Source organism: Plecotus auritus (assembly GCF_963455305.1).
Source record: "Plecotus auritus genome assembly, chromosome: 1".
Classification (NCBI taxonomy): Eukaryota; Metazoa; Chordata; class Mammalia; order Chiroptera; family Vespertilionidae; genus Plecotus; species Plecotus auritus.
This window is the reverse complement of record NC_137770.1, coordinates 5,490,940-5,559,439: the sequence shown is the minus strand read 5'-3', so window position 1 is coordinate 5,559,439 and position 68,500 is coordinate 5,490,940. Positions and strand designations below refer to the sequence as shown.

The window sequence follows — 68,500 nt, the reverse complement described above, 5'->3', positions numbered from 1 at the left end:
TTACACACAGGAAGTGGGCAGCTAGGCAAGTGGAAGCACAGGGCAGTGATGGGCCGGGACCCCCAGGACCAGCCGCACGAGGAGGGGGGACAATGATGGGCAGGGACCCTCAGGGCCAGCCGCACGAGGAGGGGGGACAGCGATGGGCAGGGACCCTCAGGGCCAGCCGCACAAGGAGGGGGGACAGCGATGGGCAGGGACCCCCAGGGCCAGCCGCACGAGGAGGAGGGACAGTGATGGGCAGGACTCCCTGCCCAGGGCCAGCCGCATGAGGAGGCGGCTATGTCCTCCACGCCCCTGACGGGTCCCGATGCCCAGGACACAGTCTGTGTGTGTGGATGCGTGGGGTGAGACTAACGCAGGCTACCCAGAAAGCTGGGGGTCCCTGCAGAGAGGAGGGGTGGGAGCTGCGCCCTGGCTCTGAGGAGGCAGCAGGTGAGCGATGAGGCACGAGCCTGCCAGGCACGCCGGGGGTCTCCATGCTTCCTGCCACGACGGGTGCTGCCTGGGGTGCCAACGTGTTAGCACCGCCCCTGCTCTGATGCCCGCGCCGAGGGAGGGAAGGAGGGAGGGAGGGAGGGAGGGAGGGAGGGAGTCACACACACACACACACACACACACACACACACACGCTGGGAGCTGTGGGACCTCATCTGGTCACGCCTCCTTCCCCGTCAGGCCTTGGCCTGTCTCCAGCCACCAGCTGCTGCCATCTCAAAGCCCCTTGGCCTTCCACATCCCTCGGGCCCCTGGATGCCTGCATCGGCCCAGGTCAAGTGTCCGGGATCAGACCCACTCGCCCCGAGAACGTCCGGGAGCCCTGCCGGCCCCTCACTGGACACCCACATGGACACCCATCTCCCACAGCCCAGGCCAGCCCCAACCCTGCCCAAATCAAGCTTCAGAGCCGCCTCCCAGGCCTGCCCGGGCCCCACCACCCTGCACTGAGTTCTGAACATTGCTCTCCCACCGCCACCAGCATAGCTGACAGGTGAGTCACAGACACCCGCAGCGGCCCAGAGGGCCTGCCTGCTGGCTCTGGCATCCAGCTCTGCCCACGTGCCCGAGACGGCTCTTGCCCAGCCTGGCATGTCCAAGGCCACCAGAGTGTGCCGGGCAGGGGACAGCTGTGACTGGGAGGCGGGGCGGGTGGGGACAGAGCTGCCTCCCATGGAAATGCTCTGCCTTCCGTGGCTCCACCCCCGTTGCCAGTGTCATCATAAAACGATGACTAAGCGATGACAACGATAATAAAACCATTAGAGCAGATCCCGTGCGGTGCCACGTGCCGGGCCGGTGCCAGGGCTTGGCACGCACACTCCCCCGCCTTTCGACAGCGCGGAGGCAGGCACGATCGCGCCCATTGCACAGGTGGACAAGTGGAGGCGTGGGGACGCGATGAGAGCGGAGGTGGCACCAGGCAGGAGTCTCCCAAGGGGCCGCCAGGACAATGCGCTGGTCCCTGAGGAGGGGCCATGGAGTCCCCACCGGCCACGCTGCTCTGGTGTTCCTGACGGGAGCACGCTGGCGGTTGCGTGGTGCGTAGGTTTTAATCCTTATACCACCGATTTCGAGCCGATCGCGTTGTAATTTTTTTAAAATGCACCCCTAAAAGGAAGAGCCTGAACGCTGCTGGCCTGGCCGCAGGGACCTGCAAAATCACATCGTCACGCACCAGCCTGCACGGGTGGCGCCCAGCGACCCCCTGGGTCTCTCGCTCAAGGGCCTCTCGGGGCGGATTTCTCAAGCGTTTCCCCATTTGGTGGATGAGGAAACAAGGTCCTGGGCGGTGAAGCGACGTGGGAGGGGGTGCAGCTGGGACGTGGACCCCGATGTGTGGACTCCAGCGCGGCCCCTGCGGCCCCAGCTCCCGCCTTGTCGCCTTTCCGGGCTCCGAGGTCCTTCCTCCGTCAGATCCCGGTCCCCACTGCTTCTCCCCTGGCCCCCTGAAAGGCATCTGACACCCGTCACGTACGTCTGGGGCTGAGTCTCAAGCAATGCATCCTCTCTCCTAAGTGACCGCCCTCCGTGCTGGCCGGATGGTAGACCGTCCCGTGAACGGCCCGTCTGGTGCGAGAGGACAGGCGGTGGCCGCTGGGAATGCCCTGCGGGAGGGCAGCCGCACACAGGGCACACAGGGTCCCGCAGGAGTGCTGGGTCCCGGGCTGGCTGGAGGGAGCTCCCGCCCACATTCCTGGGGGGCCTGCAGCCGGGCCCCGCCCGTTGGGGTCGCTCGGGCCATGCCTGGGGAAGGCCGCTGCGTCTCGGGCACTTTCTCAGCACTTCTTCCCGCACGGCTCGGCCCCCAGGCCTGGACTTGACCCTGACCCGGGTCTGAGGCAGACAGACAGACAGGCAGCCACGCTGCTCCGCTGGTCCCTGCGGACCAGGCACAGGCCGCCGCCCGGTCCAAGGGGCAGCTTCCCCTGCGCAGCGGGTTAGCTGCAGGCCCGCCGGCCCCGCAGGCTTCTGTTGTCCGGTCGGCTGTTGACAGCGCCCATTCCCCTTGATGGAGGGACTCGCCCAGCCGGGCCCACACGCTCATGAGATGCCGGGGGTGGAACCATGGACGTGAGCGACCCGGTGAGCAGGACCAGCGTCTCCTCCTGTCCGCTGTCACAGCATCGTCGTTACCGATGGTCCCTCACCTGCCATCTTCGCATTGCCCGTGGCGCTGACAGCACTAAGGACTTGGGGACGTGGGCCAAGCAGGTCCCTCTGAACCCACTCACTGAACAGAGGGAAACGGAAGCACAGAGAGGTCATGTGGCCTGGGGGAGGCGGCCCAGCTGGCCCGGGACCGGCGCGGGACCAGCGCTCAGGCCCTGCCGCGGGAGGAAGGAGGGGTTGACAGGACGCCGGAGAGGCTGGGGCCGGGCCGGGTGGGACCCTCTGCTTCTCTGTCTTCCTCCCCGCCCCGCCCACCGAGGGTCCGACACCTGGAAGGGCCCTTCCTGCTCCTGCGGGTCCAGGCGGGGGGGAGATGTAGGTTACATTGTGCAGAGGAGCCCACGGGCTCAGCGAGGAGGCGGGGACAGGAAGCAGCTGTGAGCCTGCGGTGGAGGCCTGCGGTCCCACCTGGCTGGCTGTGCGCACCTGGGAGGAGATTCCTGGGCCACCTTTCACCTGGGCACGCCCCCAGCTTCCTGTGGCCTGGTGGGGGCCATCCTTTCTCCAGCTGCAACTGTGCTGGGGCCACTGGAATGAAGCAGGGAAGCCTCAAACTTCACTTAGACAGACACCACCCCTCCAGGAAGCCTTCCTGGCTTTCCTGGGAGGCTAAGAAGCACCTCCCCACTGGGAAGCCCAAGGCTCTGGCCAGGCCTCTGTCCCAGCACTGGCTCCGCGTCCGTCCCTCCCCGGGCCTGTGCGCGCAGGAAGGAGGGCTGGGGGACTTCTCCCGCTCGGCACCTGGCTGGCTGCTGGCCACCTTGGACACCCCGTCTGTGAGTCAGCCCGAACTCTGCCGCCCGGGCCAGGCAGGAGGCGCTTGGGAAGGAAGCAGGGCAGAGGGCAGGAGAAGGGAGGCAAGCGGCACAGCAACGGCTCAGACTCCTGCTCCCGGGGCTGCGTGGAGCCCGTTGGACCGGAGGAACCGGGCGACCCGTCTGGAAGCACGCACAGGCGCAGCCGTGGCTCTCCGCGGGCTCTGGACACCAGCCAGCTGTCCTTTTCTCCGTCCAGGCCACGCCAGCCTCTGCATTCCGTCCTTTCTTCTGGAGTAAGGTCCCTCCCGAGGAGGCACAGCCACGTAACAGCCAGACAATACTCAACGCACTGCCCACTGTGCGGACCTCGGCCTCCTAACCTGTGCCGGGGGCGCGGCGCTATTCCTCCCTCGCCGACTGTAAGAGTAACTCGACACAGTGCTCGTGTGCGTGTGCGTGTGCGTGTGCGTGTGCACACGGCTGAGGTCAGAGTGTGGCCTGACCCCAGAGACCAACACACACTACATTGGGGACGTTTTTACAACGTGCAGCTGTCCGCCCGTTGCTGGACTCCCCGGCTCCTGTCCCATCGGCTCTCCCGCGGCCACACGGGCCGGAGTCCTGGCCGGAGCGGCATTCAGCACAGATGTGGACAGATGTGGGTCAGGATTGCTTCAGGTGGAGTTGATTCACAGCGTGACTTGCGAGCGATTGGCCCTCTGGGGCCACCTTAAGTCCAACGCATCCCCGTCCCGTGAGCCAGTGGGTGACCCGAGACTCAGGGCGAGGGATGGCTTCCCTGGTCACCTGGTGCATTGTGGGTCACCTACGTCGGGACCCCAGAACACAGGCCCAGGCCATGTTCCAGACCAGAGCTCAGGGAGGGCAGGGGGTGCCCGCTCCCAGCCTGCCCCTGGCCAGTGGGCATGGGCCCCATGGACATCGGTGTGTGTGGCTGGTACCCTACAGCGGGGCCAGGGCCCCAACACCCCCTCCTCTCTTGCCCTAGGGAAGGAGTCTGGGGGATGATTCTACCCGCAGACATCGGGCTGCGGGAGCGGGCACGGAAGGCAGCGGGTCACCCTGATTCTGGGCAGTGTGGCCCCCCTTTCTCTCTGAGCTTGACTTGGAGCCAAGTGGAGGGATGGGCAGAGCTCGGCGTGAGCCTGGAGCAGCGCGGTGGGGGCGGGGGAGGGAAAGCAGGCCCGAGCTCGTCCGGCTGAGGAGGGAATTCCCAGACACCCTGCTCTCGGGGTGTGGGACCAGGCCAGCCCGGGAATCGTGGAGGCGGAGGGGCCGGCCCAGCAGATTCTGGGCAGAAGCCCGCCAAGTTTGCAGATGAGGCTGGTGGGGCGGGGAGACTAGGGGACCCCACTTGAAAACCGGGGCTGCAGGAGGACTGGGACAGAAAAGAGCCAGGAGGCTGGGAGCAGCAAGGCCTGGGAAAGGCCAAAGAAGACTCACCCACCGAGGGGGCGGGAGGGAGCAGGCCAGTCCAAGGAGAGCGTGCGTGTGTGCGTGTGTTCATGTGTTTGTGCGTGTGTTCATGTGTTGGTGCGTGTGTTCCTGTGTTTCAGGGGAGATAACCAAGGCCCAGGTGCCCTCTCACATAAACATCCTGCCCGCCCCCCCGCCCCCCCCAGGCCTGGTTGTAGGGCTGCCCCAGTCTGGGCTGGGCTCCGAGGTCACTGTCCAAAGACGGGGCCACTGATTCCGTGTATGGCGTCCAGGGCTGTCCGCAGCACAGGGATCAGGAACCAGAGCCGCACTCTTGATTCCTGGGTGTGCTAGCTATCTGGCTACAGGGGCCTCAGTTTTCTCATCTGTACAATGGGTCGAACAGCACCTAATTTACAGCGTGGGTGTGAAAAAGCCATAATATCTATCAGCCTAAGTCCCTAGTAATAACGTGTCTAGCAGTGCTTTGTTCGGCAGAGGCGAGGGTGGAGAAGGAAACAGATAAGGAGTGAGATGAGAGGCCACGCAGAGGCCTGGCCGCCAGCTCCCCACGTCTCCACCTGCCCGCGAGGAGCACCGGGCCATCGCCGAGCAGCAGCAGCTCTGTGGTAAGGAGCTGCCCATCGCGCACACTCGTCTCCGCTGGTCATGGGTCCTCGCTTTGCCTACGTGAGTGTATACATTCGAGCACAACCACCCAGCTCCCTGGTCACCGCTATTCTCCTGGCTTGGGCATGTCTCATGCGTATGAAGCTCTTGCTTACTCTAATATTGTAAAAAGGCACTCCTCCCGTATTTTAATTTTTTAAAATTTAAAGATTTAACCTTTTATTTTCAAAGTTACTTTTTTTGCTTCCCGATAGCATTTATAGAATTCTTTGCCTTTCCTCCATGGCTTTGAAATGCCATCTTGGCGGCAATGACTTCCTGTTACTTGAAGAATGCTTTCTAAATGGTGCGTGACTTATATTTCTCCTGTTTCTTCGCACTTGCTTAGGTTTTTGTATGGGAAGACTTTGAACATCCTCTACTGAAACCTGTTTGGGGTGACCTCGGGTCTTGTTGGCGGCTGCTTTAGCAATGTTATTGGTGGTGCTCTCATTGGAGCTAATTTAGCGAGTGAAGTTGTGTTTCCATGAACCCCGCCTCTGCCTTATTCCTGGAAGTCCGGTTTCATGTGCTCTAATGTGACTTGGCCCCATAGAGCTTCACACTGCTGGTCACTGGCCCCGGGGCTGCCTGTCAGGAGCGCTAACTGGGGATCCTCTGGAAGAGAATTGTGGGGTCACCTCGGAAGTGGAAATTATCACCTGGGGTGGTGCTGAAACCTTTCTTTCCTTCATTTCCTGTCAATGGGCGTTTGCGTCGTTTCCACTTTGGGGTGACCCCATAAAGCTGCGGTGGACACCCCATTGCCTGTCTTTTGTGAACCCCCCGGCCCTCATTTCTGGGTCTGCATTCCGGGGTATGATGCATAGGTCAAAGGGTAAGCAGAGATGTAGCTTTCATGGGTCCTGCCAAGAACTCCCGGGTGTGCGTGCCAGCTCACACACCCACCAGCCGCGTAGGAGAGTTCCCTTTTGAATGACAGCTGTTCTGTCATCGGGGAAATGAGAAACCACAATAAGGTATCACCTCACACCTGTGAGAATGGCTGTCCCAAAAAGACAACAAACAACAGGTGTTGGCGAGGATGAGGAGACAAGGAGCCTTCTGCACTGCAGGGGGGAATGCAGATTGGCACGGCCACTGCGGACAACAGGGTGGAGGTGCCTCAGAAAACTAAAAATAGGACTGCCATTCAACCCCGCAATTCCACTTCTGGATGGATGTCTATCCAAAGAAAGCAAAACCAACAATTTGCCCTTATGTTCACGGCAGCCTCGTGTACAATAGCTAGTGGCCCACCAGAGGATGGGTGCATAAAGGTGCGGTACAGAGGTACAACGGAGTATTACTCAGCCACAAAAAGGAGGAAATCTTGCCATTTGTGACAACACAGATGGACTGAGAGGGTATTGTGCTAAGCCAGTGGTCGGCAAACTGCAGCTCGCGAGCCACATGCGGCTCTTTGGCCCCTTGAGTGTGGCTCTTCCACAAAATACCACGTGCGGGCGCACACATACAGTGCGACTGAAACTTCGTGGCCCATGCGCAGAAGTCGGTTTTCAGCCTGGGCGAGTCTATTTTGAAGAAGTGGCGTTAGAAGAAGTGGGGGTGTCGGTCGCATGTGGCTCGCGAGCCGCAGTTTGCCGACCACTGTGCTAAGTGAAAGAAGTCAGACAGAGAGACAAATGCCATAGGATTTCACTTAAATCTGGGCTAAAAACCAAAATAAATGAACAAACAGAAAGGAACAGAAACGAACTCATAGATACAGAGAACAAACTGACGGTTGCCAAGGGGAGGGGCGGGGAGATGGACACAAAAGGGGGGATTAAGGAGCACAAACTGCCAAAACCGGTTTGGCTCGGTGGATAGAGCGTCAGCCTGCGGACTGAAAGGTCCCAGGTTCGATTCCGGTCAAGGGCATGTAACTTGGTTGCGGGAACATCCCCAGTGGGAGGTGTGCAGGAGGCAGCTGATCGATGTTTCTCTCTCATCGATATTTCTGACTGTCTATCCCTCTTCCTTCCTCTCTGTAAAAAAATCAATAAAATATATTTTAAAAAAAAAAAAAGGAGCACAAACTTCCAGTTAAAAAATAACGCGAGGCCGTACGGAGCAGTGTGCGGAATAGGCTGTCACACCGCCGGCTGCCGTTGCGATGAGCTAGTTATTACTAACAGGAAAGGAGCAGAGGGGGAAGCAGCCAACATGGGCATGTCATTCGGGCAGCTTCACCAGGGGCCCAGCCACGGGGAGACAGACGCATGCCCAGTAAGGTGGGGCGACAAAGGCAAGGTGCGTGCTGCCAGTCACACCTGAGAACACAGGCCAGGCCAGCGTGGGTGTGGCCACGGCAGGGCCAGGAATTCGGGATATTTATTTAATCCCCCGGACACAGAACTTCGCTCTCTTGTGTCCTGGCTGCTCTTGGGACTTTGGGGACGTGTGTGACCCCGGGGTGGTGGGGCTCCCTTGAGTCCGCCCACACGGACGGCCCACAGCCATGCCGACCTCAGCCACTGTCACTGTCACTGGAAACAGATTTTAAAGATGAATAAACGTGCCCCACAGGGTGGCACCCCCTGCTTCTGTAAAGGGACCCCTTCGGATACGTGGCGGCTTTCCGGCCTTGCATGCCTGGTGGCCTGGGCAGTTTCACGGGTGTTCTTAAAGTGAACACGGAGATGTGAACCCCTCGACTTGCATGATGTCGTGGGGGTTTCTGGGCCGAACCTCTCTCAGAGTCCCCTCGGGCAGCTTTCGGGAGGAGCCATTTGCAGCAATGTTGAACACCAGGCACCGTCCCTTCTCCCACGCCTTCCGAGCACCCTCCGCGACCGGCCCTGGCCTTCTCTTAGGGGCTGTGGGTGAACAGACGTTCTTAACGAAGCTCAGTTGTCATTTTTTTGCGGTTAGGACTTAAGAAGTCTTTGCCTATCTCAAGGCCATGGAGACATTCTACTGTATTTTCTTCTAGACCAGCCGTGGGCAAACTACGGCCCGCGGGCCAGATCTGGCCCGTTCGGCTGTTCTATCCGGCCCGCGGAGCCGAAAGAGCGGAGGGTTCTCTTGCTCTCCCCTCCGCTCCTTTACTTTGAATTTATATTAGTTCACACAAACACTCCATCCATGCTTTTGTTCCGGCCCTCCGGTCCAGTTTAAGAACCCATTGTGGCCCTCGAGTCAAAAACTTTGCCCACCCCTGTTCTAGACACTTTATGGGTTTGATCATGTCAGTTTTGAGGCAAAAAAAAAAAAAAAAATCATAGACTATCAGCAGTTTCATATGGTTCATTCTCATACCTTCCAATGTGGGGCTGTGATTTCTTCACTTTTGTGTGTGGAGTGAGCTGGGGTGAAGGTTCACTTCCCGCAATGGACGCTGTGTTTCCCGCACACGGAGGGGAGGCCGCTTTCCCGCTGGTCCGCAGAGTGCTTTGCCACGTCCGGTGGCTCTCCTTGGGTGGGGCTGTCCGGGTCCTCCAGTCTGTTCCCATGATCAATGCACCCACTCCTACGCCGATGCCGGGGTCTCCGCTGCCACAGCCTTGGGAAATTCCCCGCACCCAGCGGTGCAAAAGGGCCAGGGCTTCCGGGCACTGCCTGCTCAAGGGCAGATATTCTCCACCCTGGACGCTCACCTGCCCTCAGGAGCGGTTCCCACAAGCAGCCGACCCAGCCTTCGCCCCGGGCCAGCTGCGGGCGCTCTGCAGGGCGTGCAGGAAATGGGGGTGTTTGAAGCTCCCAGATGGGGCTGAGATGCTGTGTGAGGCAGGGGGTCCCTTTTCAGAAGGGGACCTGCAGCTCACAGGCACCGTCTAGAGGCGTCCGATGGGCGGCGCGCTCTCCAGCCGTAGGTGCCGTGCGTGCCCCTCCCGCCCTCACTTTTACCTAGAGAACTCCTACTCGCCCTTCAGAACCAGATCAAGAGTGCCCGCCTGGGAGGCTGGCCCAACCCTTCAGTGGGATGAGGTGCCTCCTGCATGCCCTTCTCTCCCAGAGACAGCTCTGCCTCCGCCTTTAGCAAACGCAGCCGTGTCTGCGAACTCCCTGTGCGCCCAGCCCCCCCGGCTCTGGAGTCAGGACACGGCACGGTCATTCCCATGTTCCTAGGTCTCCCACAGCCCAGCACCTGGGCGAACCAAAAGGCCAGGTGACACTGGAAGCTCCCGTCGCACTCCTACACGCGGCCGCGCTGCAGGCATGTGGCCTCTCCCCTGGCGGGCCCGGCCCTGGCCGTCAGCTGTCCGCAATGTCCCCAGACCGGAAAAGCTCCTTCACCCTCCAGCCTCCAGGACACCGGGCCCCATCCACGGGCCTCAGGCCCTCCCGCTACAGGTGGTCAGGCAGCCTCGGGTCAAGGCTGTGCCTCTGCTGGGCGCTGGGAGAGACCAGTCCTCCCATCACCTGCTCCCGCTGTTCCCCACTGCTCCCCGAGTGGGCTCCCCTGGCTGAGGCGAGACTTGAGGGCTCTTGGCCGACAGGGGTGGTGGCTCCAGCCCACCTATGCATGGCCCCCCTGGGCTCTGGGCACTGTCCGCACCCAGGCCTCCCCAGGGCAGCCCCTTGCCCCCCCGCCCATCCCCAGTGGCAGCCCCTCCCCTGGATGCGGCCCTCCTGCACAGCTCCCCTGGGAGTGTGCCTGCCATTGAGTGTGCCAGGGACGGGCCGCGGGTGTGACCCGCAGACTTGCAGGCCTCACCCAGTCATTAACAGGCAGGGTTTTCCCCTCCAATCCAGGGTGCAGACCCGGATTCTGGGTCAGCGTCTGCTGACTGGCTCTCAGCTGCCCCCACCTCGGCTTGTCCTCTGTCAGGGGCGCCTGGCCACGTGCACCTTCAGTGACAGAGGCCTGGCTGCAAGGTTTCCCACTGCATCTGGCCACTCAGTGCACCTGCCAGGGTGCGTTCCCGTGACAGGCCTGCTTCCCTGGGGGAGGGAAGGTGGCGGCTCGGCCTCCTGCGGTGGCTCTCCCCGATGCCAGCAGCGCTGGGCCCTGGGCCCCACTGCGGGTTGGTGGGTCTGTGAGCGCAGGTGGGTGCGGCTGAGCCTCTCCTCTCTCTCCCGGCGGCTTTCCTTGTGCCACCGGCGGCTTTCCTTGTGCCACCGGCTCCATCGCCGGGGAGGGATGCCCGTGCTGAGCTGAAAGCAGCCTCGGAGAGAAGGAGCAGCTGCGCCAGCTCCGGTGCTGTGGTCGCTGCCACGCGCCGCCACTCGTGGGAGGGGGAACTAGCACTTTGCTCCTTAGAGTCCATCAGAGAGAGCAGGACTCGAGGAGGGCGGGGGCTCATCGCGTCCATCCCAGGATCGGGGTTGGAAAGCTCCTCTCGGACACGCCCAAGGCCAAGAGCTCCATTTTCTTTCCAACTAGAGGCCCGGTGCACGAAATTCGTGCATGGGGGGGGGGGTGTCCCTCAGCCCAGGCTGCACCCTCTCCAATCTGGGACCCCTTGAGGGATGTCCGACTGCCCGTTTAGGCCCGATCCTATTGGGATCGGGCCTAAACGGGCAGTCGGACATCCCTCTCACAATCCAGGACTGCTGGCTCCCAACTGCTCGCCTGCCTGACTTCCTGATTGCCCCTAACCACTTCTGCCTGCCAGCCTGATCACCCCCTAACCACTCCCCTGCCAGCATGATTGATGCCTAACTGCTCCCCTGCCAGCCTGATTGCCCCTAACTGCCCTCCCCTGCAGGCCTGGTCACTCCTAACTGCCCTCCCCTGCAGGCCTGGTCCCCCCCAACTGCTCTGCCCTGCAGGTCTGGGTCCCCCCCAACTGCCTTTCCCTTCAGGCCCGGTCACCCCCAACTTCCCTCCTCTGCTGGCCTGGTCACCCCTAACTGCCCTCCCCTGCAGGCTTGATCACCCCCAACTGCCCTCCCTTGCAGGCCTGGTCCCTCCCAACTGCCCTCCCCTGCTGGCCTGATCACCCACAACTGCCCTCCCCTGCTGGCCTGATCCCTCCCAACTGCTCTCTCCTGCTGGCTATCTTGCGTCGGCTATCTTGTGTCCACATGGGGGCAGCCATCTTGTGTGTTGGAGTGACGGTCAATTTGCATATTGCCTTTTATTAGATAGGATCTTTGAAAAATGGATTCTAAAGTAATACCTGTTCCTTTAAGACAACGCGGAAAACAGAAAAGTGAGGGGGAGGGGGCGGGGTAGCAACCATAGCAACCATCCCTACTCCAGAACAACAAATATGCAATCAGAAACCAACTTGACATTTTTTTTGAACTTCCATGTGAATTTTTTGTTAATCCTCCCCAGAGAATATTTTTCCATTGATTTTTTTAGAGAGCATAAGAGAGAGGGAGAGACAGACAGAAACATTGATGTGAGAGAAATGCATTGACTGGTTGCCTCCCACACTCGCCCTGACCAGGGTCTGGGCTGGGGAGGAGCCTGCCACAGAGGTATGTGTCCTTGCCCGGAATCGAACCCGGGACCCTACGGTCTGCAGCCTGATGCTGAGCCACACCAGCCAGGGCTGATGTGAATTTCTGATTGCTGTTGCTCCTCACGAGACTTTGTATTTCATTGTCTATTCGCCTCTTGCGTTCTCCTCCCCAGAAGAGCCCAGGTGAGCTAAGGTAATTATTGGGAAATAACAGTCATTGCAAAAAAAAAAAAAAAAAAAAAAGCACGGACTTCATTAGGGAAGCCACCACCCAGCGGGTGTGGTCTAAATGCCACCCTGCCTGGGGAGGGAGAAGTCCCAGGAGGCGAGTGGCCATTGCTCCCAGCCCCATCCCTACCCACCCGGCCCCGGGCACTGGCCTCCGTCTGCTTCTCCAGAGGCCATGGAAGTGTAGGCAGGAAAGCCAGCGACGCGGACCCAACGGGCTGGCTCCGTGGACGTCTCCCGAACGCACAGTGAGTCTGCCTTCCCTTTGAAGAGGTCGCGGGCTTCTCATCGTGTCAGGCGGGGCCTCGGATCGCAGGAAGGCCCCGAGCGGGTGGGCTCCTGCAGAGTTCTGGGAGCCCCAAATCTGGGAAGCAAGCCCCCGCTCATCTTCATGGGTGCCTGTTTCCCTGGTGCCGCCCTCCAGTGCTGCTCTTGGGGACAGTCCTTGGTGGCTGTGGGGAATGGCCTGTCTTGGGAGACAAGGGGGCCTCCAATCAGGTCTGCCCCTGCCCCCTCACCCCCCGGCGGTGGCCACACCAGCCTTGTCTGGGAGCTTCCCGCGTCTGTTCGGCTCCCTGAGGTGGAGGCTGGGTTCCTCCTCCTGGAAGGGGGGCTGGTTGCAGGCACTTGCACAGAATCGCTGGGTGCCTCAGCTCCCACTCCCATCTGGTGACATGCTGGGTGTGAGCTCAGGTCGCTCCTTTGTCCTCTCTGGGACTCAGTTTCCCCTTTAGAGCACAGGTGGCCCTGAGGTTGATGCTCACCAGCCCTAGGATGCTGTGAGGGCAGGAGGCACGGGCCAGGCACAGAGCTGACCTTGCGGGAGGGTTTGGAGAGGCCGGTGGGCTGGTGGGGACGCTGCCTCTCAGGAGAGCGCCGTGTTGGGGCTCCGAAGGCCGCAGGTCGGTCGGCAGCATCGGCACAGGCCAGTCCTCAGGCCTGGCTCACGGCCCGGTGCCTGGCACAAAATAGCAAGGGCTCAGAATATTTCTTAAAAGAATGAAGGCAGAGGCCTCCAGGGCCAGACTGGAGGTGAGGTGATGTGTTCTGTGTTGGTTCGCAGGAGGGAGGACCCAACGTACCACAGCGGTCAGGAGGTTTAGTTCCTGGGTCCTCTCTCACCTCCAACAGAGTTAGGAAGGTAGGGCTACCGTCACGTAGCTGGCACTCGCTTTACAAAATCATAACGCCCGGCCGGCGTGGCTCAGGGGGTGAGCATCACCTAGGAACCAGGAGGTTGCCTTTTGACTCCCAGTCAGGGATCCAGCCTGGGTTGCGGGCTGGATCCCCAGTCGTGGGTACAGGGGAGGCAGCCGATCAATGATGCTCTCTCCTCATTGATGTTTCTATGTCTCTCTCCCTTCCTCTCTGAAATCAGTGAAAGTATTTTAAAGATCAACAATAACCACTTAATGTGTCTAGAGCAGCCGTGGGCAAACTACGGCCCGCGGGCCGGATCCGGCTGTTCTATCCGCTTCTCTTGCTCTCCCCTCCGCTCCTTTACTTTGAATTTATATTAGTTCACACAGACACTCCATCCATGCTTTTGTTCCGGCCCTCCGGTCCAGTTTAAGAACCCATTGTGGCCCTCGAGTCAAAAAGTTTGCCCACGGCTGGTCTAGAGTGATCTCCTCTTAAAACGATGTCCATGCCTTAGAACAGCGGACCAGACATGCCGGAGCCTCCAGCCCAGGGCTGCACGCTGGTCTCCGCGAGGCCAGTGCAGTCGCTAGGAAGGACCGGGCGTCACTAGGGCAAAGGCAGTTAGTTCGTCCACGTGCTGTACCCCCGGGAACTCCGGGAGGCCTGGGGTCCCTCGGGCAGGAAGCCTACGGCCAGCCGGGGCAGGAAAGGGCCCGGCAGTGAGCGGCACTCCAGCGGGCAGACGGCTCACGAGGCTCACAGGATGGGAACTGGTCTGAAGGACCCTGGAACTCTAGTCTCACTGGCTTGTGAGGACGGACACACGTACACTTTCCTGCCCGTCAGTCTCACGGCGGGAGAGGCTGCAGAGCGCTGTCCCATTGCCCGTGTCCCCGGCTGCGCGTGGACGTGGATGAGTTCTTTGGTTTATCGCTCCTCATCCCCGGCCCCACCTCGAGGTGTCAGCGTGCTCCATGCTGGAAGTGCTTCCTAACATCGCCCATGTCACTGTCCCCACCCCTTCCGTGCTGATTGGCGGGTCCCAGTTGCCAAGCTCATCAGGATGGTGTGGGACGTGGGAACCCCTCCTGCACAGACGGGGGCGCGAGCTCGCCCCGGCTCCGGCTCTGGCTCTGGTTTACTGCGGCCGCCTGCTGGCTGGGAGCTGTCGGCAGGAGGCGTGCCTCTGAGTCCCTGCTCTTTTCTTTCTGGACCAGAAGGAAGCCATTCCCCCGGGGCCGGGGGGGGGGGGGGGGGGGGCGGGGTGAGAGGGAGGAGGGGGAGGAGCACGGGCTCCGTTCTGTGTTTTCTTCTTCATTTTGTTTACTTATTTTATCTAGAGACAGTCCCCACCCCCCTCACCCTCCCGCCCACCCATGCACTCCAAAATAAAAACCGGGAGAGAGTTGCTCAACGCGGGAGGCTGTCCACGCATTGGGAAATAACCAGCCGCCCAGCTACGTTAATTGATGGAATAAACAAAACGAGCCTCAGGCATCTGGGACTGGTACCCACCCATCTGACAAGTGTGGGTCAGTGTAGGGCCTGTGGTGACGGATGGGAAGGCCAGGCTGTGGGCAGTCGGGGGCCTGGGCAGGCCTGTGCTCAGATCCAGTGCTTAGAGGTGGGGGCAGCTGAGACCTGGCAGGTGCACTGTGTCCCAGGGCTGGGAGCTGTGGAGCAGCAGCGAGTGGGGAGGAGGCCAAAGTCACCCCCCTCCCACCCCCCCCCACCCCCCGCCATCTAGGAGATGACAGTTTTGAAGCTCTGGAAGGCAAGGAGGCTGCCTGCCACCCTCCAGACCCTAATGTGCAGGCTCCTACTTCCATAATCAGTTCTTGTTCCTAAAACTTGGTGGGGGTGGGGGTGGGGGTAGGGGTGGGGGGGCAGAAAAATGTCGGGGGGTCCTGCCTGGGCATCGCTGTAAACCGTGAGGGTGTCGGCACCAGAAAGCGCTCCTGGATGGAGCTCCTCGCAGTTTCCTCCCGGCTCCGGGCCGGGTCTGGCAGGGGCTCTGCGGCTTCGCCCCACCTGGCTGGTGAGCCCCCCGAGGGTGTCCTCTGAGCTCCTCACGGATGTCTCATCCCCGCCACCCCTGGGCTCTGGGAAGTGGTGCCCACGGAGGGCCATCACCCCACGAACGTGAAGCTCCTGTTACCAACCCAGCCGACTCCTCCCAGCCCAGCCCACTCACCTGAGACTGAACCCATCCCATTTCCCATGTCCGGTTCCTATCTGAAACACCTGGGGTTACTAATCTTCTCTTCTCTAATCTATTTCCAGACCATCTCTGAGCCTTTGTTCACCACCAGCTATTTTTAATTTTTACTGGAAAATACGTGTCATCAGGAGGGGAGGGTGCTTAGACATCACCAGGCTCGGGGGACGGGGGTGGGGAAGGAGTTCTCCCCACAGTGTCACACAGCAACGGGCGTACAGTCAGGGCGGGACTCCTGACTTCTTGGCACATATACCAAGTGGCTCGATGGGTTGGGCATCGTCCAATGCACTGAAAGGTCATGGTTTGATTCCTGGTCAGGGCACATGCCCGGGTTGTGGGTTTGATCCCTGGTCGGGGTGCATGTGGGAGGCAATTGATTGATGTTTCTCTCTCTCTCTCTCTCTCTCTCTCTCTCTCTCTCTCTCTTTGTAAAACTCAATAAAGACATATTTATACTTGTATTTGTCAGGATGCTTTTGGTTTCACGTAACTGACCACGTAATTCTCACCAGCATCACTGGAAGCTAGCGGCAGGGGCTCCGGGGGGCCCTGGTGCGCACCCTCTTTACATTCTGGCTCTGCCCAGGGTCACTTCTCTCACTGGGCACATGGCTACGGAAGCCCCTGGTGTCCACACCTTCCTTCCCAGGACCCCAGGCGATGGAACAGGGCAGCGTCCTAACATGTCAGCCAGGAGCCTGGGATTCACCCTCCCTGGTCACTTCCATCGCCCGCCCTCCCTGACCCGCTGTCAGGGTGGAACTCACTGGGACTGACTGCATCCGGGCCAGCTCCTGACCAGTCCCTAGAGGGGAGTTGCGGTTACCCAACCAGAGCCCCTTGGGTGCTGGGGGCGCTGGGCTGCCTGCGGGAATGGGGTGGGACATCAGGGGTATATGCACTAGCATGCTCTTACTCCCCCACGAGCCTCTTGAAGACCCATTTTGCTCTGATGATGGCTCCATCCACAGTACCCGGCGTAGAGGGTTTGGGGCACAACCCACTTGGGGAAATGGTGCTTTCCCATTCAGTCAATAGAAAGAAGCCCCTCCACTTGGCTCTGGGGGACCTGCTGTGAGGTGGGCCGCTGACAGCTCACTGTTGCCCTCCCCACTCCAGAAAACTGCCCTTGTCTGATAGCAAGTGACACCCCAGCCCTTGCACCCCGGGGCAGACCACAGCCACTAACGGACGGATCCCCTCTGAAAAGCCAGAACCCTTGCCTCATGGGCGCAATGCCGCCATGTGCTTTGGCTCCAGGGCCCGTCCCCTGTGGATCAGGTCAAGGCAGGATGTTACCTGTAGCCAGCCACGTCCTCCTGGCTCCTTCCCTTGCCTGACCTGCTTCCCTCGCTTCCCAAGGAGCTCCTCCTGAGAGCACACGCTCAATAAGCAATTCACGCTTGACTCCTTATTTCAGTTCTGCTTCTCCGGAGCCCACGCCAACCCAACACGGATGGCCTTCGCTCTTTCCACCAGCTCAGATCCAGGAAGATGTAAATTTCAGGAAAGAAAACATAGTGAGAACAGAGGACCATGCAAAGAAATCCGCCTTTAGCTGATGCACAAATTGGTATAAAGATCACTGACAGCAGCATGGCCAACTAGAGGAATCAGCAAGCTTTGGGGACAACCATACTTTCGGCAGCTCCACGCAGCATGAGATGTTGAGATGAAGGGAAAATAAAACATGAAAAGCATGTCCCCCCAAAGCTCACAGCCCGGTGGGGAGAGGTCCATGCTAGAGTTGGTGAAAGGAGCAGCAGTCCTGCAGCCACCAGGACTTGTCCTCTTCATCACGCTGCCCCTTCTCTTCCCAGGAACAATACAGGGAAGGAGGTCTGATGGAGACCTGGGTTCTGGAGGGCACAGTCCCCACTTACAGACCAGGAGACCCCAGACCAAGGGCCAGATTTCTACAAATTAGTCAATACTCTATTGGTTGGAAGGAAAAACATCCAACACATAGGGCCAACCCTCAAACGGAAATTATTGGCTCATAACTTGGAAAATTAGAGGCTGTTGGTCTCTAGGTAAAGCTTGATCCAGGGACTCCAAAGATGTCACCAAGTATTTCTCGCCATTTCTCTCTCTCTTCTCTCCTTCTCCACATGGAAGCCAGGGCCACATTAGGCTCCAGGGCTGTGTCATTAAGCCAGACACTCAGAGTTAAGGTGCCTGTACATTCCCAGGGGAAGACATTGATTGATCTGATTTGGGAAGCGCTCACATTTCTTTACCAATCAGTGTGGCAGGGGATGAAGTACTATGATGGCCTCACCTGGTCATGTGGCCACATTGTGGTGTTTTCTTCCTGTCACCCAGTAGAGTAGAGGGGGCAGTTCCTCAAAGAAATTGAGCTTCTGTCACCCTAAGATGGGGAAGATGGGGACACAAACAAGAGCTGTTTCCTCTGGTCAGGCCTCTCAGTTATGAAGGAGGACAATCCTTTCTTGTCCTGGGGTTAAATGCTATAATGGACGCCAACGCACTTACAAACCGCTGCACACAGCACGCACAATGCACTGCATTGCTTCTCTCACTGTCTTCCTCGGGGGTAAGATAGGGCAGTGGGCTCTTTTGTTCTTTTCCCCACTAACCTCAGGTCTACTCCTCTACAGGATAATCTCGAAGGAAGATGAACTTCATGCTGGGCCCTGGCCTGCTGCTGGCTGGCTTCCTCACTGCAGAAGGTCTTCTGAAGCCCAGCTTTTCCCCAAGGAATCATGGTGCCATGAGCCGAGCCCAAGAGCAGCAGGGCAGGAGGGCAGCCCAGGAGCTCGCCCGGCTGAACGTGGGCTTCGGCTTCAAGCTATACAAGAAGCTGGCCTCCAACAGTCCCAGCAAGAACATCTTCTTCTCCCCCATGAGCATCTCCACCGCTTTCGCCATGCTGTGTCTGGGTGCCCAGAACTCCACGCTGGCTGAGATCAAGCAGGGCCTCAACTTCAGGAAAATGCCGGAGAAAGACCTTCATGGGGGTTTCCATTACCTTATCCAGAGGCTGAACCAGAAGACCGAGGGCCTCCAGCTGAGCCTTGAGAACACCTTGTTCCTGGACCAGAAGCTGCGGCCAGAGAAGAGGTTTATGGCAGAGGCCAAGAACCTGTACAATGCAGACAGCGTCCCCACCAACTTCCAGGACAATGAAAATGCTCAGAAGCAGATCAATGACTATGTCAGTAAGCAAACCAAGGGGAAAATCAATAACCTGATCAAGAATATAGATCCTGGCACTGTGATGCTTCTTGTCAACTGTATTTTCTTTCGAGGTAAGCCTTGGGGCAGCGTGGCATGGAAAAGAGAGCATGACCAGTAGATGTAGAGTAAAAACCAGGGTTGGCCACTTGCTTGCTCTGTGACCTTGAATTCCTAAGTGATTAATCTCTCCAAGGCTCACTTTTCCTATCTGCAACATGAGAACCCTGCTAACTCATAGGGCAGTCATTGGTATTCGAAGCAAAAATATATGTGCCATGAACCCTGTGATGTCTACATTATTCTCCACGGGTGCATTTTCTCATTACTGATTACCCTAACACAACACTGGCTACAGAGGCTGCCGTGACATTCTTTTCCTCATTTCTTAGAAAAGGAAAGTGGAGTTTAGAGAGACATTAATCGACTTACTCAGTTACAAAGCCAGTCAATGGAGGTGAAAACTCAAACCCACTTTTCTTGGCCCAAGAGATGGCACATTCCATCATTCCAAGTAGACGCCTGGGCTGGGATGGGATTGTTGATGACGGTGATGATGACCACTTTGGTGGTTGCTTTGATCTCCTATCAAATCCTGTAGATTCTCAAGTCTCAGGGTGAAAGACTGAAAAGGAAGGTGGAAGAATATCCCTAAATCCAAGCATCATTCCTCCCACCATACACACCTACTCCTCACACAAAGGCTGGCCAACATAGTTAAGAATCAGAGGCCAATAGCCCTCAGGCCACACAAGATTACTGCTGGGTTGTCAGCAGCATGGTTCTGAATACGGAAGTTCAATTCTCCCGAAATCCACAGGGAGATGAGTGGCAGTAGCAGGGCGGGGGGGTGGGGGGGGGGAGCGGGGAGGGGAGTGATAATGGCAGACTGAAATCTCAGTCTTCCCAAAGCAGAGGAAGAAAGGGGAATCTGGAAATTCCTTTAGTCCCTACATCCCCTAGATTACAAGACCCATGGTGATGATGATGCAGATGATGACTAGCATTCACTCAACACTTACTATACAGTCACTATGCTGTGCTGCCTTTTCCTAGGCTCACAGCAGCCCTAGGGGTCCCCATCAATATTCCCTTTCCATATAAGGATACTGAAGCCCAGGGAGGGCAAGACACCTGCCCAAGGTTATCCATCTAGAACAGTAGAATGAGAATTTGAATGGTGGGTCTTCAAAGGTAGTGAAAAGACCCAGGTCTGGGTTCATGCCCAACAGCATCAAAGACTCCTCAGGGTAGAAAAGGAGGGTCCAAACACCCAGCTCTGGGAGTTCACTGCTCTTCAGCAGGCTCCTAAGGGCAGACTGTTTCATCACTTCTCTTAGTCCCATGTGAGAGCAGCAACCCCAGGGCTGACTTAGAATAAAGCTGGGCATTTCCAATCACTTCAGACCCAGATCACCCACTCAGTATACTCTAGTCCCCTTTGCTAGACACAGTTCACAGCCTTTCTCACCCTCAGGAGTACCTGGGCTTGGGGCTGCCGGAAGCTCTCCTCCTGGCTCAGCAGCCCCAGGCCTGGCTTCTATGGGAACGGGTAATCAACTCCCAGCCCACCTCACCGGAAGTCTTGAGGGCATGTCATGAGGACAGGGATCCCTGGAGCTATGTCCTGATATCCCAGAGCCTCCAAACCCGTTCCTTGAACTTCAGCATGAGGACAGAGACCAGTGCTTAGCTGGGCCGAGTCACTTCTTCTCCTTCAGGACACTCACACCGCTTTGTCCTCCTTCAATCTGAAGCCAGGTGGCTACACGAGTTTGACCCAAAAGCAACGAAAGAGGAAGACTTCTTTTTGGAAGAAAACAGGCCCGTGAAGGTGCCCATGATGTTCCACGGAGGCATGTATGCAGCTGGCTACGATGAGCAGCTCGGCTGCACCGTCCTGGAGATGCCCTACTATAACAACATCTCGGCCACCTTCGTTCTTCCCGACAAGGGCAACATGCGGCAGGTGGAGGAGGCCTTGAAGCTGGACACTTTTGACAGATGGAAGAAGTTAATCACGCGGAGGTAAAGGGGCTCTGGTGTGTGCGGCTTCTTCCGTCCTCCTCCCTTTCCTCCTCCTCTCCCTCTTTTTTGTTCTTCCGCCTACTCTCTTTACTTCTTCTCTCCCAGGGTGACTGGGCTCTCACCCTATCCCTGTCTCCAGGGTCACACATCCGTCTGCTCACCCAGGACCTCCCTGGATGCCTGAGATGTCTCAGTCCCAACGTGTCCAGAAGGAACATCCCCATCTCCCCTAGGGGACCTCCTCCAGCTTCCGTCTCCCCCAGTGGCGACTCCATCCTCTTAGTTGCTCACGTTTAAAACCGTGGGGTCCTCCCTGACCACTTTCTCCCCCCAGCCCCTCATTCAGTCTGCCAGGGACCCCGCAGGCCCCATTTGAAATATAACTGACGTCTGATCCTTCCCACCACTTCCATGACCCGAACATCTTCCACTGATCTCCCAGCACCACCTCTGGGCCCTGCCCTTCACCATCAAGAGGATATTCCTAACAGAGCAGACAAAAGGATCCTTTAAACCCACAGCAAGATCACGTTACTTCTCTGTTCAGACCCTTCTGGCCGCTCTTTTTTTCACCCAGAAAAGAAACAAAACCAACTTGCCTCCTTTGCCTCCATGCAGGTGCCCAAACCTGCCCTTTACCCCAGCATTCCTGGCTCCCGTGAGTCCATCTGTGGTTTCCCTATTGCAATCTGCCTTCTTATACGCAGACTGCCTGTCTATGCATCTATGCCACGTTGCTCTTTTTTTAAAATACTATTTTATTGTTTAAAGCATTACAAACAGTAGTACATATGTCTCCTTTTTCCTCTGCTGACTTTATCGCCGCTCTTCCTGTTGGAGCACAAGCTCGGCCATGGGTTGTTGCCCGTTCCTCTCATGGATGTACCTCAGCCGTGGGAACAGCAGCTGGTACACGCAGGCGCTTAATAAATACTTGAATGACAGGATGGGTGGGAAGGGAAGCTTGGGAGTCATTGAGCCTGTCTCTGGCATTTAAAGCGATGACAATGCATGAGATCCCCAGGGAAGGAGAAAAGAGAGAAAAGAGAAGACCAAGGCTGAGACTTGAGCATCACAGCAATGCGACAGGTGACAAGGTGGAGGCGGCAGCCAAGGGCGAGAGGGGAGTGGCTGCTGAAGGGAGGAGAGAGCTGGAGGGCGTGGGCTTGGGTTGGAGTGCTTCGAGATGGAAAGATGGCCCGGCCGGCATGGCTCAGGGGTGGAGCGTGGACCTAGGAACCAGGAAGTCAGGGTTATGGTCCCGGTCAGGGCACATGCCCAGGTTATGGGCTTGATCCCCAGTGGGGGGCCTGCAGGAGGGAGACGATCAATGGTTCTCTCTCATCATTGATGTTCCTATCCCTCCCTTCCTCTCTCTGAAGCAATAAAAATGTGTGTTTTTTTTAAATGGAAAGCTGGATCAACTGCCTAGTGCTGGCCCCTGAGAGCTCGCTGTTGGATCCAGCAAGCAGAGGTCGGCAACTCTGGGAAGAGCCGCTTGGGGAGCACGTGGAGGTCACGCCTGATTAGAGGGGGTTGGGGCGATGATGGGAGGAAGTGGTAGGTCCAACTTCTGCTGTGAATAAAGGAAAAGCTGTGGCCTGAGAGCTGGAGAGGTCACTCAGAGCCACGGAGATGTTTTCTTTTTCAATATGTTTTTCTTTATTTGAGAGAGAGAGAGAGAGAGAGAGAGAGAGAGAGAGAGAGAGAGGAACAGTGATGCAAGAGAGAAACATCTATCGGCTGCCTCCTGCTGCCGCCTACCTGGGGACTGAACCTGCAACCTGGGCATGTGCCCCAACTGGGAATCAAACCAGCAACCCCTTGGTATATGCGATGATGCTCAACCAACTGAGCCACACCAGCCAGGCCCCAACAGAGAAGTTTTTGTTTTTTAGGACGGCGGTTATTACAGCAGGGGCTCTGCTCCTGAGGATGGTCAAGTCGGCACTATTTATGGAGGGTGCAGGAGAGGAAGGAGAGACAAAGGCAGGCCTGGGTTCTTAGAGAGCCAAGCAGAAATGGGGTCCAGGGCCAGAGGACAGGAATCCAAGGCCCACAGGCAGAGAGGCCACCCAGGTCCCACCCTCGGAGGATGTGCAGCTGCTAACTCCAGGGCTAGGGATGGGCACGTGCTGGCCACTGACTGCCGAGCACCTCCGAGCACCCGCATGAGGGCTCTCCCTGCCCGTGGGTACCATGGGCATCACCATGTTCGCACGGTGGCTTAGAGAGTGAGCGCAGGAGCTCCAAGTGGCTGTGACTGGTTCCACCTGCTGGGAGCTCAGGCCTCGCTGCCGCTGGTGTCACGCCTGCTGGTCGGACCTGCTCGGGGCTGGGGCATGTGAAGGGCTGAGAAACCCTCCTCATTCTGTGGATAAAGAAACAGCCTGAACTTCCACACCTGGGAGGAATGTCTCACTCACCACCTACCCTGGGGCCTACCCTCACGCTGTCACTTCACACCCCTAGGGTGGTGGACGTGTCCTTGCCCAGGTTCTCCATCACGGGCACCTACGACCTGAAGAAGACTCTCTCCTACCTGGGCATCACCAAGATCTTCCAGGAGCATGGCGATCTCACCAGGATAGTCCCTAATCGAAGCCTGAAAGTGGGCGAGGTAAGCCTGCCTGGCCTGGGCATCGCCCCCTGGGCGCAGGGAGCCTCCACGGAGCCCCCATCCCAGCTGCCGAACGGGCCAGAGTGCCACCCACAGCCAGGCCGAGTTCAACTCCAGCCCTGCCCCTCCAGCCACGTGCTCCCGGGGGAGCCGGGACCCTCCCCAGCCTCATGCTTTCGGCTGTGAAATGAGAACCCGTTCCCGGTGCTGTGTGGGAAGTCAGCTCAGTGCAGCGAACACTTGATCAAGGTCCAGAACACTGATGAGGCCTTAGAACGGGTCTAGGTCTGAGCCGGACCCCCACTCACGGGCATCACCGGCCTGTTGGGAGTAGGTCGAGCACATGGTCTGCATGATTAAGAGATGAGCAAAGGGCCTGTGGCCTCCAGCAGGCGGAGCGCCTGCCTGTCGGGGGCGAGCAGAGAGGCACTCTGGGGGTGGGGTCCCCAGATTTGGCAGATGAAATACAGGGCGCCCAGGTAAGTTAAAATTTCAGATAAGTGACGATTTTTTTTTTTTTTTAGTGTAAGTATGTCCCAGACAGTGCATGGGATATACTTACACAAAAACTCCATCATTTATCTAAAAATAAAACGTAACCGGGTGGCCTATATCTTACCTAGCAATCCTCCTGTTAGGTTAAGAGGGAATTGAGGGGGAAAGATTTGAACACGCAGAAGTGGGGTGGGAGGAGCTTCCGGGAGGGGGAGCGCATGGCCAAAGGCTGGTGGGGCGGGGGCTGTCTGAGCTGGCGACCAGTTCCGAGTCAGAGTTACTTTCCAGTTTGCAAGAGGAAGAAAAAGAGTGAATAGAATCTTCTCACCTTCAACTTCCCTGTGCAGGCGTCTCAGAAAGGGTCGCAGCCAGCCACCCGTCCTGCGGGCCTCACGGAGCCAGCGCTGTCCTTCCGCAGCTGGGAGCCAGCTGAGCCTGTGTGGGCGCGGCTCTGGCCTGCCGAGGGCCCTTCGGCTTCTGTGAAATGGAATGACGCGTGTCAGCGTTTCACAGAAGCCCGTCCCTTTCCCATGTCCAGCGCCTGGTCGCAGGTGCTGACGGTCCTGGGATGGATCTGCAGCAGCCGGCCCGGCACCTGGCTCCCTCGTAACCACCCGCCAGCCAGCCACCGGGTGGGCGGGAGAGTGAGGGGCCAGGGGCCTCGGGCAGGACACCGCCTCCCGTCCATGGAGCTGAGGCTCAAAGACACTGTCTGCCATCACAGCCTTGGCTTCCCTGTAATCCCCAGGAAGGACAGCACCCCCTCCACCCCCACCCCGGCCCCACAGGGATGCTCCCCCTGCTTCGTTGCCCTCACGCTGCACCTCCTTGCTGAGTACCCTTTAGTGCTGACAGGTGACAGGGGGAGTCCGGGAGGCAGCACCAGCGGTGACTGCTGAGCTGAGCAACTCCGGTTGCGGCCTCTCCCTCTCTGAGCCTCTGCTGTCCTTGGCTCACCTGGGTCTCCGAGTCAACACTGACCTCGCTTCCGGTCCCCACAGGCGATGCACAAGGCCAAGCTGAAGATTGACGAGAAGGGCGCGGAGGGGGCCGCGGGCTCCGGCATACAGACGCTGCCCATGGAGAAGCCGCTAACCTTCAAGCTGAACAGAGCCTTCCTGCTGCTGATTGCGGAGAACCTCACCCCTACCATGCTCTTCATGGGGAAGATCGCTAACCCCACCGGCACGTAAGGAGGGGTGCAGTCGGCGCAGACCCCGTGGCCAGGGCTGACAACGCTTCCTCCCGCGGGGCTGCGACCACAGGGACACCGGCACCGCTCCCGCCTCCTCATGAGCTCCATGCACGCCCACCAGGCGGCACTGCTGGCGCCCGGGCTCCTGTCCTGCCCTCCCTGCCTTCAAACCTGGGAGTAGACACCCCCTCCCCCCGGCTGGCAGCGATCCCTCCCCCTGGCAGCAGAGGAGTGCTGTGATTTAATAAATATCTAAAGTACTGGCTGTCTTTCAAATAGAAATTGAGTCTAAGCTCTAGCCATTTATTCATCTCCCTTTTAAACTAACTTTATTCAAAAGGCGACTATTGCACATCTTAAATATTTTTCTGCTGAATTCCTACTCCACGGCCATACTTTCATTCTGAGAAACAAAAAAAGAGGGGGAATAGTTGGGGTGGGGCAGAGGGAGACTGCCAAGTAGAGGGAACGGCATGTGCAAAGGCCCGGGGGTGGAAGGTGGCATGGACAGTGAGCTGCAATGAGATTCATGTTGCCAGAGCAGCAGGCTGAGGCAGGAGGGGGCGGGAGCTGGGAGGTGCTCGGCCTGTGGCCACAGGAGGCTGCAGGCTTCCCGGGAGACCCGTGACAGCTGCTGCAGGTGTCAGCTGGAGGGCAAGCCAGGCAAACTTCTCTGCGGTTAGGTGTCCCTCAGACTGCAGGCTGGGCTGCGTGTCCCCAGCGCCCAGTGCCTGTCGTGGTGAGGGCTCGGTGTATGTGCTGACAGGGAGACCCAGCAGCAAGCCCCAGGTCCCCGCCCGCCAGCCCTCCAGAGCGCCGCTCTGCTCTGGGAGGGAAGCTAGGCCACCTGAGTCCGCATGGGGCACCCTCTGCGTAGCCGCCTCCGCTTCTGCTCAGGCCACCCTCCACCCCACCGGATGCTCTGCCTGCTCCCCCTTCTCTCCCACACCCACCCGTTCCGCGCAGGCGTTACTCACCCTCCTCCTCCTCCTGTGAAGCCTTCCGGGCCACATGCTTGTGGACTGACTGACCAGAAGGAATGGATGCATCTTGACTTCTCGTAACCGGCTCACGGGGTGCCTCTCCCAGCCGAGCCTGTGGGGGTGCTTTCTCCAACCCGTGCCCCGCCGGTCCTTCCAGTTAGTGTGACCATCCCATTCGGCCGATGAGAAAAGTGAGGCTCAGGACACGTGTAGCGCCTGTGGTCCCACAGCGAGGAAGCCCAGAGCTGGGACTCTTTGGGACACTTGTCCATTCATCCAGCAAATATTTGCTGAGCGTCACCCTGTGCCGTGAACAGCATGTACAGCGCTCCTGTTCTTGCGGACGCTGTGGGGAGACGGAAGGCCCATAAATAAAGCGGAACATTAAGTGGAGCAGGTCAGGGCGACTAGAGGGCTGGCGGTGCTGGCGGCGGTCAGGTCGGCCTCCCTGGCAGTGGCACTCCCTGCTGAGACAGTGGGTTTTGTGATTCTCTCCATGGGCTCTGCTGCACGACCGGCCTCTGGAGCCTCTGGCCCAGGAGAGGCCACTCAGGGGCGCTCTGATGACAGGAGGGGCTTAGCCCTAAGAGTGAAAGAGTGAAAGTGCCCCACACCGAAAAGCCAGGGTCAAAGGCCCATGTGACAGGAGGCAGCTGGCACCAGAGTGTCACCTCCATGTTCATCTTGCCACGCGTCCATTGAGTCCACAGGTATTTATTGAGCATCTACTATGTGCCAGGTGGTGCGCCAGGCAGGGAAAAGCCCAGTGACAGCTCGGGGTCACATGGCTGGCTTCGTCCCATCCGGGCCCAGCCCAAGGAGCGTTCCCAGGCTGTCACCACGTTCCCAGGCTGTCACCACGTCAGTACTCGGGGTGACAACGGGAACGCACGGCCACGGCACCTTTCTCTTTGGGAAACGCTCTCTGCTGCCGCTCACTTTCCCAGGTTTCACTCATTCCTGGACTGTTTCCACGACCGTGGCAGAAGCCTCGTCGATTTTGTACTGTTATTTGCTCAATTATTTGATCTTTAAACCAGCTTTAGAAAAACAAAAGAAATGTGTTTAAACAGGAAAATTAATATCAAAACCCAGGAAACTTGCCACAAAGAGAAGTTAACTCTAAACACACACACACAAAACAACCCTCTGATTAAATTCCACCGAGACTGTCACCCACTGCAGCCCGGGCCGGAGGCCTGCTCTGCTTTGTTAAATCGAATGTCAACTGTAATGGAGAAATAAATAACAATTTACAAAATAAACTTTAGCCCTAACCGGTTTGGCTCAGTGGATAGAGCACTGGCCTGCGGACTGAAAGGGTCCCGGGTTCGATTCCGGTCAAGGGCATGTACCGTGGTTGCGGGCACATCCCCAGTAGGAGGTGTGCAGGAGGCAGCTGATCGATGTTTCTAGCTCTCTCTCCCTCTCCCTTCCTCTCTGTAAAAAGTCAATAAAATGTATCTTAAAAAATAAACTTTACTTGGATTTCAGCAGTTGTTCTCACTAACACCCTCTGTCTGTCGCAGGCTCACGCCACGACGCTGCACTCGTGGCCTTTCCTCGCGCGGACTGTGGCCGGCCCTGGAGCTGGAGTCGCTGGGGGGCCCTGTAGCCAGGCCGGTGGAAGGCCCCAGCCCCGCTCTGGCCTGTGTTTGATTTGTGAGGTTAGTTAAGACATTTAATCGCACCGAATCTGCTCCGCAGTCAACAGCAAATATAGGTGAAATTTTTAAATAATTGAAAAGAGGAAAACATGAAGAGGTAGCCAGGTTTTAAACGTGATAAGAAGATCTCCATAATGCAGCAATGGGACAGAAGCATTCAAGTGTCTGCCCTGGTGCAGAGGTTCTGAGAAACAGGCATGAGATGAGGCTCCGGGGTCTGTGCCTGCCCACCCCCACCCCCCGCGCCAATCAATTGAGCTGGGGGGGTCCAATCAATTGGAGAGGCGGCCTTCGCTTTCCGGGAGGCCCTGAGGTCCCAGGAACAGGAGCTCCGAGCTGGGGGGAGTCCTGGGGAGCTGCTCTCGGGGGCAAGGGCAGAGCTTGGGGGGCAGGAAGACCCAGGTTCCCTGGCTCCCAAGTCTTTTAGTCTTTCCCTGGAAAGTGACTCAGTAGCTCTTGGTGGGGCCTGGGAATCTGCACTTTAATGAGCCCAGTTTCTCTGGACAATTAACCAAGCTTGGGAAACCCTATACTCATTCAGTCTGTCAATCTCTTCAAGCACCGGGGGTGGGTGAGTCAACAGAGCCTGGCCCTCAGGGTTCCAGCGTCCTCCCACGCCTTCCCAGCATCCTGCTCCCTCGTCCCGTCACTCGCTGATCACAGTCCCTGCTCTAGAGGAAGTCACACGAGGTCCAGGCTGTCTGACCGGGGACAGACACACAGGAAGGTAAACTGTAGTGGGCCCTCAGGTGTGGTCTGCTCCGGGGAGGGGCGGGCTTTCTGTGGGACTCGGGAAGTGTCTGGAATGGGTGATATGGAAGGACCCCGCAGGATGGAAAGGCCTGTCAGGTGGGTGAGTGGGGAGGGCCATCTAGAGATGGAATCATGTGAGATCCAACAAGGGGGAGGGGGGGCAGGGCTGCATTCATTCCCTTTTATTTGAAGTTTACACAGAGTGAGCTGCAGATGCTTCTGGCCATTATTTCTTCAGGTTTCTCTGGTCTCCCTGGCCCCTTTAGCCTGGAACGCCAGCTGCCCACGGTAGACTTCCTGCGTTTGACCCGCAGGTTGCTGGGGCTCTGCTATTTTTTTCTCTTCTCAGTTCACTCTCTCCAGTTCAGACAGTTCCTATGGCTATGTCTTCAAGCTCACTGATCTTTTCTTCTGTACCTTTTCTCTTAAACCCAGCCAGTGACTTTTTCATTTTGGATATTGAATTTTTCATCTCTGAAAGTTTGATTGGATGCTTTTTCATAGTTTTGATTTTTCTCACGATAGTAAAGTGTTCTTTACTTAAGCATATGTTAAGAAGATGTTTTACAGCTCTTGCCTGTTAGTTTCATGATCCCAGCTACGTCTGGGTCTGTTTCTATTGACTGATTTTTCCTTCAGGTCTGCGATCACATTTTTCTATTTCTTAAAACATCCAGCAATTTTGTATTGGATGCAGGTCATTGTGACACTCCCCTTCTTTGGTCTGGACTTTTTATTTATTTATTTATTTATTTATTTTTTACATGAGCCAAAGCCGTTATTTTATTTATTCAGTTTTTTCTAAATCTTTTGTCTGAGGATCCTGGAACAAAACTGGTCTTCCTTGGAAACCAGAAGCTACACATGCAGTGCTAACTAGAGCTTATTTTCACTTTCCCCACGTGTAAGAGGAAACCTCCACACACATCTGAGGACAGCAAGAAAGCACCCCTTCTTTCTAGCGGGTTGACACCTGTTTTGACAGTCAGCTAAGTTACTTGCATGTTTTCAAGCCTTGTTAGCGGATCTAGAGTAGCTTTTTAAATTAAATATGTTTTTATTGATTTCAGAGAGGAAGGGAGAAGAAAGAGATAGAAACATCAATGATGAGACTCATGGATCCGCTGCCTCCTGCACTCCCCCTACTGGGGATCAAGCCCGCAACCCAGGCATCTGCCCAGACGGCAAATTGAACCGTGACCTCCTGGTTCATAGGTTGACGCTCAACCGCTCAACCACTGAGCCACGCCGGCCAGGCAGAGTAGTTTTAAACCAAAGTCAGTTCAGCCCTAATGTCAAGATGCAGCGAGTAGGCTCTCTACTGATTGCCCTAAGTCAGTGGTCGGCAAACCGCGGCTCGAGAGCCACATGCAGCTCAAAAGCCACTGCCCTAGGTGTTCAATGAGGTCTCCTCACCCCCGCCGACCATAATCTAAGTATCTCCCCACATTATGTGAACTCTGGGAATTGTTCCGCTTACATCCAACAGTTCCTTGTCTTGGTTTCGGGGCTCCGGGGATTTATTACTTATTTAGGGGCTAACCTCGGAGGGTTTCGCTTTGTGCACGCAGAGCTCAGCTCCGGTTTGGACTTAAGCTCGTGCACACGTCTGCAGCTCCGCGGGGCTTCCTCAGACAACGCGCTCATCTGAGGCCAGGGAGCCTGCTGCCCGCCTCGGCCCCCTCCCTGGTCAGAAAGCGCCCTTCGGCAGCAACCGGGCATTCACAGGGTCCCCACGCGTCTCCCTTCTCCGCCGTGCGGCCCAATGCCTGATTGTTTCTTTCTGTTTTTTTCAGTGTCTCAATTTTTTAGAAATTTTTCTAATGGTTTATAAGTCCAAAGGCAGTTACTGTGTCTTGGCCAGAAGTGGAAGTCAGCTCAGATTTAAATGTGTACATACCTCTCACCTCAATTAGCACTGGGAGACCTTGAAAGAGTCTCTCTTGCTCATTTCCAGTCAGATCCACCCTCAGAGGTAAATTACTCAGTTACATTTCCCTTCTCACCCAGTCGCTCATCAAACACTCCGGGAGCCCTTAGTGTTGGCCATACAGCGAGCACGGGGAGAACAAGACAGGCAACCAGCTTGATTACGCTTCCAGTCACACAGATGGGTGGGAGACGATGACTGTGTTTCACTGAGGCTCCTGGTACTAAAATCCACTTAATAGGCGGCGTTTCCCCTATCGGGCTGGTCAGAGAGAGCTTCCTTGAGGAAGTCACATGAGCTAGGACCTAAACAATAAATAAAAATCAATTAGGGGAAATGTTTGATGCGGGGAAGGAAGAACACCCCAAGAGTAGGGAAGTGCAAACATCACATGTGAGGGTCATAAAAATGGGCAGAAGGCAGAGCCAGGACCTTTGAGTTGGTGATGAGGTTAGAGGGGCCAACGGAGGCCAGACGGCAGGTTGTGAGAGATCCCGCTGCCCACGCTAGGGAAGGAGAGGCTGCTGGGACACTGACGGGGGTGTGCTGACACGCTGGAAGAAGGAGGGGTGCGGAGGAGTCCTGAGTGGTGGAGCCATGGAAGGAGATCCTGAAAGAGGTGTCAGGGGTAACTTTTGTTGGGAGATGGTGCTGGGGTAGGTGAGTTCGGTTTGGGTGATTCTGAGCTTAAGGTTTGTTAGCAACCTCAGGAGGGGATACCAAGTCGGTGGTTACATACGCGGAGCTCAGAGGAAAGGTCTGGGCTGGAGGTTAAAAGAAGGCATTTGCATTTTAGTTGTAGAGCAGTGGGTAGTGAGGGACGAGATCAGCGGCTGAGAGAGGAGAGATTAAAGTGAGCAGAGCGCTGGGTGCTGAGCCCGTAAGGACCTGGCAGGAGAGGAGACACCAGCCAAGGGGACCGAGGGGAGGAACCGAGAGAGAAATCCAGGTGGGCACAGTGTCACGGAGCCCCAGGGGGGGCTGATAAGAAGCTGAGGGTGGTCTCCAGTGCCAAGTGCTAGTGAGAAGTCAAGTAAGACGGGCACCTACACATGCCCATGGGCTGGGCCCATTTCTGGCACTCCGAACCCGAGGGGAGCGGGCCAGGGAGTACGTGGGAGGCGAGGCCACAGAGCCATGACCAGCAGCTCGTGAGGATCCGGGCTGTGACGGGGCATGAAGCTAGGGCAGGAGCTGCCCTGCGGGGTGGCTCAGTTGGCTGGCATGGCAAATGCCTGGGTGGCAGGCTCCATCCCCGGCAGGGGGCGTTGCAGGAGGCAGGCGATCAGTTTCACTCTCACATTGATGTTTCTCTCTCTCTCCCTCTCCCTTCCTCTCTCTCTCCCTCTCCCTTCCTCTCTAAAAAAATTAATTTTAAAAAACCTTAAAAATAGTAAAAAGAGGGGGCAGTAGCGAGAAGGGAATGAGCTCTTTGCTGTGTCATTGGCAGGACGTGAGTGCATTTAAAGTCCATTGCAGGGAGCTAGGTGGGGGGAGCATTAAACACTGGGGTCCTGGGGGCTTGTCCTGGGGGTGGGAGTGGCCGGGGAGGGGTTGATGGGGGGAAAAGGAGACATACGTGATACTTTAAACAATAAAATAAAAACATAAGCAAACAAACAAATAAATAAATGCAGAAGAGAGGTGTAAGGGCCCTGAGGTGGAGGTGAGGGCTGCTTCGGGCTCCAGGAGGAGGGTTGGTGGTGGAAGGGGCGGGCGGGGGAGGGGAGGGGTGGGGGAGGGGAGGAGGAGGGCGGAGTGCTGGGGAAAGTAGGGTATGTCCTTGGTGGAGGAGGTTGAGCTGGTTCCTTTTCTGAGGGGCTCTCTTCAAAGGGGTAAGAGGCAAGGTCACCTGGTGTGTGTGTGTGTGTGTGTGTGTGTGTGTGTGCGCGCGTGCGCACACGCACGAGGGTGGGGAGCCCGTGCTCAGGACATGGAAAGGGCTGAGACACTCCCCACAGGCAGTGGGCAGTGAGTCACGGGTGCCATGGCAGCAGCAGAGGAAGACTGGTGCTTGGCGACCTTGGCGACCACAGTGGACCAGACTGCGGGCCAGAGGGCCTTGCCATTGTCACAGCCGCCAAGGCCCCGGGGTGTGGAGGGGTTTGGGATGAAGTGAAGCCTTTTGACACCCAAGCTGGACACGAAGGCCCATGAAAGCAGGGGCGGGGGACCAAGTGAAATGCAGCCTTCTCAGAAAATGGGATCCGCTCTGCCCGAGGGCGAGGCGGACGTCCGCGGGGCCAGGGAGGCCTATGTGCCGGGTGCCTGGGCGCCCCTCCCAAGGCCAGTGGGAGCCCGGAGGAATCTGAGTGGGAGAGTGATGCATGAGGCTTGCATCTGGAAAGCTCACCTGTCTGCAGGGCGGATGGGTGGCTAGACCAGTGAGGAACTGAGCGGGTGAGAGACAATTACAGGTGGACCGAAGGAGTGGCAGCCGCAGGGAGGGGTGCAGATGGGACGGGCACAGGGAGGACAAAGTGTCCCTGTCACCCTGATTGCAGAGCCTCAGGCCGCAGTCAAGGCCTGGGAGAGAGAATGCCGGGAGAGAGGATGCCGGGAGACAGAAGGGTGGCCCTGGAGGCCAGAGCTCGGCGGGAGAGGCCGAGTATGGAAGGGGGTTGAGAGCGGCCTGGAGTCTGGGCTGAGCGTGTCCTCGGAGTGTAAGGACCTGCCTCGGAGCCCACGGCTGTGGAACCCCAGCTGCCCAGGAAGAAAGCCCTTTAAGGCCACCACCCTGAGGCCCAGAGCGCATCAGCCACTTCCTAAGATCACATGGAGGCCAGGCCACGATAGGAGGACGGGACCAGGCCATTCACCAGCCGAGCCCAGAAGGGCGACTGGTCCAGGCAGGCCTCCCGCCCAGCCCAGGCGTCGCATGCAGCAGGACTGGGGCACGGAGCCAGATGTCCTCCAGCAAGGCCACGTCTGCTGATGGCGAGGGGGACGCTCTGGGAGGCAGAGCCGGTGTTAGCAGGTGCGCCTGGGAGCCCCCACTCCCCCACACCTCCCTGGAGAGACAGGTGCTCTGTGGTGCCCCACCCCAGGCCCACGGGACTTCTCCGCCCCAGGGCGCCGCTGGCCGTCTCTGCCTTCGACCTCGTCCCTGCTCACGGTTATGGACACCAGGGGCACGCCTGTCCCTTCCCCGCCTCCCATGCCCACCGTGGGCATCCTACAGGCTGTCTCACCTTCCCCTCGGAGCCACCCTCCCCCGCAGCTGGGGAAGCGGGGCGGGAGGAGGCAGCGCCGGGCACGGTGCGTGCACGGTGCGTGCACAGGCTGCTCCTCAGACACAGCGTGTGAGGTGTGAGGAGACGCGTGGTCTCGCTTAGGCTCGCCTTTGGGTCGGCACCCGGTCCGCTGACTCATGGTCAAGTGCTGTGATCAGTCATTATGATCCACGTGGCCCAACAGACCCCAGCCCATCACGGGGGTCCTGCAGGCCCACGTTCCCGTATGGCTTCCCGAAGACCCCAGCCTGTCCCGCAGCTCATCAACAGGAGCCACTCGGGGCTTAGCGCCGTGGCCCTCCCTCCTCACTGCCCTCCTCCCTGTGCAGACACTGGCCCAGGCTCTGCCAGCTCCGGTTCAGCACCGGCACCCAGCGGCCTCCAATACTGTGCTCTGCTCACCTCCGGCCAGTCCGGGTGAGCAGAGCAATAATGACGCACGCAGCTGCCCGCAGTCCTTGAAAATGCCACTGGGATTGAGTCAGGCTCCGCATCAACCCGCCGGCGGGCCCCACAGCCCGGAAGCCAGCCGCAGGCTGCACGGCTGATTCTGCAGCCTGTCCCCGCTCCCGCCCCTCTCCTCCAGCCTCTCTGGGGCTGAGAGTCCGTGTCCTGGAATCTGCTAACTGTCCCGCTTGTCCCCATTCAATTGCTCATGGTGTGGAGGGTTGCATGGCCTCTGATTCAGGGGCCAGATGCTCGGCTTACCTCCCCTCCACGTTCTTCCCTCTCTTGCAGGCTTACTTCGTTCCAAAATGGCATCTCCCTTTTATCAAGTTTTCCTAGTTATTAGCCTCTGGGCTCCGATGTATTGTGTGTCCCCCTCCAACCCCCCCAGCAAAGGAGCCCCCCGCCCACCCTCCGCGAGGAGCACCCCTGCCTCCCAGGTGGCCGCCAGCAACACCGACTTCGCCTTCCGCCTGTACCGGAGGCTGGTGTTAGAGACCCCGAGTGAGAACATCTTCTTCTCCCCTGTGAGCGTCTCTGCTTCCCTGGCCATGCTCTCCCTCGGGGCCCGCTCGGCCACCAAGAGCCAGCTCCTCCAGAGCCTGGGGTTCAACCTCACGCGCACGCCCGAGTCCGCCGTGCAGCGGGGCTTCCAGCACCTGGTCCACGCGCTCGGCGTCCCCAGCGGAGACCTGGACCTGAGGATGGGGAGTGTCCTCTTCATCAGGAGGGAGCTGCAGCTGCAGACAGGCTTCCTGGACAGCGTCCAGCGGCTGTACGGCTCGGAGGTCTCCTCCACGGACTTCTCCGACAGCTCCGCCGCCCGGAAGAGGATCAACAGCTACGTGGAGAAGGAGACCAAAGGGAAGGTTGTAGACTTAATTCAGGACCTTGAACCTCAGACAGCCATGGTCCTGGTGAACTACATCTTCTTTGACGGTAAGACTCTGAGAGGTTGATTTTGATTTTAACGTTGTTTCTCCCCAAGCCGAGTCAAGTAAGCAAGCTAGACAGACGCGGGACAGCCGGGTGGAGCAGGGAGGCCAAGATGGAACTAGCTTTGGGACTAGCTGGGTGCATGACCTTGGCCATCTCAGTTTATCAAGTACGATGGGCTCCTTCAGTTCTGTCTTTGTGTAGCCTGATTATGTGTCCTGAGGGGCTAACATCAGGCTGGGGGGCAGCCCATGGGAAATTTTTTTTCTAGAAATGACCTTGGGAGAAAGGACCGTTATCTCTTGCCCCTGCCTGTAACTTTTTTTGTTTTACGAAGTTATTATTGTCAATTTCTTTAATAGATGTAGACCTATTCACATTGTCTACTGCTTCTTATGTGAGTTTTGGCAAATCATGTCTTTCAAGGAATTGGACCATTTCACCTAGGTTATCAACGCGGTGGGTATGGAGTTGTTCACAGTGTTCCTTTATTTTCTTTTTCATGTCCACAGGGTCTGTAGTGGTTTTCCTTCTTTCATTTCTGATATTGGTAGACTGCTTTTATTCCTGTGTATGGTCCATACTTCGTTTCTCTTTACGCCAAATACGTTTTGTTGTAAAGGCTGGGTTTTAAATAACGTAACGTGGCAGCTCTGAAATTCCGATTCTCGCCCACCAAGGGTGTGTTCTCCTGGCTTGTGGCAGTAGCTGTTTGTGTGGTTGGTGCTTTTCCTGAACTAATTTTTAGAGTCTGTTCTTGATCATGTGTGGCCACTGACGTCTCCTCTTGGTTATTTAAATGGTCAGCCATGACGGGGCAGAGGTTTCTTAAACGCCTGGCACACATAAGCCTCCCAGTCTTTGCAGAGGGCCTTTGTGTGTACGGTGGGGCACGCCATCAACACCCATCGAGGCAGTTTATAACTCTAAGTCCCCATTCAGTTTCTGTTGGTGCCAACCTTCAAGGTCCACTGGAGTAAGAGCTTACAGCCGTCGCATATCCTTTTCAAATATCCGTTAGCGTTACATGTGTGCACAGCATCTGAACGCTCAGGGTGCACGGAGCTTTTCAGTCTCCATGGACATCTCTTTCCTCGGCTTTTTCTTCTAGATTTGTTGATTCGTCTGTTGTTTGTCCCATCTGTTATCCCGCTCCAGGCAACCGAGAAGCTAAAACACTTGCCTTTAAGTGTTCCTAACAAACACTGCCCGGCCTGGGGGAGACGTGCTTTTAGCGCTGAGTGACCTCCAATCCACTTGTCAGTGGGGTCTCCCCAGGAACTATCAGACAGTCAAATAATTATGAGCCTTTGGGAATGAGGCTTTGAGATTTCTTCCTATCTGTTCCTCTCGCTCCAGAGCTGGGGATACAGTCTGCTATTTTCCAAAGCTTCTGCTGAGCTAGAGAGAGGAGGGTGAGACTTCATACAAGTTAAAATGCCACAGAGTTTACTGTTCTCATCGAAAGGCGGCCATTTTTCTTGAATGGACTCTCCCAGGTTACTAGGAGCCTTTGCCAAATTCCCAGCGTTCTGAAAAAGCCGGCTCTGACTATTTCTGCCGGTTCTTCTTGGTGCCGCTATGAAAGGGTGACTATGCAGAGGCCCTCACCCTGTCATTTTTGCCAATACCACCTCCACCGTCACTCTCAGGCTGTCCTCTTAAGCCTTTTGATTAATCGATTGTTAGCCACAGCCTCAGAAAGCTGCACCATTTATCGGTGCTGTAACCATCTCTGACTGGTTTTCCCCAAGGAAATGAAATGGCTTTTTGCATCGGTTGAGTTCCCAATCGGATCAAATACAGACAGCTTGCAAGTTAAAATAACACAAAGCGGACCATTCTTCCCGAAATTTAGCTGTTTTTCTTCAATAAAGGGCTTCTCGGTTTGCTGAAAGCATTTGGTTAGCTTCCAGGGTTCTAAAACGGTCATTTTAATCATTGTTGGGCGTCTTCTCACTGTCTTCATGCTGGAGCGAGTTCAGAGGTCCTTTGCTCTTCACCTCGCTAACGGCTCTGTGACTCACCTTTCCTTCTCTCTTTGTGTAGCCAAGTGGGAGAAGCCCTTTAGCCCTACGTACACGAGTAAAATGTACCCGTTTGTGGTGGGCAAGACCACAGTGAAGGTCTCCATGATGCACCAGGTGGAGCAATTTGCTTTTGGGGTGGATCCGGAGCTGAACTGCTCTGTGCTGCAGATGGACTACAGAGGAGACCCCGCGGCCCTCTTTGTCCTCCCCAGCCCGGGCAGGATGCGGCAGCTGGAGCAGGCCTTGTCCTCCAGGACCCTGACGAAGTGGAGCCACTTACTCAAGAAGAGGTGGGCACCTGTGTCAACTTGCTGGGGCCCAAGGCAGGTGATGGCGAACCTCCAAGGATGAGGGGAGACCGCGATGCAGCTGTGCGAGCATCTCTCCTGCCAAGTGACCACCACCTGCCTGCAGGCAGGGCGCTCGGTGCTGTGCATGAGTTCTCGCTTGAACTGCACAGTCACCTGGCAGATGAGGAGTGCTGTCCCCCCCACTCACAGGCGAGGAGACAGAGGCTCCTGGAGGGGAAGTGAATTACCCAAGGCCATGACGCTCCATGCCTCTGTGAACCATTCTGTCACGGTAGCTTTCCTGCGCTAGCTGAGCTTACTCCATCCGCCATGGTGATATTTAATGCCAGGGCAGGATTCCACAAAGACAAACACAGCACTGTGCTCACCTACAAAATGAGGGCAATGCTATCACTGAACTCAGAAGATGCTGAAAAGATAAAACAAGTTCCTGTTTATAAAGGGCTGAGCGGAATGCCAGGGAGACAGTAAGTGTCCAGTAAGTGTTAGCTAATGATAACATCATTATTAGTTCTGTGATTATTATGGGGAATTCCAAGGGATGTCAGCCGTAAGATAAAAAGGAGTCTTCCGTCTGATCTCTTAGCAATATTGTCCTGGCATTGTGGGCATCGTCTAGGAGGAGAGAAAAGACGGGATCAGGGATAACATAGTTCAGAAAAGACAAAGGTCAATGCCCGGGGGTGGGAGCAGGCAGAGTGCTGAGCAGCTTCTGAGCAAAGCATGGTGACTTTCAGCTGGGACTGATGGGAGCCTTCAGGAGGTGGTGCGTTTGAGCCACAGGTATGATAGAACATGAAGGCATGGGTAGCTCATAGAGGCTTGGAAAAGGCCTATTGGACAAAGGAAACAGCCCTAGGGAAGGTGTAAAGTTGGGGCTCCAGAGACACTGCAGAGTGTTTCTCAGGTTTCTTCGGTTCTTCGCTTGCAACCCGGGCTGGATGGAGGCAGAGGAGCCAGCGCGGAGGCTGGCGGTGGGGGTGGGGGTGGGGGTGTCTGTAAAGAGACGGGCAGAGAGAAGATGAAGATGGCCACGCCAGCCAGCGCAAGACACAAGGCAGGGAAGCGAGAGCCGTCCGCTGTGCTCGATGTCACACGGAGCCCAGCAATGAGCAGCAGCCACACGTCTGTGCTTCCATTTCTGTGACTTGTGAAGCACATGACGGGGCAAAGCACTAAAATTAAGCTTTCCCACCACTAAAATGGAGAGAACGTTCATGAATGTGCCTGAGGCAATGCCTGGCACATAGTAAATGCTCAATAAATGTGGCTGTTCACTCTTGGTTCAGGGAAACTATTCCCGAGGGGGCCAGGGAAGTGCCAGAGCCAGGCTGTGCTGTCTAACACAGCAGCCCGCAGCCACGTGTGGTTATTAAATTTAATTAAAATAAACTTTAAAATGTAGTTTCTTCTTGGCACTAGTTGCATTTTAATTGCTCCATCGCCACATGTGGCTGGTGGCTGCCATACTGGCCACCACAGACAGAGAATAATTCCAACTTTGCAGAAAGTTCTGTTGGACTTGGCTGCCCACGGAGTCAGCAGGGTTTGTCTCAAGAAGGGCTGGTGGGTGGCCTCTGGCCCAGGGAGGCAGGCTCACTGCCGTCACTGCCTGGCCTCTGCCACAGGGTTCCTGGCTGAGGCCCCTTCTCTGCTCCGCCCTCCCTCATTAGGGGCCTGTTTTCCATCTCTGTCCCCCGCAGGGCTGGCCCGGGAGGCTCACCCCCAGCGCAGCCTGGTTAGCTGACGGGCACGTGTTGGCCCTTCAGCAGCAACCAGCAGGGCCTCGCGGGGGCAGTCTCCTGAAACACCCCCTGGAAACAGCTGGGACCCAGGCCTGTGCCCTCACCTCTTCCTTTCCCTCCTCCCAGGTGGATAGAGGTGTTCATCCCCAAGTTTTCCACTTCTACCTCCTATGACTTGGAGACCGTGCTCCCGAAGATGGGCATCCGGGACGCCTTTGACAAAAACGCCGATTTTTCTGGAATCACAAAGAAAGGCTTCCTGAAAGTTTCCAAAGTGAGTTGGTCAATGAGAATATTCGCATCAAAGCCTGAGTGGGAAGGGCCCGTAGAGACTCACTGCTCGAGCACGCTCACCTCCCTGACCCGGGAACAGAGCCGCCAGGAGGCGAAGAGACTTCTCCGTGGCAGAGACAGGGCCGCGTGGCATGGCGACCAGGCCTGCTGCTCCGTGGCCATCACACCGCCCACACACGGTTATCCCTCGCCAGACGAGTGTTCCTAGGGTTCAGCGGCAGTTCCCTGAGAACCGGGCACTGCCCACACCTGCTGCAGACGAGCTGGTGCCCCTGGCATTCGACCCCACCTCCCTGGAGCCCAGGCCCTCACACTGGGGCCCTAACGTGGCTGCCCAGGGGCATTAGTACCCTGTGATGTCAATCAAGAAATAAAGAAAAAATAGCAAGAGAGGGAGCTGACTTCCAGAGTGTAGGATATTGGACCTAAACATTTAGATTTCTGATTCTCTTGAAACAAATCGTTGATCCCAATTCCCAAGTAGTCAGGCCAAACCTCTACACACCATGGCCACTGGCTGGGGCTGGGCCGTGAGCCCCCCTTTTAGGTGGAGGGCACCCTCCAGGTTCCCCGTGGACCCCACGCTTCTCATCCCCACTGGGTTACCTGTCTAATGCCTGTCTGCATGGGTTTCTGACCCCTCACCTAACATTTATTTTCCTAACAGATTACAATGCTCAGAAGTGGCCCTGAGCCACTGAACGGGACCTTTGTCACTGGTGTCCAGGGAAGGAGTACAGACTCCACAGGATATGATGGGCAGCTCGGGCCGGGTGGTTCAATGGGTTGGAGCGTTGTCCCATACACCAAAAAGGTTGTGTGTTTGGTTCTTGTACAGGGCATATACCTAGCTTGTGGGTTCAATTCCCGGTCAGGGGGTACTTGGGAGGTAATCAGTCAGTCTCTCTCTCTCCCCCCTCCCTTCCTCTCTCTCTCAAATCAATAAACACATCCCTGAGTGAGGATAAAAAATACGATGAGCACATGAACCCATGTGCACATATGAAAACGATGACTGTGACTGCTGGGAGGTCACAGGACCCTGAGGCTGAGCAGTGCATGAGCACGGCTTAAGGATCTCTTGTCTCCAAGAGCAAGTAGAGGTGCGATGGTCAGCGATACCTGACTGCCGTCCCCCACGCGATGGCTGCGGCAGTCAGTCTGGTAGGCACACTTCCTAGATCTCTTTCAATTCCTCACACAACCCCGTGGGATGCATGCAGTTATCATCGTCCTTTCACCGATTTGGAAAGGGAAGCACGCGACCTCTAAATAACCCGCAACCATGCCTGGCGGAACTGGGACTCAAACCTAGGGCTTTCTGGGCTGTACTGGTAACCGGTCAGCTCCATGCCTGAGATCAGTGGCAAACCTCAGGCCAGGCATTTGGCCTCTGGGGGTGGTGGGGGCGCGCGGGGGTGTCCCCATTCCCAGGCCAAACATCAAAGCTCAGGTATTTTTAAACCATGTCGGTGTCTGTTTTCCCCTCGGCAGGTCACCCACCAGGCGGTGGTGGACGTCAGTGAGAAGGGCACCAAGGCCGCCGCGGCCACGGCCACCAAGCTCACGGCCCGCTCCAAGGACAGCTCCTCTCGCACCATCTGCTTCAACAGGCCCTTCCTGCTGCTGATCGTCAGCAGAGCCGCGCAGACCACGCTCTTCCTGGGGAAAGTGCAAGATCCCACCCAGTTCCCGGCGGGGAAAGGCCTTTCGCGGACGACTCGATAACAAGGCACGGGAAATAAACAAACCGCGTGGCTCACAGCGCTGTGTGGACCCACGGGTGGGGTCTCACACGTTGGCAGGTGTAGCAGACCGCCGTGGGGCCTGGCCCAGATGTCCTTGGGTGTGACCTTGAGCGTCCACGGCTCCCCCCTGGGCTTCGTTGTGCCTCACACGTCTGTCAGGCCAGAGCATGCAGCCCTGCGGGCTCAGACACAGCCTGGGAGGGAGGGAGGAGCCTTTGTTTCCGAGGGCCTCTCCCGGGGACCACTGCGCCGGCCTGCCAGCTTTCCTCTTGCTTCAGGGTGTGATTAAACACTTCTTCTCAACAGCGATGTGTTTTCATTATAAAGAAGATAATGCTCTTTGTGAGACGTTAGGAGGATACCAAAGTATACAGAGAAGAACATAAAAGTCACCTCCATTCTGTCACCTAAAGACTCACTCGTAAACAGACATTCATCTGCTTCTAGGCTTGGCTCCAGAACTGGGGGACACGCGGTGAGCGGGTCCATGATCCACTCTACGGAGCTCTTGGCAGAGGGGAGAGAAGGGGAGTGGGGGGGGGGGGGAGAGGACACTTGCTCTGTCTTCTGAATTCCCTCCCAGGCTTTTCCCTGCGCACAGACTCTGTGTATTTGAAGTCTTAGGAAGCACTGAGTGGTCAGAGGTGAGGGCTTTGGCTGGGGAGGCAGACCGTCTCTGAGTGGCCCCAGCACCCAGGTTACGGCATCAGTTAAGTTCACAGAGCCTCAGTTTCCCTTCTGTAAAGTAGGGACGACTGTGCCTCTCTCACATTCCTTTTCTCCAGTTTTACTGGGAAACACTCGCCCGCATCACCGTGTAAGTTTAAGGTGCAGGGCAGGATGGACTGAGTCACACGTGCCATGCATGCTGACAGGGGCAGGCTGCGTTAGCCACTCGCATTCCTAGGCGAGGGCGGTGCTTAAAGACCGCTGCCCGGAGCACACAGCACCTGTAAAGGATGGACAGCAACCTCCCCGGCCGCCCGCCCCCCCCCCCCCCGCCCCCTCTGCCTTCAGCACCCCGGGCCAGCAGTCAGCACCCGTCAGAATCTCCACCAACCCTGCGGGTCCAGATCACACTCGCTGTTTGCTGCCGGGGCCGGCGGGCGGGATGGATACTTGGAAAAGAGGTCCCTTCCTGTTTGCTGTGCACGGTCTTCACCCCGGTTCCAGGAACTGGCCGGACAAATATTGACCCGGCTGCTGTGATCCGCAAACACCATTCCCCTGTGGTCAGAGGCCGCGCAGCACGCAAGACCAGGGCCCAGCCGGTGCCTCTCTGTGAGTCCATGCACGCGGGGAACGAGGGCAGGGTCTCTCTCTCTCTCTCTCCCTCCCTCTCTTCTTCTCTCTCTCTCTCTCCCCTCCTGGCTCTAGCAGCAGGGATGGGAGGACCGAGTCCCCCTAAAGGAGACAACGCCACGATGTCCTCTTCTAAGGTGTGAAGGAGGACCCTCGGGTTTTAAATAAGCTTTTATGAGGAGCGTGGTCTTCCACATTTCTGAGAGGAACTCCCCGTGCTGCTGGCAGGCAGACGAGAAAACACAACCACGCGGCCCAGGGCCAAGTGCAGCGCGGGCGCAGCAGAAGTCCTGGGGGCCCTGTTGCTTGGAAGGGTCCCCTGGGAGCTGGTCTGGATCTGACCCGCTCCCTCCCCGCAGGTCCCTGGCCCCGTCTCGGTGTCTCCATATGCACCGCAGGGATGCCAATGCCTATGGCTGAAGGCTCTCCTAAGGCCAATGGAAGGGCATGCAGCAAGGATTTCTCAAAGGTGGCATTTGGGCAGGACCACTCCTCAGCACCTAGGAAGCGGGCGTTTCAGAGCGTCCTGTCTCCCACTGGACCCCAACAGCACCCCTGCTCTGTCTGAGATGGTCCCAGACACTCCCCCCTCCGCACTCACCCTCCCCGGCATTGCAGGACACCTCCGGCTGGGACCACCGGTACGATGCGATGCTTCTGATATGCCACCACAATACCCGGGACGTGGGCACACTGCAGTTACTGAGTGGAGCTCCTCATTTCCTCTGGTCTCTCTGGAAAGGAAGCGGCAGGTTGGGCGGAGTTACCCACCTCAGCAGAGGGAGAGATGAACACTGCGCACACTCCTGTGCCAGGCGCTAGGCCACGGCAGGTCCTGGCAGCCAACGTGACCCGCCCCGGAGGCGGGCATTACCGTTTGCATTTTGCAAGTGGGGACCACTGGCTCAGAGAGGTTCCTTTGCACAGTGTCGCTCCGTGAGTGACTGCGGGGCCTTGATCCAGACCCAGGCCCTGGCAGCTGCCCCGTCCCCTTTGGGACCAGACCCCTCAGCGAGTCCGGGACGCCTGGTGAGAGGAGGTAGGAAATGGTCGCCCACTCAACGGGACAGGGAGAATAAGCCGGAGGCAGTTTCATAGGTGTATTTATTTGCCCCCTCGGGCAGACCCAATTTTCAACGGCTCTGCTTCTTCCAAATCCCCCTCAAAAGGAAGTGCACGGTGAGCGGAGAGGGTGGTTAGTGGAGAAGATGGTTAATGGAGAGGGTGGTTAGTGGAGAGGGTGGTTAGTGGGTGGTTAGTGGAGAGGGTGGTTAGCAGAGAGGGTGGCTAGTGGAGAGGGTGGTTAGTGGGTGGTTAGCAGAGAGGATGGTTAGCGGAGAGGGTGGCTAGCGGAGAGCGTGGTTAGTGGGTAGTTAGCAGAGAGGGTGGTTAGCAGAGAGGGTGGTTAGCAGAGAGGGTAGTTAGTGGGTGGTTAGCAGAGAGGGTGGTTAGCAAGCCGCAGCGGCTGAGCTGCAGGCAGGCCATGGCCTTGGAGCCGCGCAGGCCTCTGACCGGCACAGCGTTTCAACATCACCGACACGGCGGCTGTATTCATGTCCTGACCACCGGCCTTGGGTTCGGCGGGGTGTTTAGGGCACGGGCTCTGTAAGCACCTGCAGAAATATGGGGTCTCCCACACCACCGCGGCGTTGGTAACCCACCCAGAGGCCACTGGTCTGGGCAAACGGTGTTGAGGTGCTGATGAGGACACACAATCAGGACAGATGGACAAGGGCCGGCCAGGATGGCACGGGGCGGTGCAAGTGTGGGTTCTAAAGGCACCAGGGGCGGAGGCTGCTGGCAGCTGTGCTCTGTGAGCACGTGGGGGGGTGGAGACCCCGAGAGGGCAGGGGCACTAGGCGGGGCAGGGCGAGCAGAGACCGGCACTGTCTCCGGCAGCTTCCCCTCACGCTGGGTGCCGGCAGGCCTGAAGCAGGGCCGGCAGCTTCCCCTCACGCTGGGTGCGGGCAGGCCTGAAGCAGGGCCGGCAGCTTCCCCTCACGCTGGGTGCGGGCAGGCCTGAAGCAGGGCCGGCAGCTTCCCCTCACGCTGGGTGCGGGCAGGCCTGAAGCAGGGCCGGCAGCTTCCCCTCACGCTGGGTGCCGGCAGGCCTGAAGCAGGGCCGGCAGCTTCCCCTCACGCTGGGTGCGGGCAGGCCTGAAGCAGGGCCGGCAGCTTCCCCTCACGCTGGGTGCGGGCAGGCCTGAAGCAGGCCCGCTGCTCCTGCCTCCCGCTGGCCCCTCAGCGTGGAGCCTACAGCAAGAGAGGCGCTGGCCTAGTGGCCTCGGCCGTCATAACCCAGGACCGCACACTGGGCGGCTTCAACCACAGAAATGCACTGTCTCCTAGTTCTGGAGCCAGAAGGCCAAGGTCGAGGTGTGGGCAGGGCTGTTCCTTCTGCGGCGGAGGGAGGCCGTGCGGGCCTCTCCGAGCCTCTGGCTGTTTGCTGGGACCCTTGGCTTCCCGGGCTTGTCCATCTCTGCCTTCCTCTCACGGCGTCCTCCCGAATGCGTCCAGGTCGCAGTTCCCCTTGTTATCAGGACGCAGCCTTACTGGGTCAGGGCCAGTCTGATGACTCCGGTTACTACATACATTGCAACGATCTCCAAACAGGACCACACGCCCAGGCGCTGGGGATCGGGACTTCAGCATATGAACTGGGGGGGGGGGGGGGGGGGCACAATGAAACCATAACAGAAACCTTCCCCAAATCTCTGCATCAGTTAGATAGAGTTTGAGCCACAGCATGTGACGAGGCGCTCGCGGTAAGGAGTCTGATGGAGGCGGAGGCGCTCTCTCTCTCTCTCTCTCTCTCTCTCGCGTCAGCCCCAGGCTCCATCCACCTGGGGCAAGGCTCCCTCTCAGAGGCTGCCCTCACCCACACGGTCCCCGAGGCTGCCCATCACGTCCACACTCCGGCTATGGAACCAACGTGGAGAGGGCACGCCTCCCCCCGAGGGCCCGTCCCAGGAGTTACACACGCCTTCCTCTCCCCTCCGGCCGACTGGCGAGCTTATAGTTCATGGTCACAGCCAGATGCAAAGGAGGCCCAGCAACACTCATTGCCACCATGTCCTAAATCAGGGGTCCTCAAACTTTTCAAACAGGGGGCCAGTTCACTGTCCCTCAGACCGTTGGAGGGCCAGACTATAGTTTAAAAAAAAAAACTATGAACAAATTCCTATGCGCACTGCGGGCCCGGGACGAGTCGGCTGCTAAGCAGGACAGGCAGCGGCACCCGGCGGGCCGGATAAATGTCCTCGGCGGGCCGCATGTGGCCCGCGGGCCGTAGTTTGAGGACCCCTGTTCGCTCAGGAGTTCTGAGCATCATCCTCATCTCGTTAAAACGTAATGAATTGGAGGAATGACTGGAGAGAAGGGAAAAAAGAAAGGGAGGGAGGGAGGAAAGATGGATGCAGGGAAAACAGACCATAGGAGGGAGGGAGGGAGGGAGAGAGGGAAGGAGGGAAGGAGGGAGGGGGGAGGGGACCATGGAAGTTGCTTTTATAACCCAGAGTCCTTTTCTCAGCAACATCCTGTAACGTATCAATGTGTAGAGCGGCGAATAAAGGGCCCCCACTCTGACTGAAGCCTTGGGGAGTGTCCTGAGCCCAGGCTGCTCACCCTCCCTCATCCTCTGCAGGGCCCCTCAGGACCCCTGTGGGATACAGTCTGGATGTGAGATTTGCGGTGGGAGTAATGGGGAGTTGTGACGTCATTTGGAGAGTGACGTCATTTAGAGAGTGACGTGTTCAACCTCTTGTTTCCAGAGGATGGAGCCAGCCTGGCTGTGGCTGCTGGGAGCAGGGATCCTGACCTCCGCCCATGGAGACAAGAGTCCGGGGGTGCCTCAAGCCCCCGGGGGTCGGCTCCCAGAGCCAGCGCCCGCCTACCACCAAGTCACACCCACCATCACCAGCTTTGCTTTGCGTGTGTACAAGCAGCTGGCAGCGGAAACCCCAGGAAACATCCTCTTCTCCCCGGTGAGCATCGCCAGCACCCTGGCCCTGCTCTCTCTCGGGGCCCAAGCAGACACCTCGACCCAGATCCTGCAGGGCCTGGGCTTTAACCTCACGGAGACCCCGCAGGCCAGCATCCACCGCGGCTTCCAGAGCCTCATCCACGCCCTTGACCTGCCCAGTCCCAAACTGGAGCTGAAAGTAGGCCACTCCCTGTTCCTGGACAAGCAGCTGAAGCCTCGGCAGCGCTTTTTGGACGACATCAGGGAGCTGTATGGAGCCTTCGCTTTCTCTGTGAACCTCACAGATTCTGCCACAGCCTGGAGGCAGATGAATGACTACGTGAGGAAGCAAACGTACGGGCAGGTGGTGGACTGCCTGCAGGAGTTTAGCGAGGACACGCCCATGGTTCTCCTGAACTACATCTTCTTCAAAGGTGAGTGCTAGCCTGGCAGACTGATCACCTCCTCCACCTCGGCCCCACCCTCCACCTCCAGCCCCACCCTCGAAGCCACCAACCTCAAGTCACAGCTATTTCTTACGGCAGTGACCCCTGCATCCCATATCATAAAAGGCTAATATGCAAATAGACTGAACGGCTGGTCATGAGGACATGCACTGACCTCCGGGGGACAGACGCTCAAAGCAGGAGCTGACCCCTGGTGGTCAGTGCACTCCCCCAGAAGGAGCACCACTTAGCCAGAAGCCAGGCTCACGGCTGGGGAGCACAGCGGCGGTGGCGGGAACCTCTCCCACCTCCGCGGTAATGCTAAGGATGTCCGACGGCCGACTTAGGCCTACTCCCGGCAGGGGCTCCTGGACTGCGAGAGGGCGCAGGCTGGGCTGAGGGACCTCCACCCCCAGTGCACAAATTTCATGCACTGAGCCTCTAGTACTTCAATAATGTTTTTATACCACTACTTCTTCATTTGCAAATACGTGGTTTCTCTTGCCATGGTTTTTTCTCTTCTATTTTTATTCTGATTCTTTTTGTTACACTTAGTCTCTTTTCTATTAATAATTCAATTTTAGAAAAATATTTTATTTATTTATATATATTTTTATTTCAGAGAGGAATGAAGAGAAAGAGAGAAATAGAAACGTCAGTGATGAGAATCATCGCTCAGCTGCCTCCTGCATACCCCCTACTGGGGATGGAGCCCACAACCCCGGCACATGCCCTGACTGGGAATCTAACCGTGACCTCCTGGTTCATAGGTAACGCTCAACCACTGAGCAACACTGGCTGGGCAAATATTTTATTTTTTATATTATTATTATTGATTTCAAACATAGAGAAATACATAAAAAATAACATAAAACCACCATACATTCCTCCCACCAAGAATGAACACATTAGCATTTTACCATTTGATTCAGACTTTTAAAAAATACGACAGATAAAGTTCAATTTCTTTGTAATGCTTTCCTAGTCCCCTTCCCTTCCCTCCGTCCCTCCCGGAGGCTGGCACTGTCCTCGGGCAGGTGTGCATCCTCCTCACCCATGTGTGCGCACCGTGAGCTCATTAAGGGTGTGTACATCATCCGTGACACACTATGTGTGTAAAGATTTTACACAAACGCTCTCGTCCTGTATATATTATTTCACACTTATGTTTTAGTGTCATTAATAATTTTGACTGTTGCATTGAACATGTCACACTTTTAGGATTCTTTTTTACTTCAGTTATTTCCTGAATTCGTACATATACCTTTATACTTTTCAGCCTTTTGCGTTTTCACCTAATGTTTTTCCTATTCCAAGGCCCCACCCATGATCTACCTTTCACTCAGTCATGTCAATGTCGGCTCCTCTTGGCGGGGACAGTTTCGCCTAACCCTAACCCTAACCCTAACCCTAACCCTTTCCTTGCTGTTAATGGCCATGCTGATGGGGAGGAGGATGGCAGGTGTTTCGTAGAATACCCCTCAGTGGGGATTTGTTTGATGTTTTTCCCATGAGGAAGGCTGGGGGAGAGGACTTGGGAGATTTATGAGAAGAGACAGTTCCCCACTGTAGGCAGGGCTGCACGTGCGCTGTAGATGAGGAAAAAAGGCAGTCACAGCTCAGTGGGAAAATGGCACTCTGAAGGAGGAGGAGTGGGTGCCATGGGCTCCTGCAGAGACCCTCGCCCAGACTTGGGGAGTGGCGGGAGGCTCCCTGGGAGAGAAGGAATCTAAGCCGGACATGAAGAATGAAGCTGCAGGAGAGGCGGAGAGAAGGGGTTTCAGAAGAGACAACAGCATAAGTAGAAGCCCCAGTTACAGAGACACCACGTGTTCTTGGGAATGAAGCACATCGGTTGGACTGAAACAGAAGGACCTGGGGCATGCCTGGGGCAGTGCGAGAGCTGCAGGGAGATGGGCCGGAGCTGTGCTGAGAGTCCTAGACTGTCTCTGAGACCCAGGATTCCCACACAGCTGGAATAGGGAAGGGCATGCCCACGTCTGCTTGGAGGAAGATCAGTCTGGCTACAACGTGGAAAATGGGTGGGGGAAGTGAGGCTGGAGAGACAGGTTAGGACGTTCTTAAAGTGGAACCAAGTGAGAAAGAGGGCGGCCTTGGATACAGCTGCAGCTGCGGGGAGAGGATCGGCGACACTTGGTCATTGGTTGGGTGTGGACGGCGGGGACAGGACGAGCCAGTCCCTCCCCCGTCGCCAAAGCCAGCACTTTCAAGAGGCCAAGTCAGGATGGGATGTGGGTGGAGGTTATAACTAGAGAGATGATACCACACCTGGACAAAACCATGAGCACCAAATTCTGCATTTCTAACTGTGCCTTATGGGGCTTCTGCATTATGTACTATACGTTATTAACTAACTTCTTTCCTTTTTCCAGTCTGAATATTAGGGAGTTGGGAGGGAGAGGGTGGCCCTCCGTCTTCTTTGTTGAAGATTGTTGTCTAGAGGCAGCTGGGCAGGGACGGGCCAGCTCTGTTTGCAAATACGAGCTGTGGAGTCAGAGGCAGCCTTGATCCCTGCTCCAGCACCGAGTGGGTCTGCACATTGAGGATGTTTCCCCACATTCCCAGAGGCTCAATCCTCATCTCTGACCCGGAGATTATAATACTTGCTTACTGTTAATTCTGATGAAGACATAAAGAGATAATGCATTGCACAGGGAAGGTGCTGAGTAGGTAGATCGAAATAGGACCTTTTTGCCTCTTGAAAGCTAAGTTGTTCTGAAAGGAAAGGAAATCACTGGCCGTTAAGAGTTCAGGCCGGGGATGTGTCCTGAGGACTGAGCCGGACCTGCATCCTGGCCTCCTGAGCCTGTGTCTGTGCCTTAGATTATGTTCCCAAGAGGAAGTCACCAGAGCAGAGTGGCTTAGAGTCTGTCTGCCCAGTGCTGCCTTGGAGTGTGTCCTCACGGATCTACGGGTTCTGTGTCCTCACAGATCTATGGGTTCTGTGTCCTCACGGATCTACGGGTTCTGTGTCCTCACCATTCTATGGGTTCTGTGTCCTCACAGATCTACGGGTTCTGTGTCTTCATGGATCTATGGGTTCTGTGTCCTCACAGATCTACGGGTTCTGTGTCCTCACGGATCTACGGGTTCTGTGTCCTCACGGATCTACGGGTTCTGTGTCCTCACCATTCTATGGGTTCTGTGTCCTCATGGATCTATGGGTTCTGTGTCCTCACAGATCTACGGGTTCTGTGTCCTCACGGATCTACGGGTTCTGTGTCCTCACGGATCTACGGGTTCTGTGTCCTCACCATTCTATGGGTTCTGTGTCCTCACCATTCTATGGGTTCTGTGTCCTCACGGATCTACGGGTTCTGTGTCCTCACGGATCTACGGGTTCTGTGTCCTCACGGATCTACGGGTTCTGTGTCCTCACGGATCTACGGGTTCTGTGTCCTCACGGTTCTATGTGTTTTATATTCTCATGGTTCTATGGGTTCTGTGTCCTCACGGATCTACGGGTTCTGTGTCCTCACCATTCTATGGGTTCTGTGTCCTCACCATTCTATGGGTTCTGTGTCCTCACGGATCTACGGGTTCTGTGTCCTCACGGATCTACGGGTTCTGTGTCCTCACGGATCTACGGGTTCTGTGTCCTCACGGATCTACGGGTTCTGTGTCCTCACGGATCTACGGGTTCTGTGTCCTCACCATTCTATGGGTTCTGTGTCCTCACGGTTCTATGTGTTTTATATTCTCATGGTTCTATGGGTTCTGTGTCCTCACGGATCTACGGGTTCTGTGTCCTCACCATTCTATGGGTTCTGTGTCCTCACCATTCTATGGGTTCTGTGTCCTCATGGATCTACGGGTTCTGTGTCCTCACGGATCTATGGGTTCTGTGTCCTCACGGATCTACGGGTTCTGTGTCCTCACGGATCTACGGGTTCTGTGTCCTCACCATTCTATGGGTTCTGTGTCCTCACCATTCTATGGGTTCTGTGTCCTCATGGATCTATGGGTTCTGTGTCCTCACCATTCTATGGGTTCTGTGTCCTCATGGATCTATGGGTTCTGTGTCCTCACCATTCTATGGGTTCTGTGTCCTCACGGATCTACGGGTTCTGTGTCCTCACGGATCTATGGGTTCTGTGTCCTCACGGTTCTATGTGTTTTATATTCTCATGGTTCTATGGGTTCTGTGTCCTCACGGATCTATGGGTTTTGTGTCCTAAGCCAAGTGGAAGCATCCTTTCCATCGCTACCAGACCCAGAAGCAGGAGAGCTCCTTCGTGAACGAGAGGCCCTCCCTCCGCGTCCCTATGATGCACCAGAAGGAAGTGCACAGGTTCCTGTACGACCAGGAGCGGGCCTGCACGGTGCTGCAGGTCGAGCACAGCGGCAACGCGCTGGCCCTGCTCATCCTCCCGGACCCGGGGCGAATGCAGCAGGTGGAGGCCGCACTGCAGCCCGAGACGCTGCGGACTTGGAGCCAGCTGCTCCTGCCCAGGTAAGGGACGAGGAGCAGGTCTCCGGCACACCTGGTGCAGGGCCCGAGCAGTTCTTACCTCCAAGTGCAAGAGGCCAACCCTAGGTTAAGTTGACCAGCTGTGAGCCTGGGCAACCTTCTGACCTTCCGGCCCTCAGATTTCCTCCTCTGTACACCGAGGCCCTGGTAACGGCCGCACTGGGTTGTTTGGAGGATTAACTGAGTGAACACACATGGAGCACTGAGGAGCGACCAGGCGCGTGAGAAGTGCTCACAGGGGAAGTAAGGGCTGAGTCCTTCTAGGCCCTCCCGGGCCTCTTGCTGCCCAGCCTCCCTTCCCTTGCTTCTCCCTTTGTCCAAATCATGCTTTACTGTCGGAAGGCAGTCAGCTGTGGCAAAAAGTCAGGTCAAGGACAGTTATAAGAATAATTATGACTCCCACAGGACAGTGTCAATTTCTTAAAAGTGCATCTTTTTGTTGATTAAACATTTCTTAAGGAAATTCAGTACCAAGGACAGCACTGTAAGTCAGATCCCAGTTTAATGGGATCGCAATCTGACCCCTCCTGTCTCACTTGCTTGTCCGTTTGTGGCTCTCACAGTAGTGTCAGTCTTTTCCAGTTTGGCTAGACCCCTTCAAGAGCCAACTCCTTCTTGGGGTGTATTGTCCCTTATGAGGCACCCTGGGATGAAAGCTGGCCTTGAGTTCTAATGATCTCTGCTGCTAACTAACCACCCCAAAATGGAGTGGCTTGGGAAACAACATCACCTATCTCTCCATTCTGTGAGTGGACCGGCCTCGCTGGGCAGTTCTGACTCAGGGTCTCTCCTGTGTTGGAGTCAGATGATGGCCAGGGCTGGGGCATGAAGACTCCTCCGCTCAGATGTCTGGTGCCTGGGCTTGGTGGTGTCTCAGCTAAGGGCTGGGCAGGCATCTGTCTGTCTCCATGCAGCGTCTCCATGAAGCCAGCTGGGCCTTCTCTCTGTGTCCATCAAGCGTCTCCACAAAGCTAGCTTGGTCTTCTGCAGAGCAGCTCAGCATCACTGATATTGTTGCACTAGAAGCCTGATCGTGCAAGAATGGGCCTTCCTTTCCCTGGCTGCCGGCACCGCCTTCACTCTGGTCCGGAGCTGCCTTTCTACCTTCCTACGCTGCTCAGAGGCCCAGAGCGGCCAGGGACGGGGCAGGACACTTGGTGGCTGCATATGCAAATTAACCTCCATCTTTGTTGGTTACTCACTCCTGGTTGGCTCTGGGCGTCGTGAAGGTACGGTTAATTAGCATGTTTGTCTATTATTAGGTAAGACGGCAGCTGGGGCTCCAAGGAGACACGGAGTGAAAGCTCCTGCTCTCTAAGGCCTTGACTTGGAAGGATCACTTCTGCCCTGTCCTGTTGGCCAGAGCAGTCACAGAATCCACCAGAGTCGAGGGGCGGGGTACAAACAAACCTCCTGATCCATCTCTAGCCTACTACCAGCCTTCGCTCAGCACCCCAACCACACCGAGGTTGCAGGGAGAGTAAAGGGTGTTTTGTGTTTGGGCAGAGATTCAAGCACCAAATAAAAGAGATATGGGTCAAGGACAGAGGCCAGGGTCTAAGGAAGTTTCCTTGTTGTCTATGAATCTACATAGCTCCGGTCAGGTTCTGAGTCCAACCCCATCATCTCAGCTCCCTTGGGGTGAGCCCGCCCCTTCCCCCTCTCATGAGGATGTCTCATAGGATCTTCTAGAGCAGGGGTGGGCAAACTTTTTTACTCGAGGGCCACAATGGGTTCTTAAACTGGACCAGAGGGCCGGAACAAAAGCATGAATGGAGTGTTTGTGTGAACTAATATAAATTCAAAGTAAAGGAGCGGAGGGGAGAGCAAGAGAACCCTCCGCTCTTTGGGCTCCGCGGGCCGGATAGAACAGCTGAATGGGCCGGATCTGGCCAGCGGGCTGTAGTTTGCCCACCGCTGTTCTAGACCAATAGGTTTTCCTTCGGGATGGGTCTGTTTTGACCTCTTACTTGGCCCTTCAAGAAGCAAAACCAACCCAAGTGACTTTCCTAAATCTCAGAGGTTTCTCAGGCCAGAGTTATAATTTTAGAGCAGCATTTTAATGGGCTTTCAGCATGAAAACTTCAGGCCTCCCCCACCCCACCCCCAACCGCACACGCCGCCTCCACCACCACCCCCCACCCCGCCTTGGCCTGGTCTCCCTCCGTCCATCCAGCTGGGAGGAGGGTTAGCTCGCCTGGGGAAATCACACTTTCTGGTAACTTCCTTCTTCACTCACATTGGCTGGACACCTGGGGTGTGTCCGGCAGCCTGCTGGACTTGCACTTGCCAAGGTTTGCCATTTCTGGAGCATATAACCCGGAAGAGATACTTTCCCACATTGGGCTCAGCAACGTTTTCAACTTAGGAGCCGACTTGCTGGGGGTCCCTGGGTGGCTGAATGGAACCATCTTCCGGGTACGGAGGCGACTCTACTCAAACCCCCCTCAAGGATGGGGCCTGCCCTGCTCTCCATCTCTGTATCCTCCTTTTTACAGTTTAACCCCAACTTCCAACTGCCCCCACTTCACATGGGCGTCTGGACCTCACACTGCCCCCAGGAGTTAGAGTGGTAAGGATCCCCTAACCTGAAATGGGGTCTCCAAGCTGGTTCATTCGAGGCCGGCGTGTCTGAGCTGGTCATTCACCAGCCCAGCTTGCAGGTACCCCCGGTAACTGCCGAGTAACTGAGAAGAACAACCCCCCGAAGAAAAGGACAGGTTTGCTCTGTGTTCAAAGAACCTGCAATGTGAAGCCAGGAAATGCTGGCCAAGGCGAGTCAGGAGCGGAGAGTCACGCTAGCGATCGGTGCCCACGCTTGACGGTCACAGCCTCTCATCAGACCCTGAAGCTCCGACAGTGAGAGGCGGAGGGCTTGTAGAGGGGCTGCCAATAGACGGGCTTAGGAAGTAGTTCAGAGGCTGGGCCGACAGAACTTGCTGATGAGCAGACGTGGAGTAGGAGAACGTTAACAGTGGCCTTAATTGGGCAGTATGTGGATCGGAGCAGTTCCGCTGGGTAAAAACCCTGGCCCAGTGCCAAGCGTCTAAAAAGCCCCCTCACCATGCCGAGGATGAGGACAGAGGGCGGTGCCCCTGCTCAGATCAGACGGAGAGGCCTGAAGGGCTCTGGGAAGAGGCCACGGAGCTCTGCAATGTCCGAGGAGAAGGGCTGTGGGCTGTGGGCTGTGGAATGTTCTGGCACAGCAGGCAGTGTCCCGGGAAGGCTGATTTCCCCCACTCTGGGAAGCACTTCTTCCTGCCAGAGCACAGGCTGCCCACGGCCAGGGTGGGGCCTCCCTGTCTGGTTCTCTCCGCAGCCTGCTGGACTTGCACTTGCCAAGGTTTGCCATTTCCGGAGCATATAACCTGGAAGAGATACTTCCCCACATCGGGCTCGGCAACGTTTTCAACTTAGGAGCCGACTTGCTGGGGGTCCCTGGGCGGCTGAATGGAACCATCTTCCGGGTACGGAGGCGATCGGGCCGGGCACGTGGGAGAGGCCCTTCTCCCCCTTGACATGAAGGGTAGATTTGAAAGTCAAGTTCTCCTTTCGCTTTCCTATTCCGGTTCTTGAATGCCACAACCTGTGAGGCTCCCTTTCCTGGCAGCACCCTTCCAGTCCTCAGAGCAAGGAGACCGAGTCCAGAGTAGAGAAGACACACATTCAGGGACATCCACGGAGCTCTATTTCCTGGTGTGGGACAACTTTGCTCTGTCCCCTACACTTCCTCCTAGGACAGGCAGCGACTCCGTTTGCCTTCATCAGAGCTGAGGAGAGCAGAGGGCCAGCACCACAGGCAGCCGGTTCCACGGAGTGCATCTGAACCGCTGACTGAGGCCGAGCAGGCCATTGTAGAGATGAGAAAACGGAGGCTTAGCGAGAGGACGTGCAGCTGGGGGTGGAAAATGACACCGGGGCCTCTGCCACAGGCTCCCGGGGGCTGAGAACGTTCCGGAGGGCGCTGTTGGGTTTCTGCGGCCTGGTCCAGGCTCGCTGGTCTCCCCACCATGGAGCAAATGCACCTTCAGGGCGAGCCCCCAGAACATGGCGGGGGGACGATGGGGAGAGGAGGAAATTAACACGAAGCTGGAGTTGCTGGGGGCCTGGGAGACCTGGACAGGCGGGCTCTGCCTGCCTCTCCTGGTGTCCCACAGGGCAGACTCTGCCCTTGGAGTGTCCCCAGCTGTCCCTGCCCTCTCTTCTAGGTGTCGCACAAGGCAGCCATGGACATGAGTGAGCGGGGAACCAAGGCCGGGGCTGCCTCCGGCCTCCTCTCCCAGCCCCGGCCTCTGAACGTGACGTGGGCCCCGCACGCCCATTTCAACAGGCCTTTCCTGGTGCTTGTCTGGGAGGTGGCCACCCAGAGCTTACTCCTCCTGGGAAAGGTCGCCAACCCGGCGGCAGGCTGACGCGGGGGCAGGCAGGAGGGTCCCGTCGCCCCTGCAAACCCGCAGGCCGGTGGGAGGACCGTTCATCCGTGTGCAGAGACCCGAATAAAGTTGCCTGGGGCGCTGTGAGCACTGAGATCAATGCTCACCAGGAGGGCGGCTCCACGTTGCCCCTCTTTCCCCCACAATCCCCTTGAATCGGTGTCGCCTTCACCTGTGGTCAGAAAGTTGACAAGAAGAGCTCCATGTTATGTCCTGGAAGACGTCCTCACCGCCATCACCAAGTGTCCCAGGAAAAGGCGCAAAGGACATCAGGAGAGGTCAGAGGCTCTCTCTCCCTTCCCAGGGGCCACCGTCAGCTCTAACGCAAAGCGAGGGCGTCCTGGAATGTCACTGCCCAGGCGCCAGGGCAGATCCCTTGGGAGGAGGTGGGTGCCAGGGCAGGCACCTGGTACCATGCTCCATGCAGACGAGGGTGGGAGGATGGGCCAGTCCAACATGGGCAGTCACATGTCCAAGGGCAACCCAAGGTCAAAGGAAGTGGGAGGGTTAACAGGGCCAGGAGCCAATGGGTGTGGGCCGAACCTGTGGTTAGTGGGATGGACTGGGGCAGTACTGGTCGCCGTGGAGCGTCCTGCAGAGGTCAGAAGTCCCTCGCCCACAAGCGTGTCCCTGAGTCTTAAAGGGGCCTCTGCCTGGAACTGGGGGAGACACAGAGGGCTGTCACCTCAGCTGCAAGCACAGGGTGGACCACCTGCTGCAGGAAGATGGGCGGTCAGAAGGCGAGTGGGGCGCAGAGCCTTCTCCAGGCGCAGAAAGAACAGACACGAGAGCTTGCTCGTTGGCTTACATGCTAACCCGCAGGGTTTGCACTCATGGGTAAAGTTTCCAAGGCCAAGTGTCAAATTCAGTTTGTGGGCCACCCGTTTTCAACCCCTACAAAATGTTCAGGCCACTAAATGTTTAAATAACATCGGGATAGCCTGGGCAGAGAAATCCATCCGCTTACACCAAATAGAGTAAGATTAATGAGGCAATACTGAGTCTTGGAGATGCCTTGATCAACTCTGTGTTTAGGGAGGGGGGAATGTTTGTCAAAGTAATGGGGATCCCTCAGATAGAGGGATAAAGGGTAACTTAAGCCTGTCTTACCATCCACCGTTTACACAGAGAGGCACAGAGAGGAAAAACCCACACCCACTGCCTTCAAGGCTAGTGCTGCCCCCTGCTGGTTAGAGAGGGTGGCTGATGCATGCCCTCTTCTCCCTGGAGGCTGGGCTGAGGAGCAGCTGTGGGAGGGGAAGTTAACCCTGAATTTCAACAAGTAACCTTTTCGTGTAAATATAGCCCAAGCAATATTTGGGACACACTTGTACTAAAAACTTTTGTTTACATAATTTCAAATGAACAGGGTGTGCTATATTTTCACTTGCTAAATCCAGTAACCCAGGGAGGAGCGTGTATGGCCAGCACTTACGAGGGGTCAGAAGAAAATTCCATCGAGCTAGAGGGCAGGCTGGTCTGGCGTCGGGGTAGAGGGACCAGTGAGCCTGGTTAGAGAAAACAGGAGGGCTGGTGGAATATCCAAGGAGGCTCCCCGCCCCCCCGAGGGGCTCAGTTCGCATGGGAAAGGTGCTGTTGCAGCCCATGGTGTCAGAGCACTGGTTCTCCGGGGCCACAGCTGGGAGGCAGCCCCTGGGCCCTGGGGAGGCAGCTGTCCGAGGCACACACAGGCCACAGCCGGACGTACAGAGGGAGTAAGGGCTCTGGTGTCAGTGTCAGCAGGACCACAGCGTCAGCAGGGCCACGGGACACAGAAGTCCAAAGGGGAAGGTGGGCAGAGGGAGTGGGGGCTCCAGTGTGGACAGGAGCCTACGGCTCACCAACTGTGTGGAGGGCGCTAGGTTATGGCGGTCACGGCGCCGGGGCCAGGTGGCCGAAGGACCGCACGTTTCCAGCACGTCCTGGATGTCCTCACACCCTCACTGCAATCCTTCCCCCACACACCAACCACCACAGGCCTGAGCAGCAGCCAGAAGCCCCATGGAAGCCAGCCTCATCCTGCAATGCCCCTCCCTCTAGCATCCCCTACTGAGAAGGCTTAGCAGGCCCACTGAGCAGGGAAAACGCTCACAGGAACCAAGGCCATTGTCACAGAGCCGCGGGGAAGAGTAAACTTGGAGGAGAGGGCCTACATCGATACTGATCAGACCCAGGAGAAAAGAGAAAGTGGCTCACTCACTGAACCGCTCAAGATAAAATTAATTATTGGAATTTACAGAGTATGATACTGCATATATATTAGTTTTCTTTTATTTGAATATACTGCTCTATTCCTATACTAGAGGCCCGGTGCACGAAATTCATGCACTCGGGGGGGGGGGGGTGGTCCCTCAGCCTGGCCTGTGCCTTCTCGCGGTCCGGGAGCCCTCAGGGGTCCCAGGACCCCTTGCTCCTTACCACCCTCCTGCTCGCTGCTCCTTAGCGCTGCCAAGGAGGTAGGAGAGGTTCCTGCCACCGTCACTGCGCTCGCCAGCTGCGAGCCCAGCTTCTGGCTGAGCAGCACTCCTCCTGTGGGAGCGCACTGACCACCAGGGGGCAGCTCCTGAGTGTCTGCCCCCTGGTGGTCAGTGAGCGTCATAGTGACTGGTCATTCCTCCCTTAGGGTCAATTTGCATATTACCCTTTCATTATATAGGATACTAGGCCTTACATTTAGTGTCAGAAATGTAAAAAAACATGTTAGGATGCTATTTTGACTGACAGAATTTCTGAAAGAGAGTTTCTGAAATAATGCTCCCATATTAGTAGTACTTTGGTTCTGCTGGTCTATGGCTGAAACTGGGTTTTCCCATAAGGAGTTGAGCTCCCACTCAGCCCTTTTTCTTTCGTTTTTTTTCTTTTTATATATATATTTTTATTGATTTCAGATAGGAAAAGAGAGGGAGATAGAAACATCAATGATGAGAGAGAATCATTGATCGGCTGCCTCCTGTACACCCCCCTACTGGGGATCAAGCCCGCAACCACAGGAATGTGCCCCTGACTGCAATCGAACCCGGGACCCTTAAGTCTGCAGGCCAATGCTCTATCCACTGAGTCAAACCAGCCAGGGCCAGCTTTTTCTTTTTAATCTTCACCCAAGGATATATGTTTGTTGATTTTAGAGAAAAAAAAAGGGAAAAAGATAGAGAGAATTATCCATGTGAGTGAGAAACATCGACCCATTGCCTCCCATACACACTCCAACCCGGGACCAAACCCACAACCTAGGTAGGTGCCCTGACCAGGAATCAAACCCACAACCTTTTGGTGTGTGGGATGATGCTCCAACCAACCCAGCCACCGGCCAGGACTCCCCCTCAGCCCTGTGCTCCCCCGGCCCGTGCCCCTGGGTGGCACGGCCTGGCCTCCGAGCAGGGCCTGGTGCTCCTCTGGGCTCCCACTGGCCCTCTCCTAGGAGTCCTCTGGAATCCCAACGCCGGCAATGTGCGCCTTATCCTCCCCAAGCCACGATCGTCCCCATCACAGATCATGTCCTGCAGCCACAGCACAGGCACCAGCCACGCGCTGCTCACCTTGACCCCCGCACCCCGACTGGCACAGCATCTTTCATCGGCTCTATTTTGCTTTCTGCAGGAAGAGACACTTGTGGAAAGCACCTGTGCGTCTTCAGTGCCAGGTAAGTGTTATTTATTTACTTACTTATTAAATATACCAGAGTCCTAGTGCACACAAAATCGTGCACGAGTAGCTCACATCCACATGCCTCAGCTGGCCGCCCCGCCCATCGCCACTCATAGCTGGCGACCCGCCCTCAGCCGCTTGTAGCTCTCCGCAGCTAGCAGCTCCTGCCCCACCTTGCCCGCCGCGAGAGCCGCTGCTCATTTGGTCATGACAGCATTACGGCGTCACAGCCACAGGCCTTTTATTAGTAGAGATTTCTATTGATTTCAGAGAGGTGGGAGAGGGAGAGAGATAGAAACATCAAGGATGAGAGAGAATCGTGGATCAACTGCCTCTTGCACGCCCCACACTGGAGACTGAGCGCCCAACCCAGGTATGTGCCCTGACCGGGAATCAAACCGTGACCTCCTGGTTCATAGGTCATGGCTCAGCCCCTGAGTCATGCCAGCCAGGCTGTGTTATTTAAATACAAGTAAATCCTTGCTGCGTTGCGTGAGGACATCGCCTGGAGGTTGCTGTTTCTCTGAAAAAGGGACCCCGACACGCGCCCCCCTGTGGCGGAGCAGGTTGCAGAAGCACCTGTGTCCCCTCCTCTGGGGTGGAGGGTATTTCCACTCCAGCTATTTTCCAGATGAAAACAAGTATCAAGTAGGATGGAATTTGCAACTGAATGAAAATGAAGTCAAAAAATTCAGATGCTGCGCTGCACCCCAGAGCAGGTGCAGATTCTGCCAAGGCCGGGCATGGTGTGGGGGCTGGGGACCCGTCCGTCCCTCCGTGGACGCCCGAGGCTCAGGCTGAGAGCGTTCCTGCAAGTCTTTCAGAAGGAAAGGCTGGCAGCGTGGCCAGCCCGCCACTGCCACCTGCGTAGGAGGCCGCGCCCGAGGAACTGCCTGCACGTCTGTGCCTCACACCGGTGCGAGGTTAAAACGGGAAAACAGACCTGGGGGCTGGGCCAGCGCAGCCTTGTTTTCCTAAGAACTGTTGGCAGCGATGACAAGAAAGCCGTCATTATGACTCCGGGCCCATGACACTGGGCTGCAAACGAAAACACTGCTTAGCGTTCCACTGATGTCACCGTCCCAGTCCCTCCTCACAAATGCCCATTGTCTCTGTCTCGGCATGGAACACGGTGGCCTTCTGCCTGAGTCAATGTTCCCCAAACAGCTACTCCTTATTTTCAAATCTCAAGTAAATGCTGCTGCCTCTCCTCTCGAAGGCCTTTTTATTTCTGGGTTAACAGCGTCAATAAAATCAGGGTGTCTTTGGCGTGATTTATGCAGCCCTGTGACCACTCGGCGGCCCCAGGGTAGACTCCCTGCGGATGTGGGGTTTCTCCCACGGTGCAGTGGCCGGGCCTCAGCTTCGCCAAGCCACTCATCTTCTTCCAGGGACATGCCCGTCCCCCGGCCCTGGGGGAGGAGCCTGGTCTGCGCAGTGAGGAGTGAGAGCAGGAGGGGTGTTCCTGCCACAGCGGAGGTCACCGCTCCAGGGACAGAACAAAGACCGAGTGTTATCCCGGTGCAAGGCGGACGGACGAGGGACGAGGGAGAGGAGGCCACGGGAGAAAGGGTCACATTCTGAACAGTGACCATGGGCCCCCCATCGGCAGGTCCTTGGCATGTACTTTCTCTTTTATTTTTTGAACTATAATTTTTAATTATATGCAAATGGTATGTAAGAAGCAAAACTCTCCTATAGCCCTACCTTCCAGGAACAACCAGTGTTACCAACTTGGTTTAAAACAAATAAACAGGTGAAAAATAAACAACATGAACCTTCTTTCATTTCTGATCATGACAGAAAAAGTAGTATGAAGCAGCCATCCCACTAGAGACAGTGAACATATCTGGATTAAACAGTTTTCAAAAAGCTTCCTTGAGGCATCAACACCAAGCTAACAGATGAGTGAGGCTTACTGAGCCCAGGTTCAGGAAAGGCTGAAACTCCAGGACGGTAAACTGAGGCCACAAGGATAAGGCTGCTGATCTGGAAGAGCTGGTCAAAGGCCCAGCAGCATCTCTGACCTTGGCAAGCTGGGTGACACAAGTTGAAGTCTGAGTGCACCAAGGGCAGAGGCCGAGTTCACCGGGGGACCCGATGTGGGGCCATAAAGGACTGCAGCTGGGGTTCGGGTGAACCAGGCGTCATTGCCAGACCTCAGCTGCATGAGGGTGAGCCCAGTGGGCGGTCCTCCCAGACACCTGGGAGAAACAAACATCTCCATCTGGAAGGAGACACCGTTCTCCTAGACCTGAACTTGTTTCCTCCAACGCTTTTCCAAGGGCAATGCCCGGCCCACGAAGATAACTGCCAGAATGAGAAGCGACAGGGCGACGTGGACAAAGATAAGCATAACTAACAGACAAGAACAATGGCCTGGAATTACCAACAAAAGCCAGCCAACGCTATTTCTGAAGATAAAAATAACCCTTTCCAACTTCAGCAAGGAACTAGAAAATATGAAGAGTGACCTTGCAGATTTGGATGAAAATTGACTCTAGAACAGAAACTAAGTTAAGATGTCAAGGGATGAATCTAGCAGCGGGAGAGTATTCATCACACAGCCGGTCAACCAACGTTATTCGCCAGCAGCGAGTACTTTTTAAACACCTAGCATGTTCCAGGCCTTGTCAGAGACGGTGGGTAATCAGTAAACGAACAGCGCCTTCCATGACAGAGTTCCAGCACAGCAGGGGCCGAGTACAGGACGTGGCCCCTGGGTGGCATGGCCTGGCCTCCGAGCAGGGCCTGGTGCTCCTCTGGGCTCCCACTGGCCCTCTCCCAGGAGTCCTGCTCTCTAGTGCTGTTACCTGCGGACCCGCGCTCTCTTGTGGTGTCAAAGGCAGATGCCGCGGACTAAGCATCTGTATATCTCCACCCAAGTTGTATGCTGACATTCTGATCCCCAACACGATGGTGTTAGGAGTGGGGGCCTTTGGTAGGTGACCAGGTCATATGGGTGGAGCCCTCGTGAATGGGATCAGAGCCCTTAGAAAAGGGACCCCGAGAGCCCTCTCACCCTCTTCACCGTGTGAGGACATGAGAGATGGCGGTCTGCAACCCTAAAGAGGCCCCTCGGCGGAACCGGCCATGCTGGCTCCTGACCTTCGACCTCCAGCCGCCAGGGCGGGGAGGAACAGGTTTCTGCTGCTGTCAGTCGCCCAGTCTGAGGCCCTGCGTCGCAGCGAAGAGCCTTTACCCTAAAGCCGGGTGGGGTGAGGCCGTCCTCTGAGAACGCGGCTGGGCTGCTGAGCGCACGGTTCTGGAAGCAAGCTGTGAACAACATACTCCGTGACCATTCACCACGTCAGCCTGGGACCCCGGAGCTGGGGGAAGTATTCGAGGACACAGCCGGACTAACAGAAGCTCGGGAAAAGCATGGACAAAGGAGGAAAATTTGGATGAAAAATATGAAGCCCCGCCCTGCTCCCTACCCCAGGGACAGACACGCTCTCCTCCGCGGTCCAGGGAAGGTGACAAGGTCTGCACCGCGCTGAGCCGGGAGCTCCTGGCGCCACCCAGCCAGGCCGCACGGAGGCGGGAGTGCCCCCTGCAGACCTCACCCCGCTCAGCAGGGTCCGCTTGCATCTTCTGCCACACGGGGCAGGGCCCAGAGGAGCACCTCCGGGTTGGGGTTTTGGAGCTAGAAAATCCATAGCAGCCCCGTGTCACTCGCACAGGGCAGGGAGGCGTACGGCTGTGAGTCTGGGAACACAGTGCTCCCTTGTACTACTGTGGATCCATTACCGCATTCTTCCCCACCCCAACTCTAAGCCTCCTTTCGCCCCGCCCTGTAGTTACGTCTTCTCACCCAAGACCTCACCACCTCAAAGCATCAAGTTATAGATGCCGAGTCCGAGCAGGGGACAGGCCCAATTCCTGGGCATCCACGCTCCCGGTGAGGAATTCAAGAGCTTTCAAACCTGTAGTCCGACCCTGGCAAACCCCATGATGCCATGGGTCCAGGGCATCTCCTCAAGTGCAGGTGGAAAGATTATAAAATCCTACTAATACCTTTCTCTCCTTTTTAAAATGTCTGCTTGTATTTGTTGATTCAACCCGGTGCTGCTGAGCGAGGTGCTCAGGGACACACTGTGTAAACCAGCCGTGGGCAAACGACGGCCCGCGGGCCGGATCCGGCTGTTCTATCCGGTTCTCTTGCTCTCCCCTCCGTTCCTTTACTTTGAATTTATATTAGTTCACACAAACACGCCATCCATGCTTTTGTTCCGGCCCTCCGGTCCAGTTTAAGAACCCATTGTGGCCCTCGAGTCAGAAAGTTTGCCCACCCCTGGGGTAAACAGACGGAGAGGCCCACTGGAGGCGCTGTCTCTCTCCTGTGAACAGAGGAGCACCGGCCCCGAGGCTGAAGGAAGCCTCAGCCACAAGTCAGTGTGAGTCGTGGCCGCCCTGACGGGGAGGACCACTCCAGCCTCTCTCGTCGACCAGCACGAGTAACTGCGAAGGCGAAGGCCCCGAGGCAGGCCTTGCTGGGTGCTGCTTCTGCATCTAGAGGTTCTTCGGATGCAAAAGCACTGGATTTCCCTACGTCTCTGAATAAGGCTTTGGGTTTCCTTGCTAATGAGGCAAACAGGATAACCCTGAAATCCAGCCAGGAGCTCCCATCCCCAGGGAGCCCTCCGCTCCCACCAGGGGGTCTGTATGTGATGCAAACTGCTAGGTCAAAGCCAAACACCGCAGGAGCACGATGCACAAGATGATCGTACTGAGCTGTGCAGACAGAGGAGGAATGCTGCTCTCCCAGGCAGACCTGGGCAGGTCCCTGACACTCCCTGAGTTTCGGCTGCTCACCTGCAGCAAGACAATGACAGGCGGGGCTACGGCCCAGGGCTGCCCTGAGGCTGCAGGACACAGCCACGGAGCCTGTGCCCAGCACATGGCAGGGCGGGAAGCTGCCCTCCCATTGTCCGGAAAGTCTCATGCCGGGCCGTGTGCTGGCATCTCGTTTGGCCTCCACTGTGTGGCTGGGCTCCCCGAGACTGAATGGCCTTCCTACTGAACGGCTGACCGGGATGGAAGCCGGTACTGGCGGACCTCCCGGGGCTAGTCAGGGGGCAGAGGGAAGCGCAGACACGAAGAGAAACTCCAGAGAAGCCGCCTTTTCGAAAGACCCAACAAGAAGGTGTGTATCAGCCGAAACTGGTTTGGCTCAGTGGATAGAGCGTCGGACAGTGGACTGGAGGGTCCCAGGTTCGATTCCGGTCAAGGGCGTGTGCCTTGGTTGTGGGCACATCCCCAGTGGGAGGTGTGCAGGAGGCAGCTGATCGATGTTTCTCTCTCATCGATGTTTCTGGCTCTCTATCCCTCTTCCTTCCTCTCTGTAACAAATAAATAAAATATATTAAAAAAAAAAAAAAAAGGTGTGTATCAGCATCCTGCTTGGTTACGGAGCTAAGGAATCCTACAGGTGCTTTCTGCCCGGCCGGCGGGGCTCCGTGGGTGAGCATCCACCTAAGAACCAGGAAGTTACGGTTTGATTCTGGTCAGGGCACATGCCCAGGTTGCAGGCTTGATCCCCAGTGTGGGACGTGCAGGAGGCAGCCTATCAGTGATTCTCTCTCCTCACTGATGTTTGCATCTCCCTCTCCCCTCCTCTCTGAAAGCAGTAAGAATATTGTATAAAAAGGATGTGCTTTCTCACAGAGCAACTCACTGCGGCTGTGAGAACATTTACACAGGGAATACACAGAAGAAAGTGACAGCACGCCAGCTCATCGGGGTGCATCCCCGCATAATCCCTGGCCTATCTCCTTCCAGGACGTCCTGTCCTAGGCTTTGGTTCTAGATGTATAAGCTCTTGGCCTAGACAGTGTATTGTGGACCGGTTTCTTTTGTTTCTTTACATGTAGGTTAAACCAAACACCAAGAGAGAAGAGGGAGAGAGGGAATCAGCATTTACTGAGCTGCTGCTGGATCTCCGCCCTCTACCCACATCCTTTATGTTACCCTAAAACCACCCTACGCCTTTGGCACTCTGCTCTCCGCCTGCAGATAAGCCAGGAGGGGTTAAGTAACGTGTCCACTGTGGACTGAGGCTGCTCTGACTGGCCCCAAATCCATGTTCTTGCCAAAGTCCACCCTGTCCCAGGCAGCATCTGGATCATCATTTTTCCAGAGCTTTTCATACAAGAAAGGGAGTCTCAGAGTCCCACGTGGGGGTGACAGCATGTCTCTCTATGGGTTTCTGTGTGTGCATGTCTGCATGTATGTGTGCATGTGTGTGTGTGTGTGTGTGTAAAGCCTTGCCTTCAAGCCCCTGAATGGCCCCACCCTGCCTGAGGAGCCTGGGGCTCCAGCCTTTGGGAGGGAGGACACTTCTCCTTTAACCCCCTCCTCCCTGCTTCCTGTTTAGCCCCATGGAGGCCAGAGGGCGAGGGCTGTGGGCCGGGGGAGGCCCGGAAACACCTGTGTTTGCTCAGCACAGACCTCTTCCCAGAAGGCAGTGTTGACCAGCGATGTTTGCCCTGCTTGGCCAACACTGTGCAAAGTGGAAACTTAAATACCAGCCCCCTTCTTCCCCCACCTGCTTAAGTGGAATGGAAATCACTGACTTCTCACTAAATTCCTGGAGGAATTTTGTTTCTTGTTCCCAGCCAGGTCACTGAATTAATTTCCTCTTGCCCGCCAGAAAAATAACGTCATGCAGCTTGAGGCTGGGACAGGGGAAGGATCCTGACACCACCACCACTGGAGCCCCGTGGGGTCCCGACGGCCATCCCCATCCCACAACGTGGGTGAGGCCCCACTCAGGTCTCGGCACTTAAAGGCAGACCTGGGACTTGAACAGCTTCCCACTCCAGTCCTGGGGGCTCCTGGACGTCAGGCAGATGGAGAGGGCAGAGCAGCGCCTTCTAAAGCTTAGCGGCCGCTGCCCAAACCTCGCCATTTCACCTGGAGAAGTGCGCGTGTTCACACAGGCACGGAACGTGATGGCCACAGGAGTGCGTGCAGAATGGTCACGGCTGCTGACAGCCCAGACCTCTCTCAGCAGAGAGACTAACTGGACATGTGCCGACACAGGCAGCAACTTCAGTGAATTCCAAAAGCATCATGTGAACGAAAGAAGCCAGACACACACAAAGCACACAGCGTGTTCCGTCGTTCATATGCCCTTCTGCGAGGAGCGAAACTAATCCATGAAGAGCAGTTCCCTTTGGGGGAGATGGGGAGACCGAGTGACAGATCCGCTCTCTGCCTGCATCAGAGGAGGGTGCACAGATGTGCACAGATGTGAAGATGAATTGAGCTGTGCATTTAGGATTTATGGTATTACCGCATGTAACTAACACCTTAGTAAGAATAAATCCAGTCCCGTGGCCCCCCGCACCCGGTAATACACGCTGGCCTGTTCATTCCTGTGTTCTCTCCATAGCAGCCACACGGGCCTGGCAGCCAGCTGGGGCGCTCAGCAGACCACACGGGCTCCAAGCGGTGCCTGGGCACAGTGCCCGCCGAAGCGCAGAGGGGAACAGAAGCTGAGCTTCTGGAGGGGCCAGGGTCAGAACTGCACTGAGGCAGCGGCACAGGATTTCTGGACGCTGGCCCTATTTCTGGGGCTGATGTAGGTGAGGCTGGGCTTTTTCTTTCTTTCTTTAAAATATATTTTTATTGATTTCAGAGAGGAAAGGAGAGAGGGGGGGGGAGAGAAACATTAATGATGATAGAGAATCATGGATTGGCTGCCTCCTGCATGCCTCCTACTGGGGATGGATCCTGCAACCTGGCATGTGCCCTTGACTGGAATTGAACTCAGGACCCTTCAGTCCACAGGCCGACGCTCTCTCCACTGAGCCACACCAGCTAGGGTGAGGCTGGGCTTTTTTGAAAGCAGGACAAACAGAGATGGGACATCGGGAACCTGGGGATGGTCATTTCTTTCCATCCCAATAAAGCTTATCACTAACCCTCTCCCTCCCATGTGCAGGTCCCCAGAAATGCCTCCCTGGCGCCTCTGTGGCGGGACCCCATTTCCACCGACAATGGAACTACGGACATGAGTTTTTGTGGTTACGTTTTTGCGTTTGCTTTTTAAAAATTGTGGCACTACTGTGATTATGTTTTTGTTTTTCAACATTGAAATGTTTACAGATAAAAGATAAAAAGTAAAAAGATTTAAAAATAAAATTTTAAAAATAAAGAAAAGAATAAATCCATAGGAAATCAAGGCCGGGAGCGATGACGGGTGGCCGTATCAAGGTGGCAGCCGTGGAGAGGCGGAGGGACAGGTGTCCCGGGGTTCGGAACAGGTGCCCCGGGTCTTCCTGTTTATTCCCGCTGAAGCCTGCAGAGTGAACGTAACAATGGGACCGTCTCTGCGGAGCTTTGGGAAGATGAGAGTTTGTGCACACGGGCCCAGCACCCAGAGGCCAAGCAGAGGAGGGATGCTTCAGCTGGGCTGACGCTGGAGTGAGGAAAAGCAGGGTCCCCTCCTGGGCAGTGGGGCCAAGGAGAGAGGCCCCTGCACTCGCTCCTGAGCCACAGGGAGAAGGAAGGAGGGGGCAGCGGGCATGACAGAATCCCCTCCCGGGTGGCATGGCAGCCTTACCGCTCAGCCTCCCTCCATCCTTCTGCCACGAGTGTCCCCTCTTCTCATGGGCAGACTGAGGAGGCAGCTGGCAGAGCTGGGTGCAGAGGGGAGCCCAGGCTGGGCGAGCAGGATAACAGGCTCGGGGTCCTGGCTGTGAGGGGCACCCCCTGTGATGGCTTCCAGCTCAGACAGAAAAAACGCTGTGGGTTGTTAACCTAAGACAGTGGTCGGCAAACTGCGGCTCGCGAGCCACATGTGGCTCTTTGGCCCCTTGAGTGTGGCTCTTCCACAAAATACCACGGCCTGGGCGAGTCTACTTTGAAGAAGTGGCGTTAGAAGAAGTTTAAGTTTAAAAAATGTGGCTCTCAAAAGAAATTTCAATGGTTGTACTGTTGATATTTGGCTGTTGACTAATGAGTTTGCCGACCACCGCCTTAAGAGGTGACATGCCCACGCACATGTTCAGCATCTAAAGGTTTTCACACCTTTCCCTGGCAAACACCCTCACCATCTGATTAAGGAAACGCTACATTTCTACTCGACTTCCTTCGTTTAACGAGGTTCATCAA

General features: G+C 56.5%; 3 protein-coding genes and 2 long non-coding RNA genes across 9 annotated transcripts; 3 read left to right on the top strand and 2 right to left on the bottom strand.

Moving 5' to 3' along the window:
- Positions 1 to 11,539: 11,539 nt before the first annotated feature.
- Positions 11,540 to 14,475, bottom strand: LOC308236632. The gene is made up of 3 exons (XR_013959310.1): positions 13,207 to 14,475; positions 12,889 to 13,082; positions 11,540 to 12,488 (listed from the first exon to the last, which is right to left on the bottom strand). It is a non-coding gene; the product is annotated as an uncharacterized lncRNA (long non-coding RNA).
- Positions 14,476 to 18,126: 3,651 nt separating this feature from the next.
- Positions 18,127 to 25,022, top strand: LOC308236613 (serpin A12-like; the record flags this gene model as incomplete). The annotated part of the gene is made up of 4 exons (XM_080646472.1): positions 18,127 to 18,760; positions 20,444 to 20,714; positions 23,187 to 23,334; positions 24,831 to 25,022. The coding sequence occupies 4 exons, from the start codon at positions 18,127 to 18,129 to the stop codon at positions 25,020 to 25,022; spliced, it is 1,245 nt and encodes a 414-aa protein (XP_080502598.1).
- A 3,310-nt stretch (positions 25,023 to 28,332) lies between these two features.
- Positions 28,333 to 41,402, top strand: LOC308236602 (serpin A9-like). Its single transcript, XM_080646470.1, has 5 exons — positions 28,333 to 28,401; positions 34,329 to 34,976; positions 37,023 to 37,293; positions 39,186 to 39,333; positions 40,848 to 41,402. The coding sequence occupies exons 2-5, from the start codon at positions 34,346 to 34,348 to the stop codon at positions 41,079 to 41,081; spliced, it is 1,284 nt and encodes a 427-aa protein (XP_080502596.1). The 5' UTR covers positions 28,333 to 28,401; positions 34,329 to 34,345; the 3' UTR covers positions 41,082 to 41,402.
- LOC308236624 lies at positions 37,723 to 43,140 on the bottom strand. Its single transcript, XR_013959309.1, has 3 exons — positions 43,005 to 43,140; positions 39,164 to 39,295; positions 37,723 to 38,310 (listed from the first exon to the last, which is right to left on the bottom strand). It is a non-coding gene; the product is annotated as an uncharacterized lncRNA (long non-coding RNA).
- On the top strand, positions 42,322 to 67,494 carry SERPINA11 (serpin family A member 11). 5 transcript variants are annotated; one of them, XM_080646424.1, is made up of 7 exons: positions 42,322 to 42,382; positions 46,174 to 46,798; positions 51,011 to 51,284; positions 54,622 to 54,769; positions 55,511 to 56,013; positions 59,333 to 59,375; positions 59,651 to 61,139. In XM_080646424.1, the coding sequence occupies exons 2-5, from the start codon at positions 46,177 to 46,179 to the stop codon at positions 55,712 to 55,714; spliced, it is 1,248 nt and encodes a 415-aa protein (XP_080502550.1). In that variant the 5' UTR covers positions 42,322 to 42,382; positions 46,174 to 46,176; the 3' UTR covers positions 55,715 to 56,013; positions 59,333 to 59,375; positions 59,651 to 61,139. The 5 variants fall into 5 exon arrangements, with proteins under 5 accessions (XP_080502550.1, XP_080502552.1, XP_080502553.1 ...); XM_080646423.1 differs by lacking the exon at positions 42,322 to 42,382 and adding an exon at positions 43,022 to 43,442; XM_080646426.1 differs by lacking the exons at positions 54,622 to 54,769; positions 55,511 to 56,013; positions 59,651 to 61,139 and adding exons at positions 66,777 to 66,969; positions 67,329 to 67,494 and having other exon boundaries at positions 42,326 to 42,382.
- Positions 67,495 to 68,500: the final 1,006 nt, after the last annotated feature.

Coding starts and splice junctions, on each gene's coding strand:
- LOC308236602 (XM_080646470.1), top strand. CDS start 34,346: ATGGCATCTCCCTTTTATCAAGTTTTCCTAGTTATTAGCCTCTGGGCT. Junction 34,977..37,022: donor GAACTACATCTTCTTTGACG/GTAAGACTCTGA, acceptor CTCTTTGTGTAG/CCAAGTGGGAGAAGCCCTTT. Junction 37,294..39,185: donor AGCCACTTACTCAAGAAGAG/GTGGGCACCTGT, acceptor CCCTCCTCCCAG/GTGGATAGAGGTGTTCATCC.
- SERPINA11 (XM_080646424.1), top strand. CDS start 46,177: ATGGAGCCAGCCTGGCTGTGGCTGCTGGGAGCAGGGATCCTGACCTCC. Junction 51,285..54,621: donor AGCCAGCTGCTCCTGCCCAG/GTAAGGGACGAG, acceptor TTCTCTCCGCAG/CCTGCTGGACTTGCACTTGC. Junction 54,770..55,510: donor TGAATGGAACCATCTTCCGG/GTACGGAGGCGA, acceptor CCTCTCTTCTAG/GTGTCGCACAAGGCAGCCAT.